Source organism: Adiantum capillus-veneris, chromosome 26 (genome assembly GCF_014529385.1).
Source record: "Adiantum capillus-veneris isolate H3 chromosome 26, ASM1452938v2, whole genome shotgun sequence".
Taxonomy (NCBI): domain Eukaryota; kingdom Viridiplantae; phylum Streptophyta; class Polypodiopsida; order Polypodiales; family Pteridaceae; genus Adiantum; species Adiantum capillus-veneris.
The window spans coordinates 4,648,445-4,706,115 of NC_140956.1; the positions used below are offsets into that span (position 1 = coordinate 4,648,445).

Sequence of the window (57,671 nt, forward strand, 5' to 3'; positions counted from 1 at the left end):
AATTAAGCTTCCATCTTGGTTGAACAAAGACACGCCTATTTAGATGTGCGGAGCCTCAGAAAACGGGATCTTAAAACGAGAAGAATGTATCTTAGAAAGGGATTGCACAAAAGAAGCCTATGTACCTGAATCCTTTTCAGAGCATTTGTTTGAGCCATTTGACTGGACTCAAATTTTGGCGACAATGAATGTATGTGTAAATACGTCTATGCCTTCTCAATTTTGCAATGAGGACGACTATTACATAATTTCCATACAAATGATTTCAACCCTTCACATTGAAGACAAGATTCAGGAATCCAAGGACTTGAGGAAGGCTCAACAAGTCTTTTCATACCTCTACTATGATGCAACAGATGAGTTAGAAGAACATTCAGCTACCTTAGATGATTCGGGGTCAGAAAAAGAACATGTGAGAGCTAAGCTACTCATGAAAGGAGGGGAGGAAAAGTTTTTTGACTTTCCAAACCAAAAATCGAGAAGACAGAAGTGGTATAGAAGAAAAAGAGACACGAGAAACTTGAAAGCTAGACCTATGCCATCAGTCTCTAGTAGAACACGGTTTTTTATGTAGATAGACGCACATGATTGTGTCAAAGACAAAATCACTGGTAGGTATCCTTTGAGAACGAAAAGCAGGAATTATCGAAAACATTGAGAAAAACGAGAAAGGAAACTCAAGCAAAACCTAAATACTAGGACAAGGATTCAACCATGACACGGTTGAACGGAGAAAGAAGTATCAAGAGTTGAAAAAAGCTCTAAAGGAGATATATACAACTAAAATGGAAACCACTGAGGAGGATGGTAAAGATGTAATGAGTGTTCCATCCCATTACAAGAAATATACCCTCTAAAACCAAAAAATCATAGTCGAACAACCTATCAAGGAACTACAAAAACAAGGCGAGTCCTACGAAGGACCTGAAAACGCAAAAAAGATAGATCTGGTCGAATGAAGAGAAGAGCCTAGCCTGCCTACATTGCAAACGACGTGACGGAAGAAGAGCAAGAGCTTTTGTTAAGCTTATTGAAAGAATACCGAGATATCTTTGCTTGGTCTTATAAGGATCTCAAGGGTGTTGGTCCATAAATCTATCAACATACCATACCGATGAGAGATGATGCGAAACCAAGCAGACAAAGGCCATACACATATAATGAAACATTTGCCAGGAAGATCAAAGAAGAGATTAAAAAGCTAAAGGAAGCCGAATTCATTTATGAAATTGAACACACAGATTGGGTGTCTCCAGTTGTGGTAGTACCCAAGAAAAATGGAAAATTAAGAGTGTGTGTCAATCTCAAGAAAGTAAGCGAATACCATTAGAGACAACTTTCCTCTTCCAATCACTGAGCATGTTTTAGAACGAGTTCCAGGAAAAGAAGCTTATAGCTTTTTAGATGGCTTTTCAGGATACAATCAACTTTTGGTTGACCCCAAAGATCAGCATAAAATTGCCTTTGCAACTAAATGGGGTATTTTTGCCTATCGCGTAATGCATTTTGGGTTAGCTAATGCTCCTACCACCTTCCAAAGATTACTGAGCCATGCTTTTAAAGAATATCTTTGGAATTTCTCGGAAGTATATATGGATGATCTATGCGTACATTCATCAATCCGGGCTGATCATTTTGAACACCTCAAAAAGGCATTTGAAAGATGTAGACTTTATAGGATTTGCTTCAATCCTGAAAAGTGTACATTTATGGGTAGACAAGGAAAAATTCTTGGACAGATAATGTCTAAAAATGGCATAGATACTTATATGGATAAAATTCATGTTATTTTTTATTTGCCTAGACCGACAACAGTCGAAGGGGTTCAAGCTTTCATGGGACATTGTGGATACTACAGATGATTCATTTACATGTATGCTATAATTGCAAAACCCATGTACAACTTGATTACAATCTTTGAATGGACTGATGAGTGTGAAGAATCCTTCATGAAGCTTAAACAAGCTCTCACTTCAACTCCAATATTGAAAGCACCAGATTGGAATAATATATTCCACATATATGTAGATGCTTCCAATTTTGCCATTGGATGTATACTAGCTCAACCAAGAAAATTGATTTTCCTATTTCTTATGCTAGCAAACAGTTGAATATGGCAGAGACAAACTATACAACCACCGAAAAGGAAGGATTAGGAATGATTTATGCCGTAAAAAAGTATAGACATTACCTATTAGGTAACAAATTTGTGTTCTTTGTGGACCACCAAGCCTTATTGTACTTGGTTAACAAGCCATGCAACACAGAAAGAAAGGTTAATTACATGTTAGGAAACCCGTGATAATTATGTCAACCTTAGATAATTATTTTATCTAATTACTTTAACAAAAATACTCTGTTTTTAGGACATATTAAATACGGGAAATTAGCAAATAGATTCAAATTGATTTGAGTTATTTATCAGAGCTTAATTACATGTTAGGAAACCTGTGATAATTAAGTCAAGCTCAGATAATCAATTTATCTAATATCTTTAGCAGAGATACTCTATTTTTAGGACAAATTAAATAGGTGAAATTAGCAAATAGATTCAAAATGACGAATAGTGAGATGGTTCATCATTCTTTTGGAATTTGATTTCACTATAGTTGTGAAAAAGGGCACCACTCATCAAAGAGCAGATCATTTGTCAAGGATTTTATCAGGAGAACCACCTAAGGGAGTAGACGATGATCTACCAGATGCATATATGTTCTCCGTTGAAATGATACCTCAATGGTCGAAAAATATGGTATCATTGATGACCATAGCTCGAGTGGATTCGCAAATACCACTTCCCATTACAATTGGATTAATTGAGCAATTGGCTATGTATCAATTACTAGTTGGAAGGTTGTACAAAAGAAATCGAGATGGAATATTGATTTCATGCATTAATCCTAAGGAGAAAACACAATACCTAAGTCAAGCACATATTACCATAGTAGGACTTCACTTTGCGGAAGACCAAACTATGCGACGGAACTTGAGACTTGGAGTATTTTGGCCAACTATGAGGAATGATGTTCACTCATTTGTGAAAAATTGTCCTCAATGCCAAAAACAAGCACCCATACCTCATGTGACATTGTTCCAAATATCACTTGTTCCTAAGTGGAGTAACTATCTAGTTACTTACTTATCAAGCCAAGCATTTCCTGAGGATATGAGTAAACGCCGCCAAAGACCAATTGAAATTGAAGCAAGAGACTATGTTCTTGTTGAAAACCGATTGTATCGGCGAGGAAAAGATCAACATCTGCGTCTTTGTGCAAATGAAGACAAATATATTCCCGTTATAGAACAAGCACATGTTGGATTAGTTGGAGGTCACTTTTCTAGTGAGACCACCGCAAGAGTAATTTTAATGGCAGGCATATGTTGGCCAATACTTTTTGCAGATGCCAAGGAATATGGTCAAAGGTGTGATACATGTCAACGATCTAAAATGCCAACCCGTGTAGATTGCATGCCCTTAAGACCAATGATGGGGACCAGAGCTTTTGCAAAATTGGGTATAGTGTCAGGTCAATACAACCACCTGCTTATAGAACCCAAGCTCAATATATCACTATAGCTACAGACTATTTGACCAAGTGGGCAGAGGCTAAAGCAACTCAAAAGAATGATTCCAGAACCACAATCGCATTCTTATATGAGTATATGTTCACAAGATATAGACTGCCAATAGAAATTGTCAGTGATGGTGGAACTCATTTCCTCAACGAGGCAATTGATTATTTGCTTCATGAATTTATGGTCATCCATAATAAATCAGCTCCCTATCACCCACAAGCAAATGGATAAGCTGAGCATACGAATAAAAATCTTAGCTCGGTAGTGACTAAAGTGGTTAGTTCACAGGAAGGACAGATTGGGAAATGAATCTCCATGCTGCTCTATGGGCTTATCAAGTTTCATTCAAAATAGATTTAAATGCTACACCCTTTAACCTTGTTTATGGTCTTAATGCCATACTGCCAATAGAATTTCTATTGCCGACACTAAGGGTAGCTAAGGATCTTGAGTAGACTGGACATGAATTGTCAGAGAGGCTTGAAGATTTAGAAAAGCTTGAGCAAAGGCTAACTGTTGTAGCTCACATCTATGCACAGAAGCGAAAACAAAAACAGTTTTTTGATTCCCATCTAATTACAAAAATCTTCAAAAAAAGGGACTTGGTTTTAGTTTACTCCCTTAAGCAACACATTCCCAAGTTTAACAAAAAGGAAAACGGACTGTTTATCATTGGAGATGTATCTCCAAATGGAGCAGTTAAGTTGTCCACCCTAGATGGTGAACCAATGGCTAATTGGATTAGTGGATGTCCTTTGAAGAAGTACAATTTTTCACTAACCAATGAATTCCTAGAAAGGGTTCATGCAGCAAAGCAAAGAAAGATAAAACGAAAACAAGTTATTGATGAAGCCCAAGAGGAAGCTTGGCTTCGAATACTCAAAAGGAAAGTTGCTCTCAAAAATCAATGAATACCTATTCCCATCAACACTTTGGCACTAGATTATGGGAATTACAGAAAGGTGCAGTGTCAACAGATGATGAATGGTTAGATGGAATGGACCTTTGCATCAAAGTACAACTGAAGAATCATAGCACAAATGCATTGGTCGATACACGAGCTCGAGTAAATGCAGTCAATTATTCCACGTACAAAAAAGCAACAAGTCAGTCTTTGACAGTAGGAATAGCGACTATTAAAGGATGCAACAAGAACCCAACACCGACATTGGGAGTAGTCAACTTAAATGTGATAGTACATGGATGTTCATGCCCTCATCAGTTTGTATGCTTACCAGATGAACACATGAATGAGACAATGATTCTTAGAATCTCATTAATACGGACGTACAAGGCAGTACCAGATTTGGATACAAATCAATTGAGGCTATCGCCTAAAGGTGGACAACTGATTGTTCCAATTGCATCAAGCAAGGAGGAATGGAAGGGAGGTTACTAGCAGAGCAAACCATGAAGCAATCAATCTTCTCCATCTTATAGACAAGCAAATGCTACAAGTAGCATGCAAGGAGTCATGAAAATTTGGGTACCAAAAGCAGAGCTTAAGGACAAGCCGATTCAAATCTGGGTGCACAAAACATCATCTACTGCACCAAAGACAGTCCCAAGGGTCAAAACACAAAGAGGAGTATCTTCAAGCATGGAACCTAAAACAAAATGGATTTGGAAGAAAAAGGAACACTTATCTTCTTCACAAACTGTAAAACCGATCAAGCAATGGAGAGTTAAGTCTCAAAAGACTCAACCACAATATTCTGACCAAAGCAAACCGAGATACCAATGGCGGGTAAAAGCTCGACAACCATCATATTAATACCAACAGCTCAGGAAATCAGCATGCCAAAGCATCCTGATGGTACAATCAAGCAAAGATCACACAAGCTACAAGATTTGCTCTTTGGAAGACAACAAAAGTAAACCTCGACGTTAGAAACCCTTGAGTTAATTACTCAAGACCCAACTCTTGCACAACATAATGTTTTTAAATGCATTGATCTTCAAAGCATGGTAGAGCCAACCAAGGCTATGCATAGACACGGTTGTTCAACCCATGCACACAATCCTCCTGGAGTACGCCATCTAGGAGAGGTGGAGGGGAATTAAGTAATTAAGGGCAATGTTTGAAGAGGGAGGACAAAGTTTGATGTTAACGTGTGATTTTTTGCAAAATTACCTAATAATACCCTTAAGAAGTCATCAACAGGGAAAATTTAAACTGATAACATCTCCCCGATGAGTGTAAATAGTGTATATACTATAAAAAATCATCAAAAATTGGTCTTTTTTTGTTATTTTTCATCATTTTTATTGATATTGTGACTTAAAAATTGAAAAATCCACAAAAAATAGTAAATTTGTGTTTTTCAATGGATTTTCTTAATTATTGGATTTTCACTTTGCGTATTTTGCTATTTTCTTTGATTTTTTTAATAAACATGTCAAAAATTAATAATTAATATCAAATGAGCTCAGATGGAGAAACTGAAGGTATGTTGATGATTAGAAGGACAAGGCGAACAAGCACAAAAAATTTCAATCAAATCGGCAGATGGAAGCGAGAAGCCTAAATTAAGCTGCCATGGCCTACTTTTGCAAATTCTTGCAGAATGAGCTACCGGAATTCCGTTGAGAATTTTTTTGAGTCTAACACAGATTTCACGGCGTAATAGGACTTACAGGGGAATTTGGGGGAAAATAGTTTGGGAAGTCCGAGTATAGATATCCAAGGTAGTCCAAAATCACCTTATTTCCACTAGTCACCCTTGGAGAAGAGAGCTCTCGACCTTCTTCGCGCAAGATTTCTGAAGTCCACAGTTGCTTGTTTACAACGCCGCCTCACACGAGACATGAGGGATAAGTTCTATGCTTATCAATGATCACTTCTGTATGGCCGGTAGTAAGTCTAAGCTCAAGGGAAAAACCCTAGAAATCGAGCAGTGCATGAAGTCCTACGACCAAAAATTGACCATAGCGGCCTGTCAGCTCAACCAAATTGGACGAGACTTGAACTGTAGCATGCCCTATATAATAGAACACTTCTATATCACCAGATGACCATTCGGTAGGAGTCGAGGGGGGTCCCAAGTAGAATATCTAGGTTTTTGCCAGATGCCAGATTGGATTCTGACTCCACAGACAGCTTATAGACTGGTTCTATACACAATGTCCATGGATGGTTTCATAAAAACAATCAAGGCAAGCTCTCGAAAAGCAGAAAACAACTCGAAGGCTACAAAGCATCAAATTTACATATGAAGTCAAACTAAGTCCAAATGGGCCAAAATTGGATCCATAGCATCAAGACTATGTAGCGAACAAGTCTATGGTTTCAAAAGTGACTAACCAACTCCACATACCATTTAGTCACAATCGGTGAATTCAGAGTCGACAAAGCACGAAATAATGCTGACACGACAAAACTTTACCAAATTGAATATAGGATTTGTTTTAGGTGTATTGAATATGTCTAGGTCAAAAATTGTCAAGTTTAGCCAAAAAAGAAAATTGACTGCCGTAAATGATCGCGATTATTTACTTTTGTATTTTTTGGCTTGAAAATGATACTTTCACTTCACCTATCACTTGTACACACCTATTACATGCCACATTTCAAGTATGAGCCAAAATCATCAAGGAAAACTTAAAAAAATGTCAAAAAACGCAAAGAAGTCTTTCCAATTTAATTTTTGAGTTATCTGTCACATTTTTATCCAAAATCACCCCATATCTCATACACAGAGTCTACATCATGCCTAGAACCAAGTTGCACCAAAAAATGTACATTTTGATAAAAAATTACTAATTGCGATTATTTACTTTCTTGTCAAAATGGGAGAAAATTGCAACTTTGACCTTATGGGACCAAAGCACATGATGTCCCAAGTCCACTGACCAAATTTGAGCAAGTTTGGATCTCAAAATCTCAAAATCCCTTTATATCTACTGTTTCAGAAACTGAAAGCTTAAATCTGGCACCATTTCCACCCTCTACACTCAAACGAGTCCACACTTCACTCAGAGCACCTAATTGCTATATATTTCAAGCCTCTCATGTCAATAATGCAAAAAATTGGAAAAAATCCCCAACTGTAAATAATGCAATTATTTACTTTTGTTGCAAATTTTTGCTTGAACTTTATGATTTTGATCTTTACATGTTTTTATGCATCTATGCATGTTCCAAAATTGATTTGAAGCAAATTGGACTCGATTGTCAGCAATTCAGAATTAAGGCATTTCAGAGCGGAATTTGCAGAATTTTCTCAATTTGGCACTGTATTCCCCTAACAGGAGCAATGCAAGCTGCCGAGAAGGCCAAGAAAATGGTGTCCCAAAAAGAAAAGCTGCAAGAGTTGCCACCCTACCAACTGGACCCAAGTTCAGTGAAAACGGCCAAGGAAACATACTTATCAAGAGAACAGGTTGAAGAAAACAACACCATGGTTTTCACATGCAGGTTCAAGAGTGAAGAAGGACACCAAGTAGAGCTACAACTACTACCAAAAGAAATATATGATGTAGTTTCCAAGCCAGACACAAAAGAAGCCAATAGAAGGCTAGGCCTCAGGGACTTCTACGACCAGGAACCATGTGACGTAGATTTCCAGAAAGCCTATGAGTTATTGTCTACTATCAAAGAGGATGGATCGGCCAAAATCACTAACCAACAAGGTCAGAAAGTCGAAGTAGTGATCACAAAAGAAATTGTGGTAGAGGCACTAAAGCTGCCGACTGAAGAGATGACAATGCAAGCCTGAGACAGAAAGACAGCAGGCACATTCACCAAGGAGACTACTACTGCAACTTTTGTCGACCTCATCCAAAGGCAAGTGGAGGAACCAGCTCGTCTATACCATCAACACTTCCACTTTTTAGCAAAGAGACCGCTACGGTACACCACCCCAAACCATGCGGTTGCAATTACCTTCACCCAAGTGTTGAAGTCGACAACCAGGAAACCAATTGATCATGCGCAATATGTGTTGACAATGCTGAAGGGCACAAAGAAAGAAGGTAAAATCACCTATCTGAGCACGCTTGAAGTACTAACAAGAATAGCATATCATGCTATTGACATGGCCAACAATTTTCCACCAGTCCCAGATCAGAACACATGAATTGTGTTTGCACAACCTTCTCCCAATACCACACGTTCATCAAAAAGAGTTTATAAGTCTGATGAAGAATCTGTCGAAAGCTCCCACGAAGCTCATAGTAGTGAGAGCTCGGACAATGTGGAGAGAAGGGCCAGAATAGAAGAGATGAAGAAGAAAGTTGTAGCTGCACACCAAGAGGAACCTCAGCAAAAGAAGGCGAGGTTTGAAAGAGAAAAACAAACTTATGAAGGAAGCCGCCAAGCTGCAGGTGAGGACCCAAAAAGATGGGTTCCGAGAAAGATAAGGGGACCCAGAACCAAAAATCCTGTAAGAAAAGAAGCAGAGGACCCCGCAAACGTTCTTGAACGCATGTACGCAGAGGCAGAAGGCCTAAAGTTAAAAGAAGCTCAAGAAGCTGAGAGGAAAGCAAGAGAAGATGCAGCAAACCAACAGAGACAAGCGGAGGCTACGGAACAAAGCAAGACACAGCACTACCAAGAGAAGATGTCTCCGAAGCCCACCCCACCCCCTACAGAGCAGGCAGACCATCCAATGCCAAAGCCCTCGCCCTTCACCAACAGCTAAACCCAATGAGAGCGAGGAAGCCAAAGAAAAAGAGCGTGAACAGCAAGCAACAACCAGTTTTGAGCAGTCAAAAGCAATAGAAACAGAGGCCACACCTTCTACGACCACCCAACAAGAAACAACAGAGGCATCCATGAAGCCTCAAGAAGCAAAAGGAGCCGAGGCAACCGCAACGCCTCAAGGAGAGGTAGAAACCCCGTCGCAACCACAAGCAGCTACCACAGAACCACCCAAGGAGCCACAAACCAAAACGGTTGAAACACCTAGGCAGCCTACAGAGTCTGAAGAATGGGAGACAAAACGATGAAGTTATCATACAGGTAAATGAATATGCTAAGCAGATGCAACATATGACAAAAAAAAAAGCGAACAACAGCACTTAGCCACAGTTCTAAGGCTAGAGATCTTGAGCTGGTCATCGATGCTCTACAAGGAGAGCTGCGTGACATGATGAATATCATTTTAGATCTACAGAGATAGATCAAAGAACTGAAGGATGAGGCAAAACAACACCAACTGACCAAAGAGAAGCAACAGAATTAAATGGAGGAGCTGGTAGAACTTTTAACCAAACTATCCGATGCCTGCAAGACCAAAGATCAACAGCTGACAGAGGTAACAAATGAACTCGTAACCACGACTCTGTCAATACAGAAGATCCAAGTGCAACTCGATGTAGCAAATGCTTCTCTGCAATACTCGGAGCAAAGAATTGATGATCATGTAGCATTTTTGAGACAGATAAGGAAAAATCCTGTTGTCGCCTCGATCAAAGGTACAGATGAAGTCTATAAGGCTTTGGAAAAGAGGAATAAGGATCTAGAGCTAGAGCTAGAGCAATCACAAAGAAGAGACCTTGCACTGATGCGGGTAGTACAACGAGAAGAGCAACTGCTCAAAGAGACAACCAGAGACACAGGAAAAAATAGGTCCCTTGGAGCAACCAACTGTCGACATTCCATCAGTCTCTTTTGCTGAGATGGAAACACAGTCGACAGAAGGGCTAGAAGAAGAAGATTTTCAGGTACCACTCACAGATGCTGAGCAAGTGCCCATGGTCCAACTTTCTTAAGCTGAGGAAGATGCACTCAAAAAACAGGTTGCTCAGGAAACAAATGCAGAATGGAAAGCAATGATGGATTGGGAGTTGAGAGTTCTCCACTCAGTCAATGTCACTCAACTCACTCCCAACCAAATCAATGCACAGTGGCATTAGCAATCATTGCCATACCCTTTGATCAAAGTAGAGCTACTAACAGGTAAAAGAAAGGTTATACAAAGATATGCAGATAGAAGGCACAGAGGATGTCCACCCAAGTGGAGAAAGAGCTGGTTGAACAAGAATCCAAGATATCTCATTTTGTTCACAAGAGCACCTGCCGCACTACAAAAAGACCCAACATTTTGTCATGTACCAAGGGTAAGGACATGGCAAGCATATGAAGCACTGAGAAAGAAGCGGCCTACATGGCTGAACTACCCACGATTGCCAGCTCCATAGCAGTACCAGCAACAGAGGAATACATGATGAAAACCCTAACGGGCGCCATGACTTTCTTCAAGAGCCTCCCTAACCTCTCGTGTGCCATGCTATATAAGATCTGCAGAATGCTGCTCACATGTATTCAAGCTTTTCACGAGCCAGAGCAAGCAGGAGCGCCATGGATGTCATTCCTCGAAGACAATAAGGGTCTCTGCTACGACTTAACTGGCCAGCCTTCTGAAGAAGTCCTCTACGGCTTCTACGTCCGATGCATGTTTTTGCCCTCTAGCGATGTGTTGACGTTTGAGGAAGCATTTTATACACGGTTCTTCACTTGGAAAACAAAGATTTTGGTCCAGTGTGATAAGCAACCTACATCCAGATTTGTTGGCTACTCAGCCATTGAGCTTAAAAACAGAGTCACTGACAAAGAGAGAAGACTCAGATATGAGAAATCACTCCACGCGCTTAAAGACCGCCTCGCCAGCCGTCAACTCGAAGACTACTTCAGCCCATGAAGCTCTGTCAAGGGACCACACAGTCGAGGAGGGGGTGAATGTTAGCAGCAAGCTAACTCGGATAACTCGGATCACATTTTTCGGAGCTTTTCTTGTAAAAACACTTATTGTTTTGATGATAACTCCTACTTTCTAGATAAAAATCGTAATCAATGAGCCGGGGCTACAAGCTTCCAGATTGTATCAATTTGACTTTAGTTAGAGCTCCCAGATTATTAGTTTTGACCACAAAAAACCTTGGCTCAGGTAGAAAAGCCAATTTTTGTAAGTTTTTTATAACTTTTGGATAATAGAAACACAGCATGAGCTAATGGCACTCACTTCTCTCCTTCTCGCGCTTCCTACTCCCTTCCCGGTTGTCACATTGCAGTGCCGTCTATTGCGTTGCAACCGTAGGTAAGAGCATTACGCATTGATGTAAGCATTTTATGGTAATCCGTAGCTTTTGGCGTCGCCGACCCACGGCCTAATTTCATCATAAGTAGGAATTTAAGCTTCAAAATCATAAACTAATAGGCGGGATATTGAGGTATCATTGCTAAGCATTTAGATACATTCTGGTCGAAAACGACTAGGTCAAAAACTCACTGCTGTTAATAATCGCGATTTTTGCACTTGACCTAAAGTGAGATTTGAGACCATAAGCATGTGTGCTTAGGTCTTATAAACATGTCTTAGAAGTTTCGTAATGTTTGGATGTCGTTTGATGCTGTAATGGATGTGATTTGTTTACAGATGAGCGATTAGCTTTTGGTGATTTCAGTCATTTGAGTGTAGCTTGAGTTAGATGCGAGTTGTTTATTGTTTTCCAAGAGATTGAAAACTTCTTGTAGCCTCTATGCATTAGTCGAGTCAGCTTCATCCCATGGATTGGCAATTATATTCGTGGTTCTTGCTACATCTACAATAAGATAGGAGTGAGGTTAGACACCCGTCCCACACCTTGTGAGTGGCGGAAGACACTGTATGTAAAATAAGAGTTGAGAGTCAACTTTCTCGAACCTATTCACTTAAATGCTACTACAGAAAAGCCTTCCATAACTCAAATTTTTATTATTTTTACATCAATGCGTAGAGGACGTCGTGCTCTTCAATTGCGGGTATAGATTACCCAAATTGGAGTTCGGATGAAGAAGTTATGATCAAAAGAGTGAACTTTTGTCTACTAGGTCAAAAATGAGAGAGAGAGAGAGAGAGAGAGAGAGAGAGAGAGAGAGAGAGAGAGAGAGAGAGAGAGAGAGAGAGGTCCTTGGCTACTCCACTGGAGAGAGGCGCGACAATGGGTGGTGGTAGTAGGATTAGGGACGGCAAATGGTGGTAATAAGTTAGCAAAATCAACTACCAATGGTGGTGGCAATGGGTGCTAAGTGCCAACAATGAGAGCTAGTGGTGGTGGGATGAATTTTTTTTTGCTCCGTAATCGCCCCCTTCTCTTTGTAGCTTTCCTTTCGCTGGCTCTGACTCGTTGCTCATGTTGCTATAGGCTTCGTCGTTGCTCTTGTTACTACGATCTCTCTCATCATTGCTCGTGAGCTTTATTTGGATCTTGCCTCAAAAACTCATCGTGACTTTGCTTTTTCATGTTGATTGCTTCAATCATAGACCCATGCCTTAAAATATCAGTGTGAATTTGCTCCCATTTTTCTAGGGGGGTGTGTGTGTGTGTGTGTGTGTAGGTCACATCTTTTAACTGTTTGGTGACATTAGGATTTTGCTCTTGTTTGGCCATAGCTTTTACCTGTCAGAATAACAACCAATAAATTCTCTACTCTTGATGAACAATAGCACGCTCTCTCTCCCGCTTTTGGTTGCATGCAATACCATCAAGGTCTCTCTTGCTCTGCAACACATTGGTTACTCGGCTTTTCATAGTTGCAACGTACTTTTAGTATCTGTTTTGTTATTTGTTGAAAGATGATTATCAACACGCTCTCTCTCCCGCTCTTGGTTGCATGCAACACCATCAAGGTCTCTCTTGCTCCACAACACATTGGTTACTGGGCTTTTTATAGTTGCAACCTGCTTTTAGTATCAGTTTTTTTATTTGTTGAAAGATGATTATCAACACCTCGATCCCCTTGCGCTCCTGTTTCTAGTTGCTGCTTTACTGCTTCTTGTTGAAAGTTATGGCGACGTAGCTGTATTACATATTACTCGCAACGTCAAAACTCTTTCCAGTTGACATGACACGCTCAGGTTCATGGATTCACCAAAAGGCCCTTGGATAATCATGGTAAAAAATGAGAGAGAGAGAGAGAGAGAGAGAGAGAGAGAGAGAGAGAGAGAGAGAGAGAGAGAGAGAGAGAGTGACTGTGAGAGGGAGTGTTCTAAAAATACCTTAGGGACCATTCAAACTACACATGGAAGGAACATCGCTGCCCCTTTTCCAACACGCAGCTCGTTCCCTTTTACCATCTCTCGAAATGGAAATCTCATGATGGCCAAAGAGAAAGTGAAAAATGTGTCTCCACACAAAATCGGAAATGTCAAAATTGGGACCAAGAAAGACTAGAGCTTCCTTGTTGGCTTCATCAATGGCCGTCGCTGTTTTTGTGTCTCCTGACTCAACGTCAGACTCTTCATCAATTGGTTCTCGGATCCGTTTCATTTACAATACTAGCTATTCATAAAGAGTAGATTTTGAAGCAACGAATAGAGATCCTAAGGGTCAGAGGATCGACGCTTGTCCATGCTTTGAGCCGAAGGTTGATGGCCGCCCGTCACGCTAATGGGTCCGAATCATACCTGTCTCTCCACATCACCAAGACGCTCCGTGTTCCAGGTAGTTTGAACGCAGCCTCACTAAAAGTACCCTCTCCTTGGAGCCGAGAGAGAGTCTAGCATGAGTTATCATTCGGAGGCAGATAGCTCCTTGGCGGCGGCTAATCTTCAGAAGGAGCTGCAGGCAGCTGCCGATGAAGCTTTTTCGGACGTACAGGAATACGTGAACTTCACTCTGCAGGTGGGTAAGCGTGAGAGAGAGAGAGAGAGAGAGAGAGAGAGAGAGAGAGAGGGCTGGGGCCCTGCCGTCCGTTGTCAAAAGCTGCCCCGTTGAGAGAGAGAGAGAGAGAGAGAGAGAGAGAGAGAGAGAGGGCTGCCCTAGTGGGCCCTCCTTCATGGCTCTGTTTGCTGCTGTCCGTTGTCAAAAGCTGTCCCGATGAAGTCACCGCCTGCGTAGGTGGTAACAGCACCTCTGCTTCCTCTTCTAAAGACTATTGATCACTAGTGGGAGGGTGTGATTCATTCGCAAAGGATTGTGATCACGGGCTGACCAAACAAGTATTTGTGATGTCATATGATGGACCACCTTGTAAAGGATTGTCTCAAGGGCTTGGCCCCAGAGACAGTTTGGTAATTGGGGAGCATTATCCTTCCAGAATCACCAGACTTTGGAGAGCTTAGTGCAAGTTAAGACTTTACTTCATTTAGAATTATTTTTCAATTAGGTAAATCCAATTTAGCAACATCCCTCTCACTTATAAATAGTTGTCCTCAACTGTAGAGGTCCAATTGAACTGCCAGGGAGAAATCGGAAAAGTTATAGATCTTGCTCAATGGTGAGTTGAGATGGTCCTTTCTCAAAAGAGAACTTAAAAATTAAATTAAACGAAAATTCAATAATTCAATACTTACCTTCCTGGTTCATGTCCTTCCTCTAGTACCTCGAGGATATCTAATCATCAATCTGATGAGTCACACAGGCAACCCGTCATTCACGTGTTTCCAATAGATCCAGAAGTTTCCTTATCCGAGAATGTGTTCACGTAATCGATCCCAATCTTCTTTGATGCCTTCGCCGCTTCTAAGAAATTGCCGTTTGCAAAGGCAACTTCAAAGTGTCAAGTGAAAGTGAGCTTTGGAGACATCTTCCCATCCGTCAAAAGTATCAAACTTGACTGGAGTGTTCCTAGGTCTAGATAGCTTTCGAGACATCTTCCCTTCCGTCAAAAGTATCAAACTTGACTGGAGTGTTCCTAGGTCTAGAGACCTTCTTCATATCCTTCTCGAAATGATGGGATTTCTTGGCTATGGATTTGGATTGATGTTCATGGATATTTTCTCGGTTCTGGAAGATCTTGAGCACTCCGCTCCTCCAATTCTCTAGGTCCTTGAGCATCATGCTCTTGTCGCCTTCTCAGAGAATCTCAAGTCTTGTTGACTTCTTGCAGAGAGAAACTTTTTCCAACAATGCGAGTTTTTTCCTGCAGGGCTTAGGGTTCCGCTTGCTTGCTTCTCTCTTGGCGTGTCATGGCTTCTTCTCGTATCTTTCCAGAGTCTTTCTCCTTTACAGAGAAAGAGAGGAGACCATGCTTTGATACCATTGTCGCAAACGGGAGCGCATGGCAATATAAAATATACTCGGATAAATAGAATTGATCATTAATACTGAAGCCAGAGGATATAGAGAGAGATAGAGAGAGAGAAGGTCGACACAGTACTGGGACCAGAAGATGGGTTGGTCCCCCCCCCGTAATAGTATTTTTATCAGTGAGGAGAAGTCTATACAAGCACTTGAACCGAACGTATTACCACGTTCGTTCTAGAATAAGACTTGATGGTTCCTGGAAGCCTCAGCTTCCGATTTTTAGGGCAGAATCCTATTCCAAGGAACTTCTGTTCCTTATTACGAATTCTCCGAAAACCATGGTTCTCGCCTCTGGATCTCACCTTCCAAACTCGGGGCATAGCATCCCTCAACTTCCGACTCTGTTCCCAGAGTCCTCTTCTAGTAGAACAAATTTGCTTTCTTGGAGGTGAAGTACTTTCCTTGGAAATCTTAACTTTCGGATCACATCTCGAGAGTCTTACCTCTCATGGATCCATGGATCTACTTTTCAAAACTCAGGTACGAAACCCTTGGGTTGATCTGACTCTAGTTTCTCAAAGCGCTTTTCTCTTGCAGAGGCTCGTGTCTTCCCTGCTCCTACTCCCTCGTGAAAAGGTAGTACACCTAAAAACAAACACTTAAAGATCATAACATGAAAAACGTCTCGGCGCTTGAAAAACAACTCGGTTCTCGAAGAGCAATTCCTTGGAAGAGATCTCTGCACAGAGAAATGTATCTTCCAATCCTACACATAGGAGAGGTGTGTTCTTGGGATCCTTCTCGTAAATCAGCCTCGTCCACGTCGTTATGTGCTGAAAACAGAGAAAAACAACAACTTGCGCGATAGAACTCTCTCTGTAGGCACTTCTTCGTGAGGGAACTCGCGCAATGGGTCTTGGCAACATCTGGGACACTTGGGGCAGCCATGAGAGTCGAGACTCACCGGCTGCGTCATCTTCTCCGCTGAAAATTGCACCAGCTTTCCTCCTTGCTAATAGCATTGGCTGTTTCTAATGATTCCCCAAGCGAGAGAGAATGTGTTTTTAGTGCTCTTGGCAGCCGGCGGGAATAGAGGCAACCTTGCTGGCAGGAATACAGGGTGGAGAGGGGCGCCATAGAGGAGGAGAGAGCGCTGGAGTTCAACCAAAGAGACGAAGGGATTGTGTGCTGCCAATATGAGAGCACTGAATTTTTGTTTTGGCCTATTTTAATTGAGGGCTGCCCACTTATTAAGTGGCGGCCAGCCCTTTAAAAAAAAAGTACGATTCTTTCCAAAAGCTCAATAAAACTTTATAAGTTGAAAACAATGCTTACACAACACTTCTAAGGCGTCCCTAGGTGCAACCGCATACACAGATGCAATGTAGACATAGACTTCCTCGCGACAAAGCATCTGCCTTCCCGAAAAGCAACCCGATTTCTTAGAAAGCATCTATTTTTTCCTGAAAGTTTCCTCTGAACCCATCTTCATTCAAGTGCTTGCTCATCCTTGTGCACAATTCTAACACAATTCGGAATTTCCTCCCGACTATGGAATATTCCCTTTTCGATGCCCCATCACCCACCTTGCGAGGCATCATGAATGCCCTCACCTAGTCCTTTCCTATCGAACTTACGGTACAATCTCCTTCGCGATGCTCTATGTGTCACAAACGGGAGTGCATAGCAATATAAAATATATTCGGATAAATAGGATTTGTCACTTATTATTGAAGCCAGAGGATATATATATATATATATATATATATATATAGATAGATAGATAGATAGATAGATAGATAGATAGAGAGAGAGAGAGAGAGAGAGAGAGAGAAGATCGACACAATACTGGGGACCACAAGATGGGCTGGTCCCCACCCGTAATAGTATCTTTATTACTAAGGAGAAGTCTATACAAGCACTTGAACCGAACGTATTACCACGTTCATTCTAGAATAAGACTTAATGGTTTCCGGAAGCCTTGACTTCCTATTCCTAGGGCAAAACCCTATTCCAAGGAACTTCCGTTCCTTACTCCAAACCCTTGAGAATCAAGGTTCTCACCTTTGGATCTCACCTTCCAGACTCAGGGCATGGCATCCCTGCGTCTCTTTTCCGGCTTTGTTTCCAGAGCGCAGAACTACTCTGCTTTCTTGGACACGGAGTCCTTCCTTGGGAATCTCAAGTTCCAGATCCCCAACTCGAGAGACTACCTCTCTCCGATCCGTGGATCTACTTCCCAAACTCGTGTACGAAATCCTTGGGCCGATCTGGCTCTAGTTCCTCAGAGCACTTTCTCGTATAGAGGCTCATGTCTTCCTTTGCTCCTACTCCCTCACTAAGAGGAAGTACACCTGCAAACAAATACTTAGAGATCATAACATGAAAATCGTTACCTTCAAAGTCTCGACGCTCGAAACGCAACTCGGTTCTTGAAAAGCAATTTCTCGGAAGAGATATCTACATATAAAATCCTCTCTTTTAATCCTACACGCAAAAGAGGTAAATCAGCCCCGTCTACGACGTTTATGGGCTGAAAACAGAGAAAAACAGCAGCTTGTCGCGATGGAAACATGTTGCGTAGGCACTTCTCCGCAAGGGAACTCGCGCATTGGGTCCTGGCGACATCTGGTACGCTAGGGGCAGCCATGGGCATCACCGGCAACGTCTTCTTTTCGGCTGAAATTTGCAGCAGCATCTCCTCCTTGCGAAAACTGGTCCTTCCTCTGGGAGAGGATGTGTGATGCTTTTATAGCTCCCTGGCCACGGCAAAGAAGTAGAGCACTAGCTGCTCGCGTAGAGATCGCGGGTCGGAAAGAGAGAGAGAGAGAGAGAGAGAGAGAGAGAGAGAGAGAGAGAGAGAGAGAGAGAGAGAGAGAGAGAGAGAGAAAACGCTGTTGCCTTATTTATCAGATGGCTGCCCACTTGGTAAGTGGGCGGCCGGCGTATTTTAAAAATAGTTTGAATCTGCCCAAAAACTCAATAAAACTTTATTATTAAAACAATGCTTTCACAACACTTCCTAGGCGTCCTTGGATGCAATCACATGCACAATTGCAATGTAGACATAGACTTCCTTGCGGAAAAGCCTCACTTTCCCGAAAAGCAATCCTGCTTTCTCAGAAAGCATATGTTTTTCCTCAAAGTTTCCTCTGAACCCATCTTCATTCAAGTGCTTGCTTTTCCTTGTGCACAATTCTAACACAGTTCGGAATTTCCTCCCGACTATGGATATTCCCTTTCCGATGCATCTGTCACCCACCTTGTGACGCATTAGGAATACCCATCACCTAGTCTTTTCCTACCGAACTTACGGTACAATCTCCTTCGCGATGCTCTATGTCACCCATCCTATGACGCATCAAAGATGTCCACTCCCGGATGGTCGTATACTTCTTTCCGATGCTCCCTGTCACCCATCCGATGTGACGCATCAGAAGTACCCGTTCCTGGTGGCCTTACAGATATTGTTCTCAGTGCTCCCACCATTACTTTGAATGACGTACTAGGAATACTCTGTACTTCGATGTCTCCATTGAGAAAAACCCTCTCACTTCAAATTTCAATAATTCATTTAGAATTATTTTTCCTTGTGTTCCAAGCGAGAGAACCCTCTCACTTATAAATCCAAAAATTATTTTTATGTCAGATAAAGACTATTTAGCAACACTATGTCACCCATCCTATGACGCATCAGAGATGTCCATTCGCGGATGGTCGAATACTCCTTCCCCATGCTGCGAGTCACTTATCCGATGTGACGCCTCAGAAGTATCCGTTCCTGGTGGCCTTACAGGTATTGTCATTCACAGTGCTCCTATCATTACTCTAAATGACGCACTAGAAATATCTGTACTCGGATGTTTTCAGTGAGAAAAACCCTCTCATTTAAAATTCCAATAATTCATTTAGAATTATTTTTCAGTCAGATAAATCCAATCTAGCAACACAATTTGAAGTTGCTTTTGCTAATGGAAACTTCACCAAAAAATCTAAGTTGCGTCAATGTTGGGATGTATGCTAAGGAGATAGCAAGCAATTGGTGGTTGGCAAAGATTTTGGAAGGTACTCAGGCCACAACATGGACTTAGTGCAAAGCTGAATGTTATGAACAATTCCTTACACTTGACTTCGAGAAGGCATCTGAAGGAATCGGACTGGCTCGCCCAAAAGGAACATGAGAAAGTCACCAACTATGTTGACAAGTTTTGGTCGGTTCTTTGAAAAGTTACACCCTTCATGAAGATTTCGTGCGAGAAGAAGATGCGAAAGTTTGAAGCACACCTACGAACCCAACTTCGGAAAAGTATGAAGGTGTATCCTCATGATACCCTTGAGAGGATGATGGAGTCAACAATCATTGTTGAGGACCTACACTTTATTGGAACTCCCCGGAAGATAGAACAAAGCACTTACCTTGTGATACAGAGATAATATATGAAGATATTGCAAAAAACGCCGCCTCTCTTAAGGATTTTGTTTAGTCTAAGAAGCCAGAGGGCACTGACAAGCGGATTAAATGTCTGCCACTCGCCCAAGTACAAACGAAGGAAGGTGTTTTTACTATGGAGAGAAAGGACATATGAAGCCTAACTGCCCTGTTCGGTAGCAACGACAGGAACAAGTTTCTTAGAAGGAGCAAATGAATAAGGGACCCGCGCCACCAAGCTCAAACTCTATTCCTGATGTACAAGGGAATACGGAAACAAAGAAAGGGAAGCGTCAGCTTCTTAAGGGTTGGAGATCTTTGATCAACTAGCGAGTATTGATGCTCTATGATATTGATCTACAAACAACTTCATCTTTCTTGATATTGCAGAGCGCGTGTGCCTTACACCTGATTAATTGGGCACTCCGATGGAAGGATTGACCACCAATGCAACTCTTGTGCAAAGACAATTTAATCTTCAGATTGGTGAGTACAAGGAACGAGAATCATTTTTGATGGCACCCATCGAAGGATGTGACATTATCCTGGGTATTCCATGGTGCTACCGGATCCATCCGATTCCAGATTATGTCGAGAAGTCTCTCACCTTAGATAGATCAACGCATGATCTTGTGCCGGGTAGCTCTCCTCCTAACCAACCCCCTCAAGGTAAATCTTTCTAGTTTTGTTGACGCAAGTAAATGAGTTTCTAGAGAAAGGTCTGATACAGCCAAGTACTTCTTCCTATTGCTGTCCAACCCTACTGGTGCGAGAAGAAAGATGGCTCGTTTTGTATGTGCATAGATTACCAATCTCTAAACAAGATCACATCAAGAATCGTTTTCGATCCCTTGGATTGATGACATTCTCAATAAGTTACAGAGTGCAAGCATCTTTAGTCGCATAGACTTAAAGAATGGGTATCATCATCTTTAGGGGCAGACTTACAGAGTCAGTATCTGTCACATACGGGAGTGCACACGAGTAATCAACAAGCTGAAAATAAATAAACTTTCAACCAAAAGAGACAAGGGAGAAGATCGACACAGTATTGGGAACCAATGTTTTTACAAGCGCAAGAATCGGAGAAACTTTCCATTCTTAATCTCAGACTTGATCGTCAATTCCGTCTCGTGCGGGAAATTATGAGATGCCTGCCCTCAATTTTGTTTGCACCCGGAGCGTGGAACTCCGCAAATTGTTCCGGATTTCATTTTTGAAATCCTCGAGCGCAGGCCGAGGCCTCTTCGCTCCTTCTCTGTGATGGAGTACCTGCAAAAAGCGCACACGAAATAACAACTCGTAGAGCGTATTCACAATCGGTACCTGCCGCTTCAAGTGTGGAATTGCGACCTTGGCACGTTGGCTTCGCATGATCACTTGCAGATTCTTGGCAGAAGAGTCTCTTGTAGCTAGCGTTGGCAAATTCTGGGCCAAGAGAGAAGACGTTGGTTGATTTTATAGCTCTTCAGAGCCGACAGGAATAGCCGGTGGGGAGCCTACAACAATAGCAGTAGAGGGAGTGCTAGAGGAGGAAGAAAGTTGGCGGCCAATTTGGCGAGATAAGAGAGAGAGAGAGAGATCGCACGTCAAATCAGCCTTGAGGTAGCGCTGGATTCTTTTCTAGAATAAGCCTTGCTTTATTTTTATAATTGGCTGCCCACTTATTAAGTGGATAGTCGATCATCTTTTAGAATTGTGTGAACTTGTTTAAAACTCAATAAAACTCAAACTAATGCTACACAAACACTTCCTAGGCGTCCCTGGATGCAATTCTTAGGCACAGATGCAATGTAGACATAGATTCCTCGTGGGAAAGCATCTGCTTTTTCTAGAAAGCACTTAAAAATATTCCGCTTTTTAGAAAAAACATCTCAAATCCATCTTTATTCTTGTGCCTACGTCTTTATGCGTATTCCTTTTTCCCATTCGGATTTCCTCACAGACCAATGGAATATTCCGTTTTCGATACTCCCATCACCCACCATGTGACGCATTGAGAATACCCACTTTTCGATCTCTCCCATTGAACTAACGGTACAACTCCTTCGCGATGCTTAATATCACCCATCATATGACACATCAGAGTTGTGCGTTCCTAATGGCTTTTATCAATTCCAGTAGATCTACAGTTCCTAACTTTTGCAATTCAAGTGTACACATTCAAATATCCTAATTTCAAATTATAGAAATTACTCAAAACCATAAGAGAATAGTCCATTTAGCAACATCCCTCTAGCTTCTAAACAGTTGTTCTCAATTGTAGTGCTTGTACATATCCTTCTAGAATCTCGGGATAAGATACTAATTCTTGCTCCGTCATCTAAAGTAGAATAATTCTTAAACTTCACCAAATATTCCGTGTAATCTTTTGTCACAAATTGGTGACGTGGCAGACCCTCGGACACACACACACACACACACACACACACACACACACACACACACACACACACACACAACTGCAGACTCCCGGAAAATGCGCTGACTATGGACGTGGCAGTGTACGGACAGAGCATACGGAACACCCGCAAAACGCGTCGAACAGGTTGACGTTGCAGCACTGTACGGATCTACGCAAAACGCGTTGACATGCTGACGCGACAGTGTACGGATCTTCGCAAAAAGCGCTGACAGCGTATGGAAATTGCGCTGACTGTTTTTGGCTGCTTTTGGGTAGTTTTTTTTTTATTTGAAACTTTTGGGGCTCTGCTTTTGGGCATCCCTTAAAAGAATAAATAAGCCCAAGGGCCTCACTCTGCAAGGAATCTAGTCTTTGGGGCCAAGATCTCTTGGCATAGAACTATGCCGGGCTGTGTCGTCTCTTGTGAACTATTTTGAAGTGAATCTCTGTTGTGTTGCGATAAAATCTTGACTTGGGGTGTGCAAGTTTGTTATAGTGGTATCAGAGCACGACCGATTTCTTTTCTACTGGGAAATCCGATCCCTTATTTCGCGACACTTATGGATTCCGACAAGAATTAGTAGTCTTCTTAAGCATTTGCTGATGCGAGAGGAGACTATGCAGAAGATTTTAACAATTTAATAAAGGAAGAGTATGGGCCACCCCGGCCTACTCAGTACGAACCTCAAGAGATGGAACATCGACAGCACTTTGACGAGTGCAGAAAGCAGATGATTAAATTTGCGAAAGACTCTCAGTTTGCAAAATTTGTCTCAGCAATCCATTGCTAAAGTGCACACTTAGTGGGACAACAGCAGTAGTCCCAGAAGGGGGCCACCACGTCTTTGGCGACCACTGCCACTTCCACTTCTGTGACTACGTCGGCATCTGCCAACGCTACATCCAACAATTATGCCCTCACCCAGTTGGCCGAGGAGAAGAAGTTGGATTTACACAACTATTCTGTGTGGAGGACACGTGTCTGCACAATCATTGCCTACCATCGACTCTAGGAATGGTTGAATGATTTCACCTATTCGGCTACACAGCCTTCCCTTCCCAGCGCGACTCAAGCCCAGATCGACGAGTGGGTGGATTGCGACATACGAGTCTTCACCTTTCTTATGATGAACCTCGAAAGTTTCCAAAGAGGAGCATGTACATCCATTGTGGAGACGGATTCTTGACCAGTTTGAGGAGACCTCGTTTGCCAGACAGATCACACTTGAACGGGAGTTGTACAACCCTCTGTCTCACACTTTCGAGTTTTTGGGTGTTCGGCCTTTGTCCATGTGCCAAAGGAGAAGTGACAAAAGTCAGGCTTCAAGGCAAAGGAGAAGCGACAAAAGTCAGGCTTCAAGGCAAAGAAGCTCCTCTTCCTGGGCCATTCACGAGAGTTTGATGGGTATCGGCTTTATGATCCTGACGCCAAGACCACCACAGTTAGCCGTGATGTGACTTTCATGGAGCTTTTCAGCACATCTGCAGAGGGGCAACATCCAAGCCTATACCTTCTCTACCTCCTCCTCGTCCACCTCCCACACCTGATCCTACCCCTATCCCTGTTCTTGTTCTTGTACCCTCTACACCGCAGCGAGTTACTTCACCCGATCATGCCATGTCAGATTTCGATTCTGATATGGATGATGGTTCTCTTTCGATGGAGGCGGTCCAACCTCGCAAGGAGAAGTTAGTACCTGGTTCTGGAGTCACGAAGTTACCAGACTCGCCAAACCCTGGACAATCTCGACGAATTGCACGCCTCAAGGAGAGGCAAGTTTATGACGGCGTAGAGTTAGTGAACTTTGCACACTCATGTCTCAGATTTAGGCTTCACCAGTTGAGCCTTCCTCGGTGGAGGAAGCACTCCAGCATGATTGTTGGAAGCGTGCCATGCAGACAGAGATGGACACTATCGAGCGGAATAAAGCCTGGACTTTGGATTCCAGGCCCTACAAGCGGAAGGTGGTTTCTACGAAATGGATTTTCAAGACAAAGTACAAGGCCGATGGTTTCCTCGACAAACACAAGGCGAGACTTGTTGCTTGGGGTTTCACACAACGACCAAGCGTGGACTTTGACGAGACCTTTTCTCCCACCGCTTGCATGACTACCATACGCACAATGTTTGCTCTCGCAGCCAACTTTGGTTGGCCTATCTTCCAGATGGATGTCAAAAGTGTGTTTTTGAATGGAGATTTGGATAAAGAAATTTATGTGGAGCAACCTCCTCGGTTTCGTATACCAGGCAAGGAGGATTGGGTCTATCAGTTGTGGAAAGCATTGTATGGACTGAAGCAGGCTGGACGAAGTAGTACTTCACACTTGACCAGTTTCTCGTGAAGCTGGGGTTACGATGTCCTCATCAGATTCCAACTATTATGTTGTCTTGGATGGCTCTTTGGTTGTGATAGTGATTGTCTATGTGGACGATCTCATTTTTACAGGCTCATTGACTAGTAGGATCAAGTCGATCATGAAAGCTATGGAGACACGCTTCGAGATGACGATCTTGGGCTTCTTCACAATTTTCTTGGATTCGAGATTTTTCAGACACCTGACGACATCTTCTTTTCTCAGTGGAAGTATGCGAAGACTATCTTGGAGAGATTTCAGATGACAGGCTGCAGACCGATTGACACTCCTCTTGAGCCCGGAGAGAACATATCGCTTCATGATCCTTCTTCACGGATTGACCTGGAGCAGTACAGGAATGTTGTTTGCTGCCTCGTATGGCTGACTTATTCCCAACTTGACATTAGTTACACAGTTTCTGTCCTCAGTTCCTTCAACACCCGACCTCGTCAACGATATTGGCAGTGTGCCCGACGTACTTTGCGGTACATCAGCGGCACCTTGGACCATGGTGTGTTCTATGGTCGCTCCAAGGGTTTCACCTTACTTGGTTGGTGCGATTCAGATTGGGCAGGAAATCCAGATACTCGGCGCTCTACTACAGGAGTAGTTTTCACACTCGACTCAGGACCCGTTTCATGGAGTAGTAAGCTGCAACCCACCGTTGCACTATCTTCCAGAGAGGTGGAGTACAGAGCAGCTTGCTATGCTGCTTGTGAGGCCATATGGCTACAAAGATTATTGGGAGAGTCGTGTTTTGTATGTGCACATCTAACCCTATGTGTACGTGGACAAGCTACTTCATGACATGGGTTCAATTCAATTAGCTTAGGAAGTGATATGGCACTTTTGTGAGCCTGTTCGCAGACCGTGCATGTCCAGACACTTAGAGTAGATGCATATCCTCTGGTTGCACACAACATGATCATCAGATTTCCATCAGGAGCATTTTTACAGTACATAGACCTATTTTCCCTATTTTAGCCATTTTTCACTTATTATTTTTAAGTGAATTTTGTTGGGAAAGTAGGTAGGGCAATTTAGCCATGCAAGTATATAAGAAACCCTAGCGCTAGCACTTTCTGGCAGAAGAGGCAATAGGAACCAAGTGTTCAGCAAGCACTCTCTCAGCAAGACACCCCCCCCCCCCCCAGCGACCAAAACCTAGCGTTTTCAGCATTTTAGAACAACCAACGTTTTTGCACTTGCAGATTCCTTGGTGACAGCAAGACTCTCAGATCATTAGCGTTTTTGTAGCAGGACACACATCAGCCCTAGCGTTTTTGAATTTGCAGAGCACCCTAGCGTTTTTGCAGATTCGTCATGACAGGACCACAGAAGCATCAGTGTTTTCAGTTTTCAGCATAGCCACGCTGTAGTAGAAGTCCCAAACCTCGCAGATCTCACCTTCCCGCAGCAGATCCTCGTTGCACGGTCAGATCAACTAGCGTTCGCAGATTCAGCCCGGAAAACGCAGATTTCAGCATCTGCGTTTTCAGCGTGTCGTCGTCACGTCGTCGTCATTGCCGTCGTCACCGACATAGAGTCAGGATTCAGCAGATACAAGATTTGCAGATTTCAGCCATTAGCGTTTTCAGATTTCAGCCCGTCTCGTCGTCGTCCTCATCGTTGTCGATGTTGTCTGCAAGTGCAAAGCATTGTAAAGATTTGTGCAATCAATAGTAGACCACTCTCGCCATAGAGAGTGGGCCCTTCGGAGGAGGGTTTGACAACATTCTGGTGTCGTATTCTTCTCTCTCTTATCTCTTAGTCTCATGCACCTTCATTCATAGTGTTCACCACTTTGTTTGTGTCCATTGCACTCTCTCACTAAAGGAACGGAAGGCTCTCCCTTCGGTAAGTAAAAGGAACCCTTGAGCACAGTTCGGAGCACTCATCTTGAGCAAAGTTCAACATTCACTTCCGCTGCACCTTAAATAATAAATGAAAAATGGCTAAAATAGGGAAAATAGGTGTATGCACTGTAAAAATGCTCCTGATGGGTTTCGATGGAAATTTGATGATCATGCTATGTGCAACCAGAGGATATGCATCTACTCTAAGTGTCTGGACATGCACGGTCTGCGAACAGACTCACAAAAGTGCCCGATCACTTCCTAAACTAATTGAATTGAACCCATGTCATGAAGTAGCTTGTCCACGTTCACATAGGGTTAGATGTGCACGTGACATCCCCTCCTTTTCAAAGTGAGGTACTGGTACCGAATTGTATGGCGTCGAGGGAGATCGCCAACAGCGTCTGGATGAATCTTGGGAAGGACTCTTCGCCGGCCCACTCTATCGCATGACCCACGCAGGAGCATTTTTACAGTGCATAGACCTATTTTAGCCATTTTTCACTCATTATTTTTAAGTGACTTTTGTTGGGAAACTGGGTAGGGCAATTTAGCCATGCAAGTATATAAGAAACCCTAGCGCTAGCACTTTTTGGCAGAAGAGGCAATAGGAACCAAGTGTTCAACAGACACCTTCTCAGCAAGACCCCCCCGGCGACCAAAACCTAGCGTTTTCAGCCAAGGCAAAGATTAGCGTTTTCAGCATTTCAAAACAACCAGCGTTTTTGCACTTGCAAATTCCTAGGTGACAGCAGGACTCCTTAGATCATTAGCACAGTTCGGAGCCCTCATCTTGAGCAAACTTCAACATTCACTTCCGCTGCACCTTACATGTTTTCCCCAGACTGCTACGACTCGTCTTTTGTGCGACAATCAAAGTTGCATTTCTATTGCCAAGAACCCTATCTTTCACGCTCGGACAAAGCACATTGAGGTGCAGTACCACTTTGGAGTATGTTCCTACAGAGGACAATGGAGCAGCCATTTCACGAAGGCTGTACTGCAGTGGACCTTGGCTTCTCACCTTCGACTTATTTGTGTTGTCTCAGCATCCGGTGCTAAGAGGGGGTGTTAGAGTTACACCACCGTTGCTTTGCCATTTTGTACAACTAGTGATTGTCTCGGGTTGGCCACCTATCACACATCATATAGATTGCATGGGCGGACACTTTAGCACGTGTTTGGCCGGTCATTTTCTAAGCCTGGTTGGATGCACACACGTTTAGCCATTTTTGGGCTAAAATGTTTTTGCACTAGTTACACATTTTGCCCTACCTCAATCTAAGATTCTATAAACAGAATACTTAGAGTCTTGTAGTCATTCGGATTGTGTATTGAGAGCATCATTTGCAGAGCACTCTCTCTCTCTCTCTCTCTCTCTCTCTCTCTCTCTCTCTCTCTCTCTCTCTCTCTCTCGGCCCAACCATCTCGTGGTTGCCTGGCCTTCACTTCTACAGGTGAAACTCTCGGCCATCGGCCATTTCACATTGGCGATACATAGTCCGGGCATTTGTGATTTAAAAAAAGAGGGTCTCAAAAATCAAGGGAAGGAAACCAACAAATAGGGTTAGTGTTTGTCAGAGTCTCGTGTCATTCACACTGGGCCAAACATAGCTTATGCGTCCATCTTGATGTCTGGGGACGTAACAGTGAGTAGGTGATGTGGGTGTGTCACAAATTGATGATGTGGAAGTTCTGCTTGAATACACACGTGGACAGCGATACGGACCTCGTGATTCGTGTCGGCAGAGAGCTGTACGGACAGGTTGGCATCAATTTGGATTTTCGAGTTTTGCGCTGACATGCTGACGTGGCATATTGTACGGATTTCCACGTTTCACGTTGGTTGTTGACATGGCAAGGTTGTACGGTTTCTGCAATTTGCGCTGATGCTTTTTGACAGTTTTTCAAGACCAGTTTCTTTTGGGATCAAGTTGTTTTTGAGTTTAACTGCTTTTGAGACTGCTTTTGGCATCCCTTGTAAGAATAAAAGAAACCCAAGGGCCTCACTCTTCAGAGGATCTGGACGCAGAGTGTGAGAGCGAGGACCCCTCGGGAGTTGTACTTTGCTCAAAGATTAATTATAAAAGAAATACCGAAAGGGGCGAGAGTCTTTGGGGCCAATCTCTTTGGGCACAGAACTACGTCGCGCCGTGCGACCAAATTGAATTGTGATTTTAAAGTTGTGAAGTCTTTTAAGTGATTCTCTCGTGTCACGACATATTCTAGACTTGGGGTGTCCAAGCTTGTTACAGTGGTATTAGAGCGGCAGGCGTGTGCTTTTTCTCAAAGCATACCGGTCCTACTAAAGAGCAGACAGATCACTTGGGCACAATTTTGGAAATTGTTATTGAAGAATCTTCATGTGCCAACCCCGGACTTATTAGCCACTCCCACCCTTCATACATCGTGCATCGGGTGTGCTCCCGTCTTCATCGCTCTGTCTTACGTGGCATAAAGCCATAAAAAAAAATCCCAGATTACACATGGGTTCTTATGAAGAATCTGATGGAGATAACACCTCTCAACGGGAAGGCAAAGAAAAGTTGAAATCTGGCGTGGGAACTGAAGAAAAGAATGAAGATTTGGGCAAACTTTTTTTTTTTGGTGGAGAAGTTTGTCAGAGCAAAACACAAGCGTCCATTGCAGGTTGACATGAGTGTGAAAAGATTGATGAAGTACTCTAGAGATCCGAGATTTGCGAAACACCTGAAGATTACCCGATTAATAAGATTCACTCGAGATGGCGTGAGGCCATTGATTCCCCTCTTAGGACGAGACGAAAGCTAAAAGGATAGACGAGTGTAGAAAAGCGGAAGCTTTACTTGCAGGAAGAGTTTGAAGAGAACTGTTGACCTGAAGATGAACCAAATACTGGAAAGGACATTGAAAGAGATATTGATGTACTGACAATCTGGTTTTTTGTGAACAGATAACCGGAAATAGGAGCGAGGAACTCGCTTCTGTATGGATTGGGAAGCATGGAGCTGGACATCCACTCTTTTGCAATGATGTGAGCCATCTCCTTGCCTGTTTTGCAGGTGAAATTAAAGATGAGATGGTGAGATCGAGAGCGACGATAGCTCAAGAACGAATCGGATATCCTTTCGATTGGAGATAAGAATGATGAATTTGAATGACACTCACAGTTCTCCCCTACGTCCACTATTTTGACAACCATTTGGATTGAGCTACTGCATACTCTTCGCAGTCAATGGGATTCTTTAGGCGACTCCTCCACGGTAGCAGAGCAGCGTTGATGCGCCTTTCTTCACACATGGGCGTGCCGCGCGATCGTCGGGTTTTTTCCATCGAGATCAGGGTCACATCACATGGCATCATGCTCGCCCACAATGGTTCATTTTACATTCATCCTACAGGCCACCTTGATATTTATAGCCTACACATTGTCACTTTTCATTTGTACTTCCTTTGGGTGATAGACCATTGAGCATCTCCCGAGGTCTCTTATGTACACAGAATACAATTCCTGTTCTCGCCCGGGGGGGAAGGGGAGAGAGAGAGAGAGAGAGAGAGAGAGAGAGAGAGAGAGAGAGAGAGAGAGAGAGAGAGAGAGACAGAGAGAGAGAGCTAAACCTAGCCCTAACAAATAATCTGTGTCACGCCTGACTGCTCTCTCGTAGCGTGTGTGCCAGATTCCTCCTGTTGCGCTGCTAGTGGCCCTACCGTATTTGCGTTGTGTATTTACTGCTCGTGCTATGTGCCCCAACGCCTCTACTGTAGATTTCCCCTCCTTCCCGAGCGTCTCTACTTTGTCCGGGAACCCGTGACCCCTTGTTTGTATGTTTTCTTCCTGCTTGAGTTTTGCTTTCGAAGGGGTTTCTTGAGATTGCTTCTTTTTGCTTGTTGTTGTTTGAGCTCCATGTTTATGCTTTGATATATTGCCTGGTTGCTTGTGTGGGGAGTGCGTGAGTTTTATGTTGCTTGTCTGTGTGTTACCTACACGTTATTTGTTGTTTCTTTTTATGCTTCGTGGGTTCCCGTACATAACAGGATGGTGCGGTTGGTGGTGGGTCAAGAGTGGATTTTGCCTCGTCCTCGGCATCGCTTCTTCATTTTTTTCTGCAGGTCGCAGACAACCATAGCCCTATTGACTATTGCCAGGGATGATTCGAGGTTTTCTCTCTCGGAACTTGGTGCAGAGTATGGGGCGGTGGTGATGCTTGCTTCGCTGGGATGCGCCGTTTGACCATGGAGACGTAGAGTTGGCTATCAAAGATTCTTTGGAGTTTTTTTTGCTGTAGCTCTCTGCTACTTTCTTCCCTTACTCCCCTGCTCCTAGTCTTTGGATGTATCACCAATCTTTTGTAACTATTTATCACTAATAGTTTTTCCCCTATGGTTTGTTGTTATGGTATATTTCAGGTGTTTTTGCACTATCAGACCTGGCTATCTTTTTGTGCCTTCAGGCTTGTAATTCGATTACGTAATACAAAAAGGTACCAATCCCCCTTATGGAGGGAGAGAGAGAGAGAGAGGAAGAAGAAGAAGATTTTAATGACGTAGGAAATTGTCCCAAGAGACTTTAAAGATCTATCCGACGAGGAGAGTTGAACGAGAGAGAGAGAGAGAGAGAGAGAGAGAGAGAGAGAGAGAGAGAGAGAGAGTGTAAGGTGCAACGGAAGTGAATGCCGAATTGTGCTCAAGATGAGTGCTCCGAACTGTGCTCAAGGTTCCTTTTTACTTATGGAAGGGAGAGCCTTCCGTTCTTAATGAGAGAGTGCAATGGACACAAACAAAGTGAATGGACACTATGAATGGACGTGCATGAGACTGAGAGATAGAGAATACGACACCAGAGACGACGTAAAACCCTCCTCCGAAGGCCCCCCGATAACATCATGAATGCACAGGGGTCAGCCATGATAAGTATGATGAACTCAATGCAGCTTGTAGCCATGAATGGTGCGGATAAGTTCGTACACTCTGGATCATACACTTGCTACACGGCAAATCATGGGAGGAGTACAAATGATTATGCCTTGGTGAGATACGATGCATTGGAATTGGTCCATAGTTTTGAAGTGGGTAGCAGGCTACCAACCTCCGACCATACCCCAATTCATATATGCCTACACATGCCCAGTATGCCTATTGTCAACACAATGAATACACCAAATTGGTCATACAAAATGCAACTCACGAAGAAAGAGGACTATGCTAGTCTCTTAGATAGCTTACTGTTTGACCGGAACATGCCTTGTGACATTGAAGAGACGTGGAAGATCTTCCGACATGCAATGGAGGAAGTGGCAAAAATTACTATGGGCAAGTATCAAAATGGTAAACAGACCTGGAAGGGTTTACCTCATAATCCTTGGTTTGATGCAGAATGCAAGGAGGCCAAATGCAAGATGAGAGGCTTAGCACAATACTCAACTGAATGGGAATGGGCTTCTAGAGAATACAATACACTCAAGAGGAAAAAGAGACGCATGTATGAACTCTCAAAAGAACAACTAGACCTCAGCAGGTTCAAGAAAGAGCCAAAGAAGGCTTGGTGTAACATGAAGGGGAAGAAAGGGGATGTGATGGGAGATTTCAACCTAAATGAAATGTATGCTTATGTACAAACTTTGTATGCCCCGTCGGGGACTCAAGAGGCGATATACACAGGGGCTCAGGCCGAACATCCAAAGCCCATCACCTTCCAGGCAGTCATTAAAGGCCTCAAAAGCCTGGTGAATGGGAAAGCAGCTGACACATTACATCTTACCTCTGAAATGCTGAAATGGTCAGGTATTGAGGCTAAGAAATGGATACACCATATGATGAATCAAGCAATCAACCAATACTTACCCCAAGATTGGCAAGAAAACTGGGTGAAAGCGCTCTTTAAAGGAGGTGACCGCAATTTGCTCACTAATTATCGCACCATCATGGTGAGCTCATGTATGGCAAAACTATTTGGAAGCATTATTGAGAAAGATCTTAGCACATGGGCTGAAAATAACGGGAAACGTGCCATTGGACAAGCAAGATTTAGAGCCCGCCACAGCACGATAGACCACCTTATCACACTCCGGGTCCTGATGGATGAAACCAGGCTAAAAGGCAAAACCCTGTATTGTTGTTTTGTGGACTTCACGAAAGCGTTTGACACAGTACCCTGTCAAGGGCTATGGTCACGTATGGAAACTCTGGGAGTTCCTATGCATCTCAGGGCAGCAGTGGGACGCCTCTACCAAGAGGTCAGATGTAAACTCAAGACAAACACAGGTTTCTTACAAGAGTTCAAGAGCACTATGGGAGTTAAACAAGGATGCCCTTTGTCACCTACGCTTTTTGGACTATGCATAGATGAGCTTGATGATTTCATTAACAAGGCTATGGGAGAGGGGGGAGATCGCCCTAGCATTGGTACTTTCACGCTTCTGCTCCTCATATATGCCGACGATGTGGTTCTCTTTGCCTACAAGGCCCTCCTTCTACAGAAACTTTTGGATGCAGTACATGCATTTTGCAATGCAACGGGCTTGTCAGTCAATGTAGCCAAAACAAAGGTTATGTCAGTCCACACATGTAGAAATGAGAATCAGCCCATCATCACGTATGACGGGCAAGCACACCAAGCGGTTGAGAGGTTCAAGTACTTGGGCATCTATGTACCTTCAAACCATGCATGGGGAAGTTGCGCGCAAAACAGAATTGATGCAAGACAAGCGAAATACTATGAATTTGAGAACATGTGCAAGCAAAGTGTCACAAGGCGATGGGAAATCAAGTCTCTAGCATTTGATGTATGCGTGGTCCAAACAATACTTTACGGTGTAGAGGTATGGGGGGGGAGTATCCCCGCTAGCACTTGGAATGACATTGAAAAGATACAGAAAAAATTCCTATGTAGACACATGGGGATCAAAACTACCACCCCATACTCAGTGATGCTTTTGGAGACAGGCAAGAGACCCTTGGAAATGCAAGCCTTACAGAGGGTACACAGATACCTCATGAAAGTTAAGATGATGCCGGAGAGCCGTCTACCCCACATGGCATGGCAAGCCGGATGTAAACCGCAAAAGAATTACAAGAGTAAATTTCTCACATCCAGTCTCGTAGAAGACATACGGAAATGGTTCTCTAGATGGAAAGTGGGAGACCATGTGGACATGCACATAGAGGAAGGCACTGAACATGAGCATGGGCTGAATTTTGACAGAAGCATACTTGAAGCCCTACACACTAGATGGAGTACAGCAGTACACACGTCCAAATTTGAATACTACGGCAAACACATCAATACACGATATTGGGAGACCTACAAGACTGGGGACATATCAGGACACCTATGTCCCACCGGGCAAGACGGGCCATTACTTTGATGCGGATGCGATCACACATGCTCAAGATTGAAACGGGAGGGTGGCTGAATATTAAGGAAAATAGAAGGACATGCACACAATGCAATTTAAACAAAGTGGAAAGCGAGGCCCATGTCACCATCGAGTGCCCAGCATACGCACACATCCGTGCTGATTTCCCATTGCTATTGCAAGGAGATGTCACCTTTGAGGAGCTTCTCTCTCGGACACACCCCTCCCCAATAGCTTTAGGCATCTACTTTGCCAAAGTATTGGATCATCACACAACACTAACACACAAGAAAGCTACTAGCCCACTACCCCCTCTACACACATGAGGGGAGCCTCTTGTAGATTTTATTTTTTTTGTGGTCCCATGGGTCATTTTGGCCCCCCGAGGACGTAAATACAACATCATCATCATCTCGATGGCGAGAGTGGTCTACTATTGATTGCACAATCTGGGACAAGAGGCTGAATGCAAATCTAATGGGCTATGTCGATGTCGACGGAGTGGACGACGAGGACGATGCTAAGGCTGAAAACTGAGTGCTTGATGAATCTGCGAGAGATCGAAGTGATCGGGCTGATCTGCTACTGTTTTGCTTGCTAAAGTGTCCGCTGAAATTGCTGCTTGCTGCTGCCAAAAAACGCTGTCCTTGGCTGAGTTTTCTGCTACAAAAACGCTGAATGCTGTAGCATGTGAAAACGCTGAATTGCCCGGCTGAAAACGCTGTACAGACTGGTTGAAAAACGCTAGGGGTTTTGGTTCAAAAAACGCTGAAGCTACTGCCTCTTTGCTGGCTGAAATCGCCCAAGGCCAGGCTGGGGTAGCTTGGGAAAAATGCTGGGATTGTTGGGGGAAAACGCCAAGGCTGAAGGTCTGAAAAAGCTGATGCTTGCTGGAGAGAAAACGCCAGCTTGGTTGGGGAGGTCTTGCTTGAGAAGGGTCTCCAGAGGCCTGCTGCACTTGAGTGCCTAATGCTCTCCTTCTTCTTCTGCCAAATAGTGCTAGCCTAGGTTTGCTTATACATTATTTTACCCAAATTGCCCTACTCAATTTCCAACAAAAGTCGCTTAAAATAATAAGTAAAAAATATCAAAAATAGGAAAAATAGGTTTAATGCATTGGAAAATGCTCTTGATGGTTTCTGTTGGATTCTGATGGTAATGCTTTATGATCATGTTGTGTGCAACCGGAGGATATGCATCTAATCTAAGTGACTGGTCATGCACGGTCTGCGAACAGACTCACAAAAGTGCCAGATCACTTCCTATTCTAGACTGACTTGACTGACTGAACCCTGGTCATGTTGTAGCTTGTCCACGGACACATAGGGTTGGATGTGTCATGTGACCTCCCCTCCTTTTCAAAGTGAGGTACTGGTACCGAACTGTATGGCGTCGAGGGAGATCGCCAATAGCAACCGGAATCTTGGAAGGAACTCTTCGCCGGCCCACTTCAATGTGTGGGTCGTGCGGTACTTGAACTTCATAAAGGTCTGCAACGCTTGCTTCTTTGGGCCGCGCCGAAAGCGACACAGAGTCATCTGTGGCTCCTTCGATGCTTCAACTTCGTCCATAGTCATGCGTTTATCTTCTTCAAGAATCTCTGAGGCTGAAAATTCCTGAAACCACTTCCAACACAAAAACATGAACATACCCATTCCATGTAAAGTGACTGGAAAAAATCTCGTCTTCTCTAAAGACTATGCATGCAATGTAGATGAACAAAGAGACGAAGTGCCAAACCGTTCATCAATCACATGCAAACAATGAGATCGAATCTTGTGTTTCTGATCTAAATCAATCAATTGTGGCAAATCACAACGGAAATGCTCATGTTTGGTGCTCATACTTTCTTATGCTCTTTCTATGAATGTGTCATGCCAAGGAAGAGACATGAAATGTGACTTCCTTGAATGCAAACATTTCATCTTTTCATGAACAATCCGCATACATCTGTGCTTATTCATGAGTGAAAGGTGCTCAACGTACAATATGTCATGCCAATGAAAAGGGATCACATAAAGATGTTGACTAAAATACAGGAAACGATCACGAATAAATACTCGAACAATGCGTGCTGACGAATCATTCGAACACATAGTACTTGTAAGGGTTCTTTGGACCTAGGCTTGAGAGCCAAGATTGGTTCTTCGTGTTTGATCGAATCTTCCTGTGGGGGTTCTGGGGACCTCGACTCAAGAGCCAAGATCGGTTCTTCGTGATTGATCGAATTTGCAATGAGGTTAGCTGCACTAGAGAAAGTATCGACGAACACATCATCCTTGTGAACAATCACATCATCTTCAGGCAAATCATCATGCTTGTGAGAGATCACATCTCGATCATGAAAATCATCATGCTTGTCATTATCATTCAAATCATCATGCTTATCATCATGCAAATCCTGTGTATCATGCTTTGGAGAAGATGAGACCGAGAGAGTCTCCTTCTCCTAATTCCGTTCAATCTTCGCCTGCACATTAGAAATGAGAGATGGAGAATGAACAACTTGCTCTCCACGAATGACAATGGGAGAGTCGCTTTTGGCATTGAAAGTGAACGTATTTTCCGCCTTATCAATGAGAGGTTATGCTCACGAAACCATCGAATGCCCAAAATCATATCACATCCTGAGAGAGGAGAGACTAAAAATTTTCTACGGAAAGCAGCTTGTTGAACTGTAAACAACACATCAAGGCACTCCTTCGTGATGAGAGAGTCCATACCGAGACCGAGAGCGAAGCCAGAGACCTCAAGAGGAGATTTCTGACTAACCTCTAGGCGGCGGGCTCTCTCAACAAGAGAGGGACTAATCACATCATGCATACTGCCTGGGTCAAACAATATGACAAAACGCTACCCCGTCATATGACCATAACATTTAATGAGAGACTCATCAATGGGAGGGTCATGAGAAACTTGGGGCACACTCGTGTTGTCATTTATTGCATTGACAGAGGAAGTGGGTTCTATGGATTCTTTAGATTCATTAGAGTCGAACTTAGGACATGTTCTTTTTATGTGACACTTAATGTGACAATGAAAAAAAACGACCTTCCTTAGAATAAGTGCTTTGCTCTTCCGACGTGATGTATCCTCCTAAAATTCCTTGTGCTACCTTTTCATCTGGAGTGAGCTTAGGTTTAGCAATTGTGTTAGCTTTACCCTTAGGTTCACTTTGAGAGTTCTTTTGTGAGAGACTCTTGGAAGATTGGTTAGAAGAGTTACCGTTCTTACCATTCTTACCGTTCTGAGAGGTCTGAGAGGTTTGAGAGGTACTTGTCGAAGTCTTGTTTTCCTTAGGCTTTCCCTTGTTGTGCTTATCTCCTGTGCGAGAGCAATCGCTACTGCCTTCTTGATATCGATTGGATCGAGCACCTCGACATCATACTTGATATACTCGTCCAATTCATAAAGGAATGCTTCTTTGCGCTCATCATCCAACTTGCGTAATTGGGTGCCTAGCTGCAAAACACGATTAGAGAAAGACATAACGGGTATACCATTTTGCTTGAGAGCGCGCCCATTGTCCTTCAATCATGCAAGGTATTGAGGTGGCATAAACCCCGCCTTGAGCTTGTCTTGAAAATCAACCCAATTGAAGGAAAGGGGCGTGAATTCGTCGGTTTCCTCTAGGTGCGCGGCTAACTGTGCCTCTTGCCATGCGTGGTACCAATTGATTGCGATTGATGGCATCACCGGCAGGTACATAGCTGCCGTCAAAACCTTGCTATTTCCTGTCTTCTTAGTTGTCGCAAAGTAAGCATTAAATTGATGCAACCAAGAATGAATAACCGTAGCATCAATCTTACCATCATACTTACTGAACTGGATCTTCTCTGTGACTGGGATGTTGGAGTCCGAATCTCGGCTTGCGTCACTTGATGAACTACCAACATCTTTGGTTGGCTCGGACTTCGAGGCAAGAACCCGTCGAACCAATTCTTGAGTGCGGAGGTCCTTTTGAACCTCTTGATCGGCCTCGAAGGCCGCTCGTCTTGCTTCGGCTTCCAAGCGCATTTGCTCACGCTCAATAGCCGCTTTTCTGTCTGCTTTTCTTTCTTTGCGTTCATCGCGCTCGCATTCCCTGTCAATGCGAGTCGCTTCTGGTCGTGCCATCACGTCTATCATTGATTTTACCAAGGCCTCCATAGGATTTGGTGCAATCCCTGGCGTAGATGGCAAAGGGGGAGGGTGAGGAAAACCTCCATGGTGAGGAAATTCTTCTTCACTACTTTCATGCCCATCACTCCATGCGAAGTATCCATTCCGCTTCGGGTGATGACTATGCACTGTGTTCTTTGGTTCTTAAGTTCACGAGGAACTTGGGTTCTTGTGGGTCTTGGGTTCTTGAGGGTCTTGAGATTCTTGGGGGTCTTGAGGTTCTTGGGTTCTTGAGCTCCTTGAGTTCTTGAGGTTCTTCTTTCGCTTGCAATCTGTGCTAGAGAAGGATTTTCTCTTCACCCGAGTTCTGCTCTTTTCCGCGGGCGCACCCCTTGGCGGCCTTGCGCTCACACCAAGGTTGCTTTTTCCCACCTCACGTCGATTGGCCGGCCGCTAAGTGCACGGTCCGCTCTCAGAAAGAGGCACAAGGGGAGGCTGGACAAGCCCTTCTTTCTTGGGTTTCCTGTCACTCTTCAAAAACACGATTAGGAATCGACACACCTAAGTGGACTTGGGTTACGTGCGACCGCAACAAGCAAAAAAAATTATTATGTTCTTGTGGTTCTTTCCTCGAGTGATCAGAACACTTCCAAAGCTCTGATACCAATGTAAGGTGCAGCGGAAGTGAATGTTGAACTTTGCTCAAGATGAGTGCTCCAAACTGTGCTCAAGGTTCCTTTTTACTTATGGAAGGGAGAGCCTTCCGTTCTTAATGAGAGAATGCAATGGACAACTACAAAGTGAATGGACACTGTGAATGGACGTGCATGAGACTGAGAGATAGAGAATACAACACGAGAGACGTTGTAAAACCCTCCTCCGAAGGCCCCACTCTCAATGGGGAGAGTGGTCTACTATTGATTGCACAATCTGGTACGATGCTGAATGCAAACCTAATGGGCTATGTCGATCTCGACGGAGTGGACGACGAGGACGATGCTAAGGCTGAAAACTGAGTGCTTGATGAATCTGCGAGAGATCGAAGTCGTCGGGCTGATCTGCTACTGTTTTGCTTGCTAAAGTGCCCGCTGAAATTGCTGCTTGCTGCTGCCTAAAAACGCTGTCCTTGGCTGAGTTTTCTGCTACAAAAACCCTGAATGCTGTAGCATGTGAAAATGCTGAATGGCCTGGCTGAAAAGGCTGTACAGACTGGCTGAAAAATGATGGCAGGTTGGCTGAAAAACGCTCGGGGTTTTGGTTCAAAAAACGCTGAAGGTACTGCCTCTTTGCTGGCTGAAATCGCCCAAGGCCAGGGCTGGGGTAGTGGGGGAAAACAAGGCTGAAGGTTTGGAAACGCTGATGCTTGCTGCCATGCTGGAGAGAAAACACCAGCTTGGTTGGGGAGGTCTTGCTTGAGAAGGGTCTCCAGAGGCCTGCTGCACTCGAGTGCCTGATGCTCTCCTTCTTCTTCTGCCAAATAGTGCTAGCTTAGGTTTGCTTATATCAAATTGCCCTACTCAGTTCCCAACAAAAGTCACCTAAAATAAGTGAAAAATGTCAAAAATAGGGAAAATAGGTTTAATGCATTGGAAAATGCTCTTGATGGATTCTGTTGGATTCTCTGATGGTAATGCTTATGATCATGCTGTGTGCAACCGCAGGATATGCATCTAATCTCAAGACTGACTTGTCTGACTGAACCCTGGTCATACTGTAGCTTGTCCACGGACACATGGGGTTTGATGTGTCACGTGACACACACACACACACACACACACACACACGGAAGAAGAAGAAGAAGAAGAAGAAGATTTTAACGTCGTAGGAAACTATCTTAAGAGACATAAAAGATCTATTCGACGAGGAGAGTTGAACTCGAGACCTCTTATTCAAGAGGGAAATGGCATAACCAATCTATCACACTTGGGTAATAGAAAGGCTATACCATTTTCCTCTTTTTTATTAGCACACACACACATACTCACACACACACTCGACAAGAAGAAGATTTTAACGTCGTAGGAAACTATCCACAGAGAGAGAGAGAGAGAGAGAGAGAGAGAGAGAGAGAGAGAGAGAGAGAGAGAGAGAGAGAGAGAGAGAGAGAGAGAGAGAGAGACTTCCATGTGGTGGGCCTTGGACGCAGTTGAATGATTTTCATTGCGACGAATGGCTCTCCATCTTAAGCACCCACCGTACTTTTTATGGTGGTCACTTAAGGTTTATAGAACCACAGGTGCTCTACTTGGCTGCCTTCACTTGATATCTGTTCCTGTCTTATGTCACTTGTGCTGCCTTCACTTGAGATCTGTTCCTGTCTTATGTCACTTGTGCTGCCTGTGATGGTTTCTTTCCTTTTGTTTTGTTTGATGTTCTTAAGCAGGTATTTTTCTTTGTTTCTCATGGTTTCTGTTTGTTTAGCTTGCTTGCTTGTATGTGCCTTATTTCTTTTGTGTGTGATGCTTGTACTTGTGGATATGTATGTGCTTGGGGTGAGTGTGTCTTGCATGATTGTTTGTGGTCGAGTTGTGTTGTGCGTGTATGTTTTCCTATTCTGCCTGTTTACTGCTTGTTCTTTTTTCTTTTCCTCCTGTTTGATTCATGATTTAGGTTTGGAATTGGTTGGGTGGACGTGGGCTCGTTGATGTGTTGGGCAATTGTTGCCTCACCTTCAGATTGGCACAATATATTGCTTCTGCTTGTAGGTTAAAGAATGTCATAGCCCTGTTGATCATTGCCAGGGATAGCTAGAGGCTATCTCTCTCCCGGATTTTTGGTGCACGTCTTCTTGTTGTTGATGTCTCTTCTGTTGGGATGCGCCATTGCATATGGCCTTGGAGATTTGGAGTTGGCTATCATAGATTCTTTGGTGAAGTTTTGGGCCTCATCTCTCTTTCCTTCAACTCTCTGCTACTTTGTTGCGAGGCTATGACAACCACTAGCCTTAGTTGGTTCTTTCTCTTGATTTTTATTTAATTTTTGGGACCCTCTTTTTGAAGTCACAAATGGGTGGACATTTTATGGCCAGTGTGAAACGATTGATGGCCGAGAGTTTCACCCGCAACGGTGAAGGCCAGGTCGCCACAAGTTGGTCGGGCCAATCGGCACTGAAATTGATGTCACAAACTGATGACGTGGTTGGCCCCCGACAATGACACGTGGCAGAGAGTAGCGAGACCGCCGCATAATATGCTAATAGGCTGGCGTGGCCATCTGTACACATTTCCGGGATTTTCGGCGGAAAAAGCGTGACATGACACGTGGTAGTTGTATGGATTTCCATAAACTGTGTTGGCTGATTATGAAGCTAATGGAAATAACTGCTTTTGGGAACTATTGCTTTGATTTTGAAGCTTTTGGGGCTTTGCTTTTAGCATCCCTTGTAACCTTTATAATGAACCCAAAAGGGCTCACTCTGCAGAGCATTGGACGTAGAGTCGAGAGCGAGCACCTACGGGAGTTGTACTTTGCTCAAAGATTAATATAAAAAGAAATACCGAAAGGGGCGCCAATCTTTGGGGCCAATACCTCTTGGCACGGAACTACGTCGGGCCGTGTCGTCTTTTGTGAATTGTTTTAAAGTGAATCTCTGCCGTGTCACGGAAGAATCTTGACTTGGGGTGTCCAAGTTTGTTACAGTGGTATCAGAGCACAAAAAAGGTTCTTCTTCTACGGAGGATCCGATCCTTTTTGCAACACATACAGATTTTGGGAAAAAATCTTCGTGTCCCGACCCCGGACTTATTATCCACTCCCACCCTTCATACATCGCGCATCGGGCACGCTCCCGTCTTCATCGCTCTGTCTTACAGGGCATAAAGCCATAAAGAATCCCAGATTACACAAGGGTTCTCGTGAAGAATCTGACAGAGATGACACCTCTCAGTGGGAAGGCAAGGAAAAGTTGAAGATCCGGCACGGGAACTGAAGAAAAGAATATAGATTTGGGCAAATTTTTTTTTGGACAAGTTTGCCAAAAAGGAGTACAAACGTCAGCTGTAGATTGGCATATCTGTGAACAGATTGATTGAGTACTCCAAGGACCCAAGATGGGCAAAACACCTGATTGATAAGATTTATTCGAGATGGCTTGTGGCCATTGCTTCTCCTCTCAGGTGGGGAGGAAAGCCAAAAAGACAGATGAGTGCAGAAAAGCGGAACCTGCACTTGCAGAAAGACATGGACAAGCACTCTTGAAAAGAAGCACTTCTACAGAGCCAACCAATATGACTTCCTCGAAGCCAAGAGCAAGAAAACAAAAGAATTTAAAGAAGGTAGACAATCGATTCAATTTGAATCCTTTTCTGGGTTCCCAGATGCTCCCAGGGCTTTGGCCTTCATTCAGCTGTTTGACATAGCCTTCTCTAAAGGGAAATACTCGAACATGGTGGTCCACTCTTCTTCTGAGGCAGGAAGCTGCAGTTAAATGGTTGAAATATGAACTAGATATACAAACAGCTTGGAATCATCTTCGGATGACCAAGGGAGCTTCTCTAGATGCTTATTGCGAGAAATTTTGGAACTCTTTCTTACCGACTTCTTCATTTAAGAAGGTCTCGTTTAAGCAACAGATTGAACGGTTTTGCTGCGTACTTCCTACAGAGATCCGAGACTACTGCTTGGAACAAAAGTCGAATTCTATTCAAGAATTGATGGGTCATGCGAAACGGGGTTTTGCGATACATTCCGGAAATTTGACTTACCCCACTAATTAGATCTTGACTCAGAGAACCCAACAAACCTCTCACAATGAAAGTAGAAAGAGAAAGAGTTCCGAGGACAAAGAAAAGAAAGCTACACGTCCCCGACAATCTTAGAGAAAGGGCTATCTATGTGAAAGAGGGGAAATGTTTTGGTTGTTGGGAATTTGGACACATCTCCGCAAAGTGCCCCAAAAAGGCACAGCAAGAACAAACTGAGGACATGCCAGAGAGTTCTAGAGCAGCAGAGGAATGTGGCAGAAAAGGCAGATGAAAACAGAACCGGTACCACATTGCGTGGGGCTTTTGCCGCACTTAGGGCAAAGTGAAAGATCTGGAAGCCCTCATTTTCTTTGATGGAAGAGCCAACGCCAACTTCTGTTCACTTGAATTGGCGGCTCGATTTGGAATTATGCCCGACAGGCTGAGGCCACAGGTAGAGGGAGTTCTAGCGGCACCCGGACGGGATGTTGCCATTACACCGATCATTGGCAAACTTCATTTGCAATGTCAGGGGTGTTTAGGGCACAAGGACTTCTACGTAATGCCCTTAAAAGGTTGTGACGTCCTCCTCGAAATCCCTTGGTACCTCAAGAACAACGCTATGATTGACTATCGAGCTGAGAAAGCGACTTTGACAAATGAAGGGCTCAGAGATTGTACTTGATGAAATTCAGTTTCTTTACTCGATTTTCTGGAGAGAACTGAATGATGATTGAAGGTCGAATATGTTTTGACCTTGAAAAAGAACGCCAAGATTTTCTCCACACTCATGCCGATTGCTTTTCTGAGGGCTTGCCAGGCGAGTTGCCACCAACTCGTCCTGAAGATCATACCATTGATTTGATACCTGGAAGCACACCACCGAACCGGCCACCTTATTGTGTGAGCCGAGCCCAGAATGAAGAGATTATGAACCAAGTGAAAGACCTCTTGGAAAAAGGTCTTATCCAGTCGATTACTTCACCTTACTGCTCTCCAGTGCTATTGATTTTGAAGAAAGACGGATCTTGGAGAATGTGCATTGATTATAAAGCTCTCAATAATATCACCATCAAGAACAGATTTCCGATTTCGAGGATCAATGATATTCTTGACCGACTACAGGGATCCTCTTGTTTCAGCAGGATCGATTTGAAAAGCGGGTATCATCAGATCCGAATCGCGCCGAGAGATGTCTACAAGACAGATTTTCGGACGAGCTTTTGTTTTATGAATTTTTGGTGATGCCTTTGGGCCTAACCAATGCTCCAGCGACCTTTAACAGGACGATGGACAGGATTTTCAGAGAGTACAGATCTTTTGTTGGAACTTTCTTTGATGACATTATAGTCTTCTCCAAGGATGACGCAGAACATAGAGAACATCTGCTATAGGTCTTTCCGGCATTGGGAGATCACTCACAAGTTGTTGATCAATGCAAAGAAGAGTGAATTTTTCTTATCAGAGATACACTTTTTGGGACACGTCGTCTCCGTAGCGGGAGTGCAGGTGGACCTGGCCAAGATTGAGACTATACGTGATTGGTCGATCCATGAAGTTAGAAGCTTCTTGGGCTTATGTTCTTACTATCGGCGGTTCATTAGAAAGTTTGCAGAGGTTGCTTCCCCTTTGCATCTCTTAACACACAAGGAGTCCCTTTCTCGTGGGATCTACAGAGGTGATTGCCTTTCAGCCTTTGAAAGAGAAATTGACTACGGGACTAGTTTTGACTTTACCGGATTTGCAAAAGTCATTCAAAGTATATTGTGATGCTTGTGGTCGTAGTCTGGGTGCAGTCTTAATGCAAGAGCTTTTGGCGGTTATCCATGCTCTTACTCAGTGGCAACATTACCTACTCGGAGTCGATTTTACGGTCTTCACTGATCATTAGAATTTACGCTACTTCTTGTCACAGAAGCAGCTATCGAAAAAGCAGATGCGGTGGGTTAACATCTTGTCACAGTTTCACTTCCAGATTGTCCATGCACAGGGACAAAAGAACTTAGTGGCAGATGCTTTGTCTCGGAAGCCGTTGGTATTGGCTATTTCCGCGATCCATCATAGAAGCTTCGAGGACATGGTCGATTAGTACGCCACCGATCCAAATTTTTCAAATGTATTCAGTCGAAGAGAGAATGGGGAGATAGTAGCGGGATATGCGGGATATTCCATACAGGATGGCTACTTGATGAAGAAAACGATGTTGTGCGTTACACAGCCGTTGAGGGAAAAGGTTCTAAATGAATGTTACTCTCCACCATCTATGGGTCACCGCGGCATTGATACCACCTTGAAAGGTGTGGAGTGATACTTCTTTTGGGGAGAGTTTAAATTAGTTCAATCGCTCTAGACCAAAGAGTGTTGGTGCGTTTGGCGTAAAGGTGTGGAGTGATACTTCTTTTGGCCGAGACTCAAGGAGGACGTGGACGATTTTGTACGCAGTTGCTTGGTATGTCAGAAGGTCAAGTTTGACAGGCATAAAGCACAGGGATTGTTACAGCCTTTACCCATTCCCACCCGCCCCTGGGAAAGTATTGCTATGGATTTCATTTTTGATCTCCCGAAGACATAGAGTGGACACGATGGTATCTAGACTATTATTGACAGATTTAGCAAGCAAGCTCATTTCATTCCAGTGAAGAAAACAGTCAAGCCGGATCATTTAACGAGACTGTTCATTGCCACGATATTCAGATTACATGGCATGCCTAGGACAATAGTCTCTGATAGAGATTCCCGATTCACGAGTTTGTTTTGGAAGGCTATTTGGGAGAACATCGACACACGATTGCAGTTCTCGTCATCTTTCCACCCGCAGGCAGATGGGCAATCTGAGATTGTAAATTCAGTTGTGTTGGATTTATTGAACTCTTACATTTCTGATCAGAAGACTCACTGGGAAAAGTTTTTGCCCTTGGTGGAATTTGCCTAGAATAACACGATCCACTCTTCGACGGGGAAGGCGCCATTTGAGATTATTGAATACGAAGGTTCCGCCCTTCCTAAGCACGAAAGATAAGATTTCAAAAGCCAACCAGTACACGTGGGACGTGGACACCGCTTTTGTCAAGGTCCGGAAGGCTTTAGAGAAATCTCAAGAAAGACATGAGAAGGCAACAGATCAACATCGTCGTGATTTGATATTAAAGGAGAACAATTGGGTGTTGTTACGTTCTGAGAAGGCATGCCTAAGAAAACGAGAAGGAAAGGAGCAGCTTTTTCCAAAGCTTCACATGAGGTACTATGGACGTCCTTTAAAAGGCTTCAAGAGACTTACATGAAAACCATTGTGAATTCTCCACAAGTATCAGGCAGCTTCAGTCTAAAAGAGATTTGGAATGAATTTGAATGTGATTTGTCATGTGATGTCCTGTGATGTTCGGTGGTGTGACTGTCGATTGGTACATGTGCTAGATGTGCATTATGAATTCTCCAAGTATCAGGCAGCTTCAGTCTAAAAGAGATTTGGAATGAATTTGAATGTGATTTGTCATGTGATGTCAAGTGATGTCCTGTGATGTTCGGTGGTGTGACTGTCGATTGGTACACGTGCTAGATGTGTTGTGCCTAGTGCGTCGATACTAACAGTTAGTGTCTACTAAGACAGTTTATGGCCTCTGTCTGTTTGTGCAGGCATAATCGAGGACGATTACAATTCTTTCAAGAGGGGGTATGTCACAAACTAATGACGTGGCTGGTCCCCCAGACAGTGACACGTGGCAAATAGTATGGAGATCCCCGCATAATACGCTGACAGGCTGACGTGGCGATCCGTACAGATTTCCGGGATTTGCGGCGGAAAAAGAGCTTACATGACTCGTGGCAGTTCTATGGATTTTCGTAAACTACGCTGGCTGATTTTGAAGCTTTTGGGAATAACTGCTTTTGGGAACTATTGCTTTTGATTTTGAAGCTTTTGGGGCTCTGCTTTTAGCATCCCTTGTAACCTTCATAACGAACCCAAGGGGGCTCACTCTGCAGAGCATCTGGACGCAGAGTCTGAGAGCGAGCACCGGCGGGAGTTGTACTTTGCTCAAAGATTAATATAAAAAGAAATACGGAAAGGGGCACCAGTCTTTGGGACCAATACCTCTTGGCACGGAACTACGCCGGGCTGTGTCGTCTTTTGTGAACTGTTTTAAAGTGAATCTTTGCTGTGTCGCGGAAGAATCTTGACTTGGGGTGTCCAAGTTTGTTACAATCGGAGTAGTTAAAGGTTGGCTAGGCTCAGTTCAAAGTCATTTAGGCCCCACGTGATAATTTATAAGTTGGTGGGTACTAGGAAATTAACTCAAAAAGCAAATGGGACACTTGGCGGCTCCACATCGAATCTGCAAGACACCTCAGCTGAGAGGGGGCACCCAAATCGATTTGGTGCAGGTTTCACAGCCCTAATGGAAAGCTTGCCTTTTCTCTTGTTCTATGTAGCACGATGATTCCACTCTCGTGCTCCTCTCCCCCCTTTTGAATACAGAAACGTGATGCCCAGCTCCTGTACAGTTCTATGGGTTTATGTGCCATTTCCGAGGCAAGAGCCTCTTGCATAGGTACTGGATTACCTAATTGCTAGTCCCCCGTAGGTACGTGTTGATTCGGAGAGATTTCACGCGAGAAATCTTGTTACGGTGCATTTTCGAGGCCGAAAACAGAGAATTCAGCATGCTGTAATTTCTTGGCAGGTTTAGGAAAGTGCCCTAATGCGCCGGGAAAGTCACCCATGGTATGGGGATTTTGTCTGTGAAGCCGCTTACACTACTTATGCTGTTGAAATTGGGCTAGAATAGCCCATTTTCAGCCCAATAAAAGTGGGGACAGCACGTAGGGGATTACAATTTTTTCCCCTAAGTTAATTGAATAAAGAAATAAGAAATACCGAAAGGGGCACCAACTTTTGGGGCCAACGTGGTATCATAGTCTGCTTGGAAGCACTCTAACTGCCAAGCCGTGGTTTGTTTGAAGTGTTAAATTCTAGTCACAAGTTTATTCGAGTATTTGCTTTGTGTCGTAAAGTTCAAGTAAAGATCGAGTGAAAGCTAAAGTTTATCACCCTTTAGCGAGTCTACGGGTTGGTTTCATGGTTCCGTCGTAGCGACAAAATCACTTTTTCTTTAAGAAGTGAGCCTTGGTTGGTTTTCGGCGAAGACACAAGCACAAGAACTTGGAATTACACTATGGTTGACATGCCGGACGACACCAACGAAGAGGGTTCCTCTTTGCAAGACACAAACTGTTCTCCAATGTTTGAGGTTGGCGAGAGTTCACTGCCACCCCTGTTTGTACCTTTTGTTGATTTGAATGCTTTGCAAGTTCAAGGGTTTATGACTGGGCAACTAGACGAGGACGTGTTCAGGATGCAATTGGTTGCTATTATGAATGTGTTCACTCGATTGGTGCGGAACCCCAGGTTTATGGAGTTTGTGCAAGATCCACGAATGTCACAGCAGGCAAGGCAACTTACTCAGCAGTAGAGCCGTTGAGGCTCAAGCCCAGGTTCCTTATGTGTCTCAGTAGGGTAGGGAGCACTCGCATGTTGCGGAGTCAGTTGACGCCTATTCCACAAGCTTTACCAATTCAGCCAACCACCTTTCAAAGCCCAAATGTTGGATTAAATTTCCAAGCTATGCATCAAGTTTTTCCACCACCCTCGGTACGTCTTGGGTATTTGTGGGGTGAATATGTGTTTCAAAACATGGCTAGTTATGCGACTGGAAACCAGCAGTTCATGCGAAGAACAATCTTTGGGGATATGCAAGGCATGATGCCAAACCCCATGTATGGCAATATCGGCTTACATCAAGGGTTTCAGTGTAATCAGGCCAGTTTGGGATGCCGCAGGCCGCTTTTGGTATGGCTGGTTTTTCTGACTAGCAGACAAATATGGCACCAGGGAACCAAGATGTTAACGGCCAAGGGGCACAAATGATCCCCATCACTGTACCCATGTCGCAGACAATTCCCTATGATAATTTGGGAGTGTTGGAAAAGCCAAAACCATACAAAGAAGGTGGTGCATGTGTGAAATTTGATAATTTCAGCGGATTTGAGGACAAGACGAAGGCCCTTACTTTCCTCCAGCAGTTTGATACAGCTTATGCCTGGGGGAATTTTACAGAGGCCTTCAAGGTCATGAAAGTTGCCACTTTCTTGAAAGCAAATGCGTGTTTATGGTGGACGACGTTGTTGATGCAAGGACAGGCACCCGCCACATGAGTCTACTTCAAGCAAATATTTGCATCTGCAATGGCTGTCAAATGAATTTGAAGCCGATGTCATGACGGATTGGTGCCAATTTAATGCAGCTTCTTGCAAAAGCTTAGAGGAGTACAATCGGAAGTTTTGTAAAGCGTTGCTCTCAGTAACTTCCTACAGGTTTGTGCCACAGACAGAGCAGATTGAGAAGTATTGTTGTGTGCTGTCGAAAGGACTTAGAAATTACTGTACAAAGAACAAAGTGGCTACCCTTACTCAGCTTATGGAAGTTGCCAACATTGGTCACGCCTTGTTGAAGGGAGAAGATAGTGGGTTTCATGGCAACGTGAAAGGAGGCCAGCCGAAGAAAAATTCAGCAAAGAAGCCCTTGACTACAGCAACTCCTGAAGCGTCCTAGGGGTCAAAAAGGGCAGAAAAAGCTAAGGACTCAGCCGAGACGTCTGGAGGACGGGCAAAGAAACAGAAAAGAAAGCCTTTTGTGTGCAAGTCATTTGAAGAGATAAATGCTTTAATGGCAAAGAATAAATGCTTTATTTGTGAGCAGCGTGGTCATTTTGTTGCAGATTGTCCATGGAGAAAGAGGGCAGCTGATTGTGAGGACAAGAAAGGGAAGAAGCCCAAACCCACGACATGTGGAGTACTAGATATGGTGGTGATAGGCCGAACTCAGATGCCAGTGAGTTATGCAGAGCGTGGGTAAAGTTAGGGATCAATTAACACTTATTTTCTTTGATCCAAGTGCAAAGGCAAACTTTATCTCACCGAAATTGGCTATCAAATTGGGTATCAAAGTTGAAGAGATGGGGTACACAACAAAGGTAGGTTTGGCCATTCAGAGCGTGTTACTCCCATCATTGGAAACCTGCGTCTGCATATTCAGTCGTATGTGGACATAGAGGAGTTTCATATCATGCCACTGGAAGGGTGCGATGCGTTGTTGGGAATCTCATGGATGTTCCGTGTACATGGAGTGTTGGATGTCTTCAGCAAAAAGGTAACTCTGCAACATAGGGGCAAAACTCACATCCTGGATGTAAAGACTAAAGGGGAGTCTGCCCCTTTTGTACCAGCTTCGGCTATTACTTCTGTAATTAAGAATCATCTTATTGCGTACTTGATTTTTGCACTTGATGTTTCTGATAATTGTCAATCAAATTTATCTGTGTTTGGTAAAGAAAGGTCAACATTTTTGCGAAAGTTTAGTGACTATTTTTCTGCTTCATTACCGTCTCAATTGCCGTTGGAGAGGCTTGAGGATCATGCGATAGATTTGGTGCCAGGTTGTAGCCCACCAAATAGGCCTCCGTACAAGGTTAGCGTAGCCCAACAGAAAGAGATTACAAGCCAAGTAGAGGAGCTGTTAGAAAATGGGTTGATTCAACCTAGTACTTCACCCTTTTGCTCCCCAATGCTTCTAGGGTAAAAGAAGGCTGGCTCTTGGCGCGTGTGTATTGATTACCGTGCGTTGAATAAGAATACCATCAAGAACATGCTTTCTATTCTTAGGGTTGATGATATTCTTGACCGTTTAGAGGGTGCTGCAATTTTCAGCAAGATAGACCTTAAGATTGGATACCATTAGATTCGTACTAGACGAGAGGATGTGCATAAGACTGCGTTTAGAACGACATTGGGTCTATATGAGTTTCTAGTGATGCCATTTGGTCTTGCAAATGTTCTTGCCACGTTCAATAGGATGATGGATCGGATCTCCCACATCGAAAGTTTGTTGGCGCATTCTTTGATGACATGATAGTCTATTCAAAGAATGAAGAGGAGCATAGGTGTCACTTGACCATTGTGTTCGAAGAGCTATGTAGTCATAGGTTGCTCGTCAATCCTAAGAAAAGTGAATTCGTTGTGGAAGAGATCCACTGTTTAGGCCATAGTGTCAAAAGAATAGTGTTCGAATGGATTTTACCGAGGTTGAAGCAATCAAGACATGGCCAAACTTAAAGATTGTGCACAATGTTTGTAGCTTCTTGGGATTATGCTCTTACTATAGAAGGTTTATTTAAAACTTTACCGAGGTTGCTTCATCCCTGCATACTTTGCAGAAGAAAGAGGTCACTTTCAAATGGACACAAAATTCAGCTTTTAATTTCTTGAAGGAAAAGATGACTTTGGATCCAGTAATTGTTTTGCGAGATCTTCGGAAGTCATTTGTGGTCCAGTAAGATGCGTGTGACAATAGTATTGGTGCAGTGTTAATGCAAGATGGTCGGGTAGTAGCTTATAAAAGCAGAATCTTGCAAGGGCCAAAAAAGACTATGCAAATCTATGAGAAAGGGCCACTGACTGTCATTAATGCGCTTTCAAGTTGGAAACACTACCTGCTAGGTGTTGATTTTGTTGTGCGAACAGATCATTAGAACTTGCGATACTTTTTGACACAGTCAAAATTATTTGAAAAGCATATGTGATGGGCAGACATTCTCTCTATGTTTCACTTTCAGATTGTGCATGTGGAAGGCAAGAAGTAGTTTGTGGCTGATGCGGTATCAAGAAAGCCACAAATTTCAGTTGTGTCAATTCCTTATCATCATGAGCTTGATGGCATGAAGGAACAATATGCTACTGATGAAGATTTCGCAAGAATCTTTGAGTAGTTGTAGGATGGACAATGCCATGAGTACTATCTCCTCCAGGGATGGTTTGACGATGATGCATGGCAGACTATGTGTCACTAGGCCATTGCGACATAAGGTTATGGTAGAACATCATGTCCCACCTTATGCAGGGCATTGTGATATAGATGCAACAGTGAAAGCGGTCAAGACATTCTTTTATTGGCCTCCTTAGAACATAGATGTGGATGCCTTTGTGCAAGCATGCGTGATTTGTCAAAAGGTCAAGTTTGACGGGCAAAAGGCACCAAGGTTATTGCAACCATTGCCTATTGCAGATAAGCCATGGCAAAGTATTGCTATGGACTTTATCTTTGATCTTCGAAGAACGTTGACAGGGAATGATGATATATGGACTATTATTTGCATGTTTAGCAAATAGGCCCATCTTATTCCCGTCAGGAAGAAGATAAAATTTAATCAGATGGCACAGTTGTTCATGTACAATGTGTTTAAGTACCACGGTATGCCACAGTCTATTGTCAGTAATTGTGATCCTCGTATGACGAGCCTGTTTTGGAGAGGCTTCTTTGAAAACATTGGCACTATGCTCAAGTTTTCCTCTTCATTTCATCCAGAAGTTGATGGACAATCAGAAGAGGCTAATTCTACTGTCTTAGATCTGTTGAAATACTAGATCAAAAGTGGAAACAATATTTACCTATGTTTCAGTACGCATACAACAATACGGTGTATTCGTCGACAGGCAAGGCACCTTTTGAAATTGTTGAGGGTGCCAAAAAGGTTCCTCCCAAGTAAGCTGCGTCAACTTATTTTGCACATGCCTTTTCTAGAAACATTTTTAAGTTAATAATGTTTTCTTTTATCTAGTTTTGTTTCGTAGCAAATAAAGTGATTTTAAGTTTTTTTGTTTCCCTTTGTGTCCCTTGCTTTTATAGTTTTATGAGTGCTTTATTCCCTCTTATTCGTGAGTTCAGACTATTCTAAACTTATGAAGGTATATAAATAGATTCCTCCCATTTTGCACACAAAGGATAAGATTTTTGAAGCAGATCGATATGTAGAGAACATGGATGAAATGTATAAGAAAGTCAAGCTTGCCTTGGAGAAAACTCTGGTAAAGCAAAAAAAGGCTGTTGATTGTCACCAACGTGAACTGTTGTTTTCACCTGGTGATTGGATTCGTTTGCAGTTTGAAAAGGCAAGATTAAAGAAGATGAAGAGCAAGGAATGATTGTTTCTGAAGCTCAACATGCGTTAAGTATGTCCTTTTCAAGTACATGACAAGATCAACGATGTTGCTTATAGGCTGAAATTGCCTGACACTTGGAACATTCATAATGCGTTTCACCTGAGTCTTCTAAGACCCTTTGTGGGTGATATGCCAGAAGATATGCCAGATGAGGATCAACCAGAAGTTGAGGAACTTGATGAGATCTTGGTACCTGAGCAAATTTTGGCACATAAGGAAAGAAAAAAGTTGCAAGATGTTATTTTGTGAAGTTTAAGAACTATCCACCTACGGATGCAAAGTGGATGGAAGAGTGTGAACTGCTAGAGTCACCGAATGTATTGCAGCTTTACCTTGAGGCCTTTGGGTTACAACCTACATGCCCCAACTCAACGTGCTCAAATTAGGGTGATGATGAAGCTAGCATATCATATATACTCAACAAGTGTTAAAGGTACAATGCTCACTTCTATGATAGATGGAAATGACAAAAGTATGAAGGTTTGATTAAGTCATTTGTATCTATGTTCCATCACCTTTCTTGCTGATACATGTGATGATAAAAGGGTGCTAATCACACTAAATCATCTATAGCATATATATCTGGCATGCAATTGAGGATGTTTGCGATTTCAAGAGGAGGGTATGTCATGAGGCTGTGACAACCACTAACCTTAGTTGTTGGTTTCTTTCCCTTGATTTTTTTTATTTTTGGGACCCTCTTTTTGAAGTCACAAATGGCCGGACATTGTATGGCGAGTGTGAAACAACATATGGCCGAGAGTTTCACCCGCAGCAATGAAGGCCAGGTAGCCACAAGTTGGTGGGGCCAGTTGGCATTGAAATCCGAGCAGTAAAAGGTTGGCTAGGCTCAATTCAAAGTCATTTGAGCCCCACATGACACTTTATAAGTTGGTGGGTACTAGGAAATTAACTCAAAAGAGCAAATGGGACACTTAACGGCTCCACATCGAATCTGCAAGACACCTTAGTTGAGAGGGGATGCCCAAATCGATTTGGCGCTGCTGGGGGCTGCCTTCTTGCTCATTAAGTGCCTACATTGTGTGTGAGTAGTGGGTGCAAGTTTCACAACTTTAATGGAAAGCTTGCCTTTTGCCTTGTTTTATGTAGCACGATGATTCCTCTTGTGCACCTCTTTCCCCTTTTGAATACAGAAACGTGATGCCCAGCTCAAGGGCTATTCATTTGTATGTACAGTTCTGTGGGTTTATGCGTGATTGCCGAGCAAGAGCCTCTTTCACAGTTAGTAGATTAGCTAATTTCTAATCTTTCCACGGGTACAGGTTGATTCGGAAAGATTTCAGCTAGAAATCTCGTCCAAATCAAAGGGCGGGTAGCCCTACAAGTGCGGGAGCTCGAGGGCTTGCTACAGATGCGACCGGCATGTGAAACGGAGCCCAAAACAGAGAATTACAGCCTGCTGTGTATTTTTGCAGGTTTAGGGTTTTGACCCTTTTTGATCCCTAATAGTCCCAGAAGCTTCGGGGAAGCTAGGGAATTGCCGTACATGTGTTCTGGTGCATTTTCGAGGCCAAAAACAGAGAATTCAGTGTGTTGTGACTAATGGGCCGGGAAAGTCACCTATTTTATGGGGATTTTGTCTGTGAAGCCTTCTACACCAGTTATGCTGCCAAAATTGGGCTAGTATAGGCCATTTTCAGCCCAATAAAAGTGGGGACAGCACGTAGGGGATTACAGGTTTCTCTTCAAAGTTAATTGAATAAAAAGAAATACCGAGGTGCCAACTTTCGGGGCCAACACGGTGTCACTGTCTGCCTGGAAGCACTCTAGTTGCCAAGCCATGGTTTGTTTAAAGTGTTAAATTACAGTCACAAGTTTATTCAAGTATTTGCTTTGTGGCGTAAAGTTCAAGTTGAACTGCCCTTTAGCTAGTCTACGAGCTGGTTTCATACTTCTTCCCTCACTCCCTTGCTCCTAGCTTTTGTTGTATCACCCATCTTTTGTAACTTTGCATCATTGGTAGTTTTTCCCCTATTGTTTGTAATCATTGAATATCTCAGGGGGTTTTTACCATGCCTTCGGGCTTGTAATTACTTAATACAAAAGGGTACGAAGCCCCACTTTTTTGCAGAGAGAGAGAGAGAGAGAGAGTCTGATGTCTGAAGTTGTCATGTTGCAGCGGGCCTATTACAAGTGTTCATACGAGTGCTTTGAGAAAAGCCGTAACCGTCAAGACATCAGCGCATGTGTTGAACAATGTAGTGCACCCATGTTAAAGGCTAACGCACTTGTGCAGAATGAAATGTCTAGGTTCCAGGTTTGTCGCTACTCCTTTGCTTGGTGATGTACGAACTTTTTGACCTAGGGTGCTTCATCGTCTTTTCCACCATATTGGTAAAATGATCATGGTTTGTGAAAGAAACATGTTTTTGAGATCTTAAAGGTGTTGCTTGTCATGAATGGTAGTCTGTTGCTACTTTACTCTTCAGTAAGATTTGTACAACAACATAATAACTTGAGATAGATACTTCGAAATAATTTTCTACACTTAGTCGTCTGTCGTCTTGCACAGTTTGTTCACCAGCACAGGACCATTGGTCTTCACCTTAGCTACAGCCCTCTGGCAGCAAAAAAAATGTTAAAACAGAAGAGCATTCTCCATCAGAGTTGTCGCTGCTTGTACCTTGATAGGGTATTGCATGGCTTCCCTTGTTTGTGAGCTGGCCACCTTTATTCATGTCATTTTGAGGCAGTCTAGCAATTTTTCAAAGAATTTAGGATTGTGTTAAATGTCATAAGTTCATCAAAACTGTCTATTACTGTATGTAGGAGCGATTGACTCGCAATCTGATGGTTTGCCAAGATAGATTTGAGGCACAGAAGCTAGTGCGACAAGGTGATGGTTCAACCAAGGAGTTTGAACAGTGTATGGAAGGGGTAGTGAAAGAACAAATGAAGACCTTGCCACATCTTGCAGCTCAATTGAAGTCGCGTTTGCCGTCTGTACCAACTCAAAGAATAACTTGAGAAAGTCGTATGAGTCGGCATACTGTATTTCTCAGAAAGTAGTAGGTGCCATAGTGTTCTCATATAGTAAATTATTTGAACCCAAGAAAGAGTCCATCTTTTGAGACTGGAAACCTTGAACGGTGCTGATCAAGGAACATGTACTACATGGATTGCTTTAAGTTTTATAGGGAGACATGTGGAGCTAAGTGCAGCTGGGTGAGGAATTGTAACTTTTGCGGCAGTTGGAGTATGAATTCTTCTGCATCGAGCTTTGGATCTGATACTACTAATTTTATTTATCGATATGTAGTTCAGAAGTACATGAACATTCAGTTTTGTATAACTTGGCTCTTTTTCCTGAAAATTCGAGTTTGAATTGATTGATTACCAAGGATTGTTTCCAATTGTAACTGTCTACCAAGGCTCTTGCTTGTGTAGGTTTGCTCTTATTTCTTTCAAGCTCACTTTGGATTGATTATTTGCCACGCATGTTGCCTCATCGCTTGCACAATGTTGATACCCGAAGATTTAATTTTTCTTTCCTGTTACAATAGTCAATTGCTTTTTGAAGTTCTCGCGACAGAAAAGCTTCATTTAGCTTGTTTTTTGTAAAGCGAGTATTCTCAAATACTCATCAATCCTGAGAGAGGTTCATCTTTCCATATTTAGAGGGGAGAAACCACAGCCAGAAGAGGGAGAATTAGTGACCTCTCAGGTCAGGGCTTTTTCGGTTATGCTTAGTTTGTCTAAGTAGAGGAATCTTTCTTTGTACATGTGTGCTTTTTGTTTATGACACGTCGAGAAAGGGCAATGCCTGCTATACAAGACTGCTTTGTATCGCTGTTGATTCTTTGTATGGTATTGGCAAAAACTCTCTTAGATTGGGAAAAATAGGATGACATAAAAGGCCTACATTTTTTTTTGCTCTTTATTTTTTGCCTTTTTGGTGTATATCATGTGATACTTATTGTATAGATGAAGGATTGTCAACACTTGGAGTTTTTCGGACCATTTGGGATGTTTACTAGTACGCCCTCAGGTCAATGTGACTGTTCCAATGAGCATTTAGGGCTGCATATGGATTGGCTGGAGGACGTGGTAGCTGAAATGTGGTTTTCTAGGTTGATATGAAGTTTTTTCTGATTGTGTCTCCTTTCTTCCTTGTAAATATGCCCTAGACAGATCATTTACACCGTAGTGCCACTATTTGGCATCATTACCAGTACGAGTTGATTTGTTTTTTTTTTTTGGCTTGTCTAGGTTACACTACTGATAATTAAATAACTAGCTGGATGGGGCATATTAGTTTCCTCTTCAACATGGCAATATTTCTTTTTTGGAACTAATTCAGTTGATAGTGTAGACCATCTTGACCTGGGCTACATGGAAATACAATTGTCATGAGGTAAGACTATGGTGTTTTGAATACTGGGTTACTAGGCAATTATGTAAAAATGCACTGTTGGCCTTTCTGTGGTGCTGGCCAACGTGCTCCTATGACTTGCTTAGTTCAATGTTATTCGTTGCGTTGGTGCCTAAGTTAGTTTTGGTTGTTTGTCGAGGTTTGCAATTACATGAACCTAAAGTTATTTACTAGTGAGGCTGCTTTGGAGCGTTGGGAGTAAGGCTTGTGTTGATTCCCTTGCTGTATAATTCTTGTTGTGGTGATGAGCCACCTATTCGCCCCGGGAATGGGACCATTTATATGATTGGATGTTGAATCTTGATTCACCATTTGGATCTCTCTCTTTAATGAACTGCATTGATTGATGTGAATGCATCCTGCCACTGTTTAAAACCCATTGGACCAATTGATGTGAATGCATCCTGCCACTGTTTAAAACCCATTGGACCAATCTTTTTATAGCTAGAAGTTTGCATTAACTACAGACAGGCCCTTATCCCTACCATGTCGTAACGCATAACCTAGCTACTGATCAATTCCCTAACATATTAGGGACTGTG

General features: G+C 43.2%; 1 protein-coding gene across 1 annotated transcript; it reads left to right on the forward strand.

Annotated features, from left to right (window-relative positions):
- Nucleotides 1-13,954: 13,954 nt before the first annotated feature.
- Nucleotides 13,955-56,097, forward strand: LOC147422918 (uncharacterized). The gene is made up of 3 exons (XM_086501171.1): nt 13,955-14,181; nt 54,877-55,014; nt 55,527-56,097. Exons 1-3 carry the CDS (start codon nt 14,062-14,064, stop codon nt 55,722-55,724), a joined length of 456 nt encoding a protein of 151 aa, XP_086357297.1. The 5' UTR covers nt 13,955-14,061; the 3' UTR covers nt 55,725-56,097.
- The last annotated feature ends 1,574 nt before the right edge of the window (nt 56,098-57,671 follow it).

Excerpts from the sequence above, each read along its gene's own strand:
- LOC147422918 (XM_086501171.1), top strand. The coding sequence starts at position 14,062 with ATGAGTTATCATTCGGAGGCAGATAGCTCCTTGGCGGCGGCTAATCTT. Across the intron at positions 14,182-54,876 it reads ACGTGAACTTCACTCTGCAG|CGGGCCTATTACAAGTGTTC; the intron begins GTGGGTAAGCGT and ends GTCATGTTGCAG. Across the intron at positions 55,015-55,526 it reads ATGAAATGTCTAGGTTCCAG|GAGCGATTGACTCGCAATCT; the intron begins GTTTGTCGCTAC and ends TACTGTATGTAG.